Here is a 72,089-nt window from a genome sequence, read left to right on the forward strand (position 1 = left end):
ACAGTAACACTAACCTAAACCTTTCCCAAAACCTTACACTAACCCTAACCCTAGACCTAATCCAAACACTAACCCTAAACTTAGCCCTAACACTAACCCTAACACTAAACCTCACCCTAACCATAACACTAACCCTAAACATAAACCTAAACCTATCACTTATCCTAACCCTGATTCTAATCCTCAACCTAACTCTAACCCTCAACCTAAACCTAAACCGAACACTAACCCTAACCTAAAACTAATACTAACCCTAATTCTAATGTAACAATAATCCTATCCCTATCCCTAAACCTATTACTAACTTTAACCATAACCAAAACCATAACCATAACCCTAACAGTAACCCTAACACAAAACCTAACCTAAACCCTAACACTAAACATAACCCTAACACCAACCCTAAACCTAACCCTAACACAAACACTAACAGAAATTGTAACCATAACCCTAATCTAAACCCTAACTTTGACCTAACCCTAACCCTAACACTAAACATAACCCTAAACCTAATCCAAACTCTAACCCTAACCCTAACCATAACACTAACCCTAACACAAACCCTAAAGCTAACCCTAAACCTAACACTAACCCTAACCCTAACCATATACCTAAACTTAACCTAATGCTAACCCTAACCCTAACCCTCACCCTAACCCTAACCCCAAACTAACAATAACCCTAAATTTAACCTACCTTAAAACTAACTCTAACCCAACACTAAACTCTAAACCTAACCCTAACCCTATCACTCACCCTAACCCTAACCCTAAACCTAACACTAAACCTACACTAACCTAACACTACCTCACCCTAACCCAAATGTTAACACTAACTCTTACTGCAACGCTAACCCTATCACTAACCCTAACTCTAAACCTAACTCTAAACCTAATACTAACGTTAACCCTAACCGTTACACTAACTCTAACCCTAACCCTAACCCTAAAATTAACCCTAACACTAACGTTAAGCCTCACTATAACACTGATCCTTACCGTAACCTTAAACCTAACCCTAACACTAAACTTAATGCTAAACCTAAACCCATGACTAACCATAACCCTAACCGTAAAGCTAACCCTAATCCTAAACCTGATCTAAACATAACCCTTTCTCTAACTGTAACTGTAACCATAACCCTATCCTGAAACCTAACCCAAACCCTAAACCTAACTGTAACCCTCACACTAACCATAACGCTAAACCTAACACTAACACTAACCCAAACCATAACATTAAACCTAAACCTAAGTATAACGCTAACCCAAATGCAAATGCTAACCCTAACCTTAACCCTAACCCTTACACTAACCCTAATCCTAAACCTAAACCTAATACTTACACTAACCCTAACCCTTACACAAACACCAACCCTCACCCAATTTCTAACGTTAACGTAAACATAACCCAACTCTAACCCTAACTCCAAACTTAATCCAAACCCTAACCCTAAACTTAACACCTACCCTAACCCTAACCATAAAACTAACCTAAATCTGAATGTCCACCAATTATGATTACATGTGTTCTGTGCTTGAAGAAATAAATCTCCTGTGTTCCCTTCAAGTCTCTCTGGCTTCCTTTCATTGTTGTGAAAAGACACCATTTCCACTAACATAGCCTTTGCCCCTCACATTCTCAGGCCATTCATTTCCTTCTGCAACATCATGTCCCTGGGTTGCTAGGCTGGCAGCCAGTTTTGCCAAGCAAAGTGCTGCAATCTTCATATGAAAAGAGATAATATCAATTAATAGGAGAAACATGACATTGAGGTGCCAGCCCACCTGGGTCCACATACCTGCATGTCAGGAGACCATTACAATAGTTCTGAGATGTGTAGTCTCAAAACTACTTTCAAAAAATGATAAAACTGAGCAACAGAGAAGTTCTGCAATCTGAACATGGTCAAAGTCAGGATTCACACTTGCTCTTTCCACCTCCAAAACTTTCCAGTTCTGTCAACTTCCTGAGTTCCTCCTGGCCTGGTGGATCTACAGTGAAGGATCTGGGGCTCAGTGCACAAGGCCAAGTTCATGAACCCTGCACTAGCCAGAAGGTTTCACTACTCTAAAATCACAGGTGACCGTGTCCCCTATCCAAGGTGCCCACTGTCAGCCTGAATCTCCAGGTCATTCAGGAAAATAAGTGTATCTGTCTAGGGCATCTCAGCACAGCTGTTGGCAGAAGAATCAGTGATGAGACCTTCAAGGCAAAAGTGAGTGTGGGAAAACACTGCCACCTGGAAGCCCCCTGCAAATCCCAGAGCCTCAGGAGGAACAGCAGTGCAGCAACATGGACCTTGGATTAAGGAGGCCAGCTGCAGGCCACCCTGCATTTGTGAATAGTCAACTCTGTGAGCAGGTGTCCCTGCCCCATGGCACTCAAGGCCAGGTCCTTCCACATCTCAGTATTGGAAACACTCATTATAGAAGCAAAAAATAGAAAAACTTCAAATACTCAACTACTGAATTTAAATGATGCCAGTTTAAAAGATAAAATAGAAAAAGTCAGATAAGTTTCTGCCTTTTCCAGCCAAATGTAACACAAGCTGGACAGAGAGAAGGCAGGGCCACATCACAGTCCAGCATGGGCGCCAGTGCCTGTGGCTGGCAGGAAGAATGATGCCTGCCTTTTTCCCATGACCAACTTTTTGACTCTCAGGCTGGGTGGCCTGTGAAGCCAGCTGAAGCTCAACAGATACAGGAAGAGGAGGAGAGAGGAAGGAGCTAGGATGGAAGCAGACAGGACTAGACAGGAAGTAATCAGGAAGAAAAAGGGAAGAACATGTACCTGCTCCCCGCTCACAGTACCCTGTATCCTCTACTGGCAGGGCTTACATGGGGACAACTGGCCACAGGAAAGGTGGCTCAGAGTCCTGGCCCCAGCATTGCACATCAGAGATAAGAGGACATGTTTAGAGAGAAGAGCAAAAACTTAATAACACACACACACACACACACACACACACACACAGTAGCCAACAGAAGAGGAGACTGGGGCATGAAAGACTTAAGTCACGCGACTAATGAATTGTGGTTTGGGGGCAGGAATCTTGCAGACTCTAGAGGAGATATGATGGTGCCAAGAGGCATCTGAAGTGCAATCTGCAGGGCCAGACTTCTGAGACCAGAAGCAGGAACCCAGAGTGCCAGGGCCCATCAGAGGCTGTGCATGGTATCTGGCATCCTGGAAGACCCCTGGGTGTGCATCAATGGAGCTGTGGACAGAACATGGAGACCAGAGGCTGTAGAAGCTCCATGGGGGTTGCATGAGGGAGAGGAGGGAATCTGTTTGCTCATATTCAAGTTCAGCAATCATGGACGGGAGGACAACTTGAATCAGTGACGGCACAATAGGATGGACTCCCACAGGCTCTCCCACAGAGGAAAGCCACAGAGGACACTTCAGAGCTGCCTTGTTATTCAACAGGTCTCACCCCCACTGCAGGATGAGCTATGCCTTACACTCAGGGACAGAGACTACTCAAGTGGTCTCCATGGGTCTTGAGTGTCCCTATGGTCCTCAGATGATGCAAATGAACAACAGCAGGAAGACCACTTCTCTAAAAGTTCAAGGACCCTATTGGGCACATAGTAAGCACTTTGTGTATGCAAATAGAAATGAACATCAGGGCAGGGGTAGCCCATTCTGGCAACAGGTCTTGAAATGTGGAGCAGCAGGTCCATTGAGGGATAGATGTAACACAAGCTGGACAGAGAGAAGGCAGGGCCACACCACAGTCCAGCACTTTTTTAGGGTGAAGGGAAAGCAAGAATAAAACCATCACCATCATCAACCCAGTATTGATCTGAACATTTGATAGGCACTGAAATCATTATCATGATTATAGTCATTATTTACATAATCCTTATTACAGACCAAACACTTTATGAGCACTTTACAGTCATTAATGCTGTCCATCGCAACAGTCTTTCAGTTGTGAGGAATTGATTAGCATCCCATTTATAAATTAGGAGACAGAGACAGAGAGGATAAGTGACTTGTCCTCATTCACAAAGCTAGCCAGAGGTGGGAGATGATCATATGGTTCTTATCTTTAAGTCTATTGATGTGGTGAATAACATTTATTGATTTCCGTATATTGAACCATCCTTGCATCCCAGGGATGAATCCTACTTGATCATGGTGCACAATTTTTTTTGATGTGCCTTTGTATCCGATTCGCCAGAATTTTATTGAGGATTTTTGCATCTAGGTTCATCAGAGATATTGGTCTGTAGTTTTCTTTCTTTGAAGTGTCTTTGTCTGGTTTCAGAATCAGGGTGATGTTGGCCTCATAGAATGAATTTGGCAGAGCTCCCTCTTTTTCTATTTCCTGAAATAACTTGAAAAGTATTGGTATTAATTCTTCTTTAAAGGTTTTGTAAAACTCCACTGTATACCCATCTGGTCCTGGGCTTTTCTTGGTTGGAAGTCTTTTGATTGCTTCTTCTATTTCATCTATTGATATTGGTCTGTTTATGTTGTGAGTATCCTCCTGACTCAGTCTGGGCAAATCATATGACTTAAGGAATTTATCGATGTCTTCACTATCTTCTATTTTATTGGAATATAGGTTTTCAAAATAATTTTTAATTGTCTTCTGTATTTCTGTAGCATCTGTTGTGATATTGCCTTTTTCATCCCGTATGTTAGTAATTTGAGTTCTCTCTCTTCTTCTCTTCGTTAGCATGGCTAAAGGTCTGTCGATCTTATTTATTTTTTCGAAAAACCAACTTTTAGTTTTGTTAATTTTTTCAATAGTTTCTTTTGTTTCAATTTCATTGATTTCCGTTCTGATTTTAATTATTTCTTGCCTTCTGCTACATTTGCTGTTGTTTTGCTCTTCCTTTTCTAGGGCTTTGAGATGAAGTGTGAGCTCATTTATTTGTTGTTTTTTTCTTTTTTTGAGGAATGACTCCCAGGCAATGAATTTCCCTCTTAAAACTGCTTTCATTGTGTCCCATAGATTCCGATATGTTGTGTCTGAATTTTCATTTATCTCTAAGAATTTTTTGATTTCCTCCTTTATGTCTTCTGTAACCCATTGATCATTCAGTAACATATTGTTCATTTTCCATGTGATGTAGGATTTTTCCTTCCTTCTTTTATCATTGATTTCCAGTTTCATTCCATTATGATCTGATAAAATGCATGGTATTATCTCCACCCCTTTATATTTACTGAGGGTTGCCCTATGGCATAATATATGGTCTATTTTTGAGAAGGATCCATGTGCTGCTGAGAAAAAAGTATAGCCATTTGATGATGGTTGATATATTCTATATATGTCAGTTAAGTCTAGGTTATTGATTGTGGTATTGAGTTCTATAGTTTCTTTATTCAACTTTTGTTTGGAGGATCTGTCCAATGGTGAGAGAGGTGTGTTGAAGTCACCCATAATTATTGTGTTGTGGTCTATTTGATTCTTGAACTTGAGGAGAATTTGTTTTATGAATGTCGCAGCACCATTATTTGGTGCGTAAATATTGATAATTGTTATGTCTTGTTGGTGAATGGTTCCTTTTAACAGTATATAATGTCCTTCTTTATCCCTTTTGATTAACTTAGTCTTGAAGTCGATTTTATTTGATATGAGGATGGCCATCCCTGCTTGCTTACGAGGACCGTGTGCATGGTATATTTTTTCCCATCCTTTCACCTTTAGCCTGTGTATGTCTTTTCCAATCAGAAGTGTCTCCTGGAGGCAGCATATTGTTGGATTTGTTTTTTTTAATCCATGATACCAGCCTATGTCGCTTTATTGGAGAGTTTAAGCAATTAACATTTAGAGTTTCTATTGATATATGGTTTGTACTTCCATCCATGTTTGATTATTTATCTCTTTTTTAAAAAAAAATTAGTTTGTTTCTCCATGATTATCTTTCCCCGCGCCCTCTGTCTTTACCAAGGCACTTCCCACTGATGGTTTGGTTATGGTTTTTCATTTCTTCCTGGTTTTTCATTACTTCCTCGTGTAGTGTTTTGCTCCAAATGCTTTGCAATGCTGGTTTTCTGGCTGCAAATTCTTTTAACTTTTGTTTGTCAATAAAGATTTTTATTTCGTTGTCATACCTGAAGCTTAATTTTGCTGGATACAGAATTCTTGGCATCCATTGTCTTTCAGTGTTTGAAATACATTGTTCCATGACCTTCTTGCTTTCAGCGTCTGTGATGAAAAATCCGTTGTTAACCTTATTGATTTACCCCTGAATGTAATCTGTCTCCTTTCTCTTGTAGCTTTTAATATTTTCTCTTTGTTCTGTATATTGGATATCTTCATAACAATGTGTCTTGGCGTTGGTCTACTGTGATTTTGTGTGCCTGGTGTCCTGTATGCATCTTCAATTTGTATATCTGTTTCCTTTTTTATTTCTGGAAAGTTTTCTGTAATTATTTCATTCAGCAGGTTACTCTTTCCCTTGGTTTGAATCTCTGTACCTTCTTCTATCCCAATGAATCATAAGTTTGTTTTTTTTATGTTATCCCATAACTCTTGGATATTTTTCTCGTGATTTTTTACCAGCCTTTCTGAGTTGGCTAGACTGTTTTCAAGATGATATATTTTGTCTTCATTATCTGACGTTCCGGCTTCTACTTGCTCCACTCTGTTAGTGATACTCTCAATTGAGTTTTTAATTTGATTTATCGTTTCCTTCATTTCTAGAATTATTGTTTGATTTTTTTTATAATCTCTATCTCCTTATAAAGATGCTTATCTTCTTCTTTTATCTGTTTATGTAATTCATTCTCAATGTGTTCTTTCACTGCTTGAATTTGCTGTCTTGTATCCTCTTTAAGGTTCCATTCCATCTGTCTAAGGTGTTCCTTGAGGTCTTTATATGACCATTTTTCTGATGACTCTAGGTCCTCCTGAATATTTAGGCTGTCCTGCATTGTTTGTACTCCTTTTCTTCCTTGCTTTTTCAAGCTGCTCATGTTACTTCTTGTTCTGTTTGACTGCTGAGTTACTGTTTACTCCTATAAATTTATTTGATGCTTGGGAGGAAAGGTATTAGAAGGGAAGGGAAGAAGTCACTAAAGAGAATGAGAGTAAGCAGGTAGAATTCAAGGAAGTGGGAATAATAAAATTGAAAAGAAATGAAAAGACAAAAGAAAAAAAAATAGGGAATAAAAAAAGAAAAAAAATTTAAAAAAATAATAATAATAAAATAAAAATTAAAATTAGAAGAAAAAAATTGAAAAAATTTTTTTAAAAATTTAAAAAATAACAAGAAAGAAAAATGAAAATGAAAGAAAAAACCCAAATCAAAAAAAAGAGAAAAAAAACTAATAAATGCAGTCTTAGAGTTTGATTAACTTCTCTTCCAGTAGGTGGCGCTGTGCCCACCAGGACAAGTTTCTCCTGTCGATTCGCGGGAACCAATCACTGTGTAGCAGCTCCTCCTCCCAGACTGGGCGAGTCTCCAATCCTGAGTGCCTAGGGCCTCCTCTTGTGTCTAGTCACTTCTCCACTTTTCCTCTAGCCAGGCCTCTCTCACCGGTGGCGCTCACCACAATACTGGCTACACGCCAGGTCTGCTGCTCCCGGGAGCCCTGTTTTCATGAATGACTGGGCACAGTCTCCCTGTTTGCCATTCCCTCAGACCCTAAGTTTGTAGAGCTTGGGGCTGAGAATCCTCAGCGAATTTTACTTGCCCTCCGGTAGCCACGCCCCTGGTAGCTGGTGCAAGAGACCTCAGTTGTCAGCACTGGTGGAAGCGGTAGCTGGGAGTTCCGCACTGCGGGTCCCGCGCCACATCTGATTCCCTTGGTCTGGATATCGCGCTCACGGGAGAGCTGGGAGGGGCCCTTACGGGAGAGCTGGGAGGGGCCCTTAAGGTTTCCCCGATGTGTGGACAGGGAAGGCTAGGGAATTACACACCTGTAGCCACAGGTTTCAATGAAGTTATCTCCTCCGCCGCAGTCTGGTGACATCAGTTCTCTGCCATGGTGGTATCTCTTGCAAATGGCGACAGTTCGTTTCCCTTTGCCGGGTGACCAATGCAACGGGTGGGTCCTTACTGTCTCTCCCAAGCCCCGTTTCATACCTGTGGCCACTACCTATGAAGGCTCGGTTGGCATTTACCTCCATAGGATCAGAAGGTCTAACCAGTTGTTTCAGCCGGATGGATTAGTGCTGAGTCACAGCTGTTTGTCTGCGGGAAGCAGGCGAACAGGAGCTTGAATTCAGCTGATCCGGGCTCAGTGTGTGTTCTGAGAGGCCCAGACTGTTCGCCCCAGATCCACGTCAGCTCAGCATTGCCTAGTGATCCTGAGCAAACAGAATTTAGATTGTTTACGACTCCCTATGCCCACACAGCTGAAGAGGTCAGAGACTTGATCTCTCCGCGCCTGCCACCATGTTGGACTCAGGATACCACTTTTCTGTTTCCCTGCAACACACACTCTGTCATTTATAATGATCTAAACAGCAAGTGCCTTTTTTTTAAAGGTTCTGCCTTTAGTTACATAGAACTATTTATTCATTTCTTTATGTGATGTACACTTTATAACATATGGCCACATTTGGTAAAAGGATCATCCAGTCAGAGGTGGACTTCATCATGTACAATAATGGCTATAATATATAGCCTACATAGGTAGATGTAAATCATATAGCTGTCAGTACAGTCTATGATGCTTGCAAAATGGCAAAAACACTTAACAGTGCATTTCTCAAAATAAATACCCATAATTAATTAGGCACCATTGTCTACCTACATATGTATTACAATTATGTATACAATTAATAAATACTTTTTAATTATCAAACTTACCAGAGCTCTTTCAATATGTCTTTTAAAAGCACAAGCATTTAACATTTCCAGCACTCTGGATATGTTCATTTTCAATATCTTTAAAATATTGTGATTTTGTTTACTCTCCTTTTTATACAATTTATCTTTTCCAAACTATTGAGATTGATAATTAGCTAATAAATTCATAGACATTTTTAGTTCAACTATTTAAGACTGTGTTTATTTTTTAACCTCAGTTTTGGAGGAATTAGATCAGATAAAAACTAAAGAGAGGAAGAAAAGAAACAAAAAGAAAGAGAAGCAGAAGAAGCAGAAAAGCAACTATCCCATGGCACTCCTATTACAATAGAGAATTTTTCAAGTTGGAAGGCCAAGTTTGATGCAGAACCTTTGGAAATTAAAAAGAAATGGATGAAAGAAAAAGAGCAAGCAGGAAAAAAAATAAATTAAGTGGGAAACAGCTATTTGAAACAGATCATAATCTTGACACATCTGATACCCAGTTCTTGGAGGATGCTGGAAACAATGTGGAGGTAGATGAGTCTTTGTTCCAGGAAATGGATGACTTGGAGCTGGAGGATGATGAAGATGATCCAGACTACAATCCCGCTGACCCAGGGAGTGACTCAGCAGACTAATGGACTGTCCCCATCTGCAGAGAAGTTGACTGCCACAGCATCTGTGGCTATGCTGAGAGGGTTTTGATATTCCTTTCTTTTCTTCTAAGAAAAAAAAATAATTTTCAGGAGAATATTCTACTGATCACTTTCATCACTGACTTAATAAACTGACCTTAAAGTTTCTAAATAAATAAATAAAACTGATAAATCTTTACACATGCTGATGAAGAGAAGGAGAGAGAAAACTCAAATTACTAACATCTATGATGAAAAGCGAAATATCAAGATGGGCACTACAGAAAATCAGAAGATAATCATGAATTATTTTGAAAATGTATACTCCAATTAAATATTGAAGGCATCAACAAATTTCTAGCATCAAATGATTTGCCAAAACTGAATCAGGATGATATACACAAGTTAAACAGATCAATTTTAAGAAATGAAATAGAAGACTCCATCAGAAGTCTACCACAAGAAAAGCCCAAGACCAAATGGATACACAGCTGAGTTCTACAAGACCTTCAAAGAAAAGTTAATACCAATACTCCTCAAATTATTTCATGAAATAGAAAATAGGGAGCACTTCCAAACTAATTGTATGAGGCCAATATCACCCTGATTCCAAAATCAGACAAAGACACATCAAAGAAAGAAAACTTGAGATCAATATCTCTAATAAACATAGATGCAAAAATTCTCAATAAAATTCTGGCAAGTTGAATACAAAAACATATAAAAAATAGTGCACCATGATCAATTGGGGTTCATGCTAGGGATGTAAGGTAGGTTCAATATACAGAAATCAATAAATGTAATTCATCACATAAATGTACTTAAAGAAAAGAATCATACGATCAGCTCAATAGATGCAGAAAGAGAATTCAAGAAAATTCAGCATCCCTTCATGTTCAAAACACTATAAAAACTAGGGTTAACAGGAATATATCTCAACATTGTAAAAGCTATCTATGCTAAGCCCCAGGCCAACATCACTCTAAATGGAGAAAAATTGAAAGCATTCCCTGTAAAAACTGGAACAAGACAGGGATGCCCTCTTTTACCACTTCTATTTAACATACTTATTGAAACTCTAGCCAGCACAATCAGATAGATGAAAGAAATTAAAGAGATATAGACAGAAAAAGAAGAACTCAAATTAGCACTATTTGCCAACGATATGATTCTATACCTAGAGATACAAAAAATTCCACCATAAAACTTCTAGAACTAATAAAGGAATCCAGCAAAGTAGCAGGATATAAATCAAAGACATTTCTGTATATCAGTGACAAATCCTCTGAAAACAAACTAGGAAAACTACCCCCATTTACAATACCCTCAAAAAAAATAAAATACTTGGGAATCCACTTAATGAAAGAGGTGAAAGACCTCTACAATGAAAATTATAGAATGCTAAAGAAAGAAATTATAGAAGACCTTAGAAGATGAAAAGATCTCCCTTATTCTTGGATAGGCAGAATTAATATTATCAAAATGACTATAATACTAAAAGCACTATACAGATTTTAATGCAATTCCAATCAAAATCCCAATGATATTCCTCATAAAAGTAGAAAAAGCAATCATGAAATTCATCTGGAAAAATAAGAGACCCAGAATAGCTAAAGCAATCCTTGGCAAGAAGAGTGAAGAAAGTGGCATCACTATACCAGACCTTAAACTATACTACAGAGCAATAGTAACAAAAACAGCATGGCATTGGCACCAAAATAGACTTGTAGATCAATGTAGAATAGAAGACACAGAGACAAACCCACATAAATACAGTTATCTCATATTAGACAAAGTACCAAAAGCATATATTGGAGAAAAGAGAATCTCTTCAACAACTGGTGCTGGGGAAATTGGAAATCCATATGCAACAAAATGAAATTAAGCAGGGGCTTAATTCCTACCTCTCATCATGCACAAAACTCAACTCAAAGTGAATCAAGAACCTAGGAATTAAACCAGAGACCCTGAATTTATATAAGAAAAAGTAGGCCCAAATCTTCATCATGTCAGATTAGGCCCCGACTTCCTTAATGAGACTCCCAAAGCATAAGAAAAAAAAATCAAGAATCAATAAATGGGATGGATTCAAACTAAAAAGCTTCTTCTTTTTTTTGACATTTGATAAAATTTATTATCCCCTTATGGTGAAAACAATGAATAAATTAGGGTTTGAAGGAAAATAACCCAACATAATAAAGGTTGTGTATAAAAGTCAAGAGCTATCATCATACTGAATAGGAAAAAGCTGAAAACTTTCTAAGATCTGGAACAAAATGAAGATGTCTACTTATATCCTACAATTTTGCTGAATTCATTTATTGCTTCTTCTTGAAAAAGAAACAATCAGTGAGGTGAATAGAGAGCCTATAGAATGAGAGCAAATTTTTACCACACACACAACAGATAGAGCACTAATCTCTAAGATATATAAAGAACTCAAAAATCTTAACACCAAAAAAAAAACAAATAACCCAATCAATAAATGGGCCAAGGACATGTATAGATACTTCTCAGAAGATCAATCAATCAACAAATATATGAAAAATGCTCAACATCTCAATTAATTAGAGAAATGCAAATCAAAACTTACTCTAAGATTTCATCTCACTCCAGTCAGAATGGCAGCTATTAAGAATACAAACAACAGTAAGTGTTAGCAAGGATGTGGGGAGAAAGGTACACTCATACATTGCTGATGGGATGCAAAATGGTGCAACCAATATGGAAAGCAGTATGGATATTCCTTTGAAAACTTGGAATGAAACCACCAATTGACCAGCAATTCCTCTCCTCACTTTATACTCAAAGGATTTAAAAACAGCATACTACAGGGACACAGCCACATCAATGTTTATAGCAGCACAATTCACAATAGCTAAATTGTGGAACTAACCTAGATGCCCTTCAGTAGATGAATGGATAAAGAAAATATCAAAAAAAGAAGTGTGTCACATTAGATTGGGTAGAGAGAGGTGATGGGGGGAGGGGAGAGAAAGGGGGAATGGAAGAACAACAGAATAAAATAGACACTAGTATTGCTGTGGGTATATATGTGATTATATGACCAATGTGATTCTGCAATCTGTACACTCAGAAAAATGAGAAATTATACCCCATTTGATTCAAATACATGATATGTCAAGATCATTTTACTGTCATGTGTAACTAATTAAAACAAATTTAAAAAGGAATACAAACAAAAAAGAAAACATGCTACATATACACAATGGCATATTACTCAGCACTAAAAGAAAATAAAATCATGGCATTTGCAGGTAAATGGATGGAGCTGGAGAATATTATGCTAAGTGAAGTAAGCCAATCCCCCCCAAAAAAAACAAATGCTGAATGTTTTCTTTGATAATGGGGATGGAGGGAGCATGGAAGGAATGAAGGAACTTTAGATAGAGCAAAGGGGAGGGAGGGGAAGGGAGGGGGTGTGGGATTAGGAAAGACAGTGGAATGAGATGGACATCATTACCTTAAGTACAAAGATACAAATGGTGTGACTCTGTGTACAACCAGAGACATGGAAAAGTGTTCTCTATATGTGTACTATGAATTGAAATGCATTCTGCTATCATATATAACAAATTAGAATAAATATTTTTAAAAAAAGAAAATATGTTATATATACAAAGTGGACTTTTACTCAGTCCTAAAGAAGAATAGAATTATGGTATTTTCCAGTAAGTGGGTGAAACTGAAGAACATCATTAAATGAAATAAATCAGACTCAGAAAATCAAGCATCAAATGTTTTCTATTAATATACAGAAGCTAGAGCAAAATAATATGGAAAGGGGGATTGATATCATCAATGCAAAAGAAAGATCAGGGAATAGAAGATGAAGATCAAAAGAGGGAGAAGGAATAGGAAAGGGGAGGAAATGCAGAAAGAATTTGACAAAGTCTGCTATGTGAATGTATAAATACTACAATGAATTCCTCCCTTATTTAAATCTATAAGGCACAAATCAAAAATTAAATGAATGAAAGTAAGACCAGCAGAGTAGAGGAAGAATTTTAGGTTGAGAAAGAAAGTGGGGGAAAGAAGGAGTATCAAGTACTAAAATGGAATAAATTAAATTCCATGCATATAAAAATTTGTCAAAATAAACCCAACTATTTGGGTATAACTATAATTCACTAATAAAAAAACAAGAACAGGACTTGCAGAGACAATTCTATAAAAAAAGAAACACAAATATCCAACAAGAACGAGGAAACCATGGTTAATGCTATTGATCACTAGGAAAATGCAAATCAAAACTACAATGAGATACAACTTCACACTCATTAGAATGTCTGGCACCAAAGGAAAAAATGTAAAATAACCAGTTTTGAGGATGTGAAGACATTAGAACCCTTGCATAGGATCGGTGAAGATGTAAAATAGTTCAGGCACTATGGAAAACCACAGTGGCAGTTCATAAAAATATACATAGAATTCGCATAGGATCCAGCAATTCCATTTCTGAGTAGAGCTCTAGAAGAACTGATATTTGAGTAATCAAACTCATTCATAGGGGCTGGGGTTGTGGCTCAGTGATAAAGCATTTGGCTAGCACATGTAGGGCACTGGGTTTGATCCTCTGCACCATATAAAAATATATGAATAAAATTAAGATATGTTTTTAAAAGACTCATTCATAGCAGAATTATTCACAATAGCCAAAAGATAGAAGGAGCCCCAGTGTCCATGGATGGAAGAATGGATAATCAAAATGTGATACAAACATTCAATGGCCTATTTTTATGCCACAAAAAGGAAGAAATTCTATTAGAATCCACATGCTACACATGAATGAACCTTGAGGAAATCATGCTAAGTGAAATAAGCAAGCCACATAAAGGCAAATACCATGTGATTCCACTACTATGAAGTTCCTAGATTAATCAAATTCACAGATATAGTGGAACTCTGGTTACCAGGAGCTCAGAGAAGAAAAATAAAAAGTCCTTGTTTGATGGGTACAGAGTTTCAGTTCTGCAAGATGAAAGAAGATCTGTGGGTAGATGGCAGTAATGGATACATAACAATGGGGAAGCACTTAATGCCACTGAACTGTGCATTTAAAATGGTTAAGGAGCTGAGGGTGATAGAACATGTGAGCAAAGCACTGGGTTGATCCCCAGCACCACAGTAAAGATAGGAAATTTTGTGTCATGTGTGTGCTACCACACTTCAAAATACACTAATTTTTAAAAACTGGGATCCCTCCTTTTGCATTCCAAATTTGTCATTTTCAGTAGATCCTTCCCAATCCATGTTTCTTTTTCCTAAAAGCAAGATTAGATTACAGCTCCATGCAAAATCACTGTGCATCTGTAACAAAGCCCAGAAATCCTATGGTTCATGCAACCAACTTCAAGCAGTCCCTTCTGGATGTACACACTCTGGCAGAGAACTACCAGTGGGCAGTCCTCCTCAGTTATGTTTGGATAAAAGGTGCCCTTCAAAAACTGTGTTAATTCAGGAATGTCCAGAGGTTAAAAGATTACATTATGAGAGCTGCAACCTAATCAGCAGCTTAATCCATCTGATAAATTAATGATCTGAATGGACTCACTAGGTGGTAACTGTAGGCAGGTGGGGGCATGGCTGTCCCAGTCTTTCAAAGGTCTGAGGAAGTGAGAAGTACAAGATAATTTCCAGCAGAGAGTGTTAGCATAGGGTTCATTGGTACAGAGGGAAAGGAAAGAGGTGTATATACGGAGCCTGCATCTCTTTATTAATGAGATAAGAGAGATATTGTTTCTAGGAAGGTATTGGCAGTTAAATCCCATGAGCTCTATAATGTCACTCCTATCCAGGCTTTAGCTGCCTACTGTCTGAAAACAGTGAAGATGGGACATTTGCAAATTGAAAGGTCCAGAGAAATCTAGAGTATTTATGACACTGGGGCTCTCCTTATAGAAGTTATGCATGAGTAAAGAGGGGAGAAGAAGAGGATGCTTAGAGACCCTATCTTTTTATGATATTTCTGGGCAGGAAAAAGGAGCTAGATATCATGCATGGGACCATGTATTTTCAAGAAGCCTCCAATTTCAGTTCTATACTAGCTTCCTCCACCTGAGCTTCTGAATTTCTGAAAATAGAAAATGATACTCTGGTAGATTAGTGGGGCAAGACGATCCCAGACTCTCTCTTCATGGTCTAGAGTCTAATCCTCTGGGACTTTCCTAATGAATTTACAGGCTCACTCATGCTAGATACTAATCTATCCTCTCCAGTGTCTGCAGATTGTCCCAGCTGCGTCCAATCCAAGGATTAATTCATAGCTAAATCATATGGGACATAGAACTGTTGTGAAATTTTAATTGCAGTCCTATCCAGTCTTCAACAACCTGAGTTTATGCAATAAGAAGACTTGGTACTCTTGAAGACTGTCAGGGCCAGAGGGTCCCAGGCTCTTCATGGCCCAGAGGCTGGCCTGACTGAACTTTCTTAACCGAGTGGCTCATTCATGCACAGTACCCATTCATCCTCTTAACTTCAGTTAGACTGCCCCAGCTGTGACCAATTCAAGGTTTAATTCATGGTCTATGGCAGGAAAAAAATCAAGTGGGACTCTTACACAGAATCTCCAATTCCATTTCAATCCAGGGCACAACCTGCTGAGCTTTCTAAAACAGAGGAGATATAACCCTTTGATTGGTGAAGAGGACTCCAGACCCTCTATTAATGACTCCTGAAATTTCTTTACATTCTAGCTCGAATGTATATAGTACATGTCCACCCTTTTGAATTCTGGTAGTCCATCCATGCTGTCTCCCATCCAGGGTTCAATTTCCCACCTAAGGGCCAAATTCATGATGCCATGTTCTTTTATATAGTCTCCAATTCCAGTGTTATCCAGGCTTCCACTACCTGAGCTTCTGAGAACCAGGAGATGGGATTCTTGACATTTGGTGGAGCCACAGAGATCCAGACTATTTATTCATGACTTACAGACTGGCCTCCTGAGTCTCTCTTAGTCTACTGGCTCATACACAAGAAATCTCAATCCATTTTTCTCAGCTTCTGCCAACTGCCCCATCAGCAGCCAATCCATAAACTGTGTCAGGGCAAATCAAACTGGAACATTGCTCTTTCACTGTCTCCTACTAATCTAGTCCTACCCAGGTTTAAACCACCTGAGTCCCCAAAAACTAAGGATATGGAGACTTTAAAGTCTATGAGGTCCAAAAGGTTCCAGACCCTCTATTCATGGCTTAGGCTAGACTTCTGGAACTTCTTAGCCTGCCATCTTAACATCTGCAGATCCTACATCCTTCTAAATTTTTTATGGACCACCCCATCCTCCTTCAATCTGGAGATTAATTAAATGCCTTGCTCCTTCCATTTTGCCTTCAGTGTTCTTGCCCAATTCTTGGTTGCTCCAAATCCCTACGTGAGGCTCACTTTTGACTGGCCCTGCGCAGGACACCCCACCATCAGTCCCAGTTATTCACTCTACACTTTGATTTGTGTCAATAGAGTCTTTCTCACAGTCCTTCTTCCTCGTGGAGGAAGTTCTACTTCCACCCAAGCAGGACAACACTCACCTGTTATTGGCCCACTAAGGGCTTACAAAGAAGAAAAGTCTGTCATGAAGAGGACAGTATGGGGAGGCAGGCTTGAATGTCATTTTTCTTGGGCTTGAAAGTTGATGCTGTCTCTCTTCTAGCATTCTGCCGAGCAATTCTAGTCAGTGGTGGTAGAGTTCCTCTGTCAAGTTTTACAGTTCTGTAGCATGCAGTTGTTGGTAAAAGATCTCATTGAGAAAAATGTCAGCTATCCAACTGGCATACTCCATGCTGCTGAGGCTTTGAGATGGTCAAACAGATCCAATTTTGGATGATGTTGGTTGTTTTCTAATTCTTGGGACTTAAATCTACATGAACTAGAATACTACATTCATAGTATTGAACCTATCCCTTTTGTACATCAAATCCCTTCATTTCCTATTAGCAAGAACAATGTACTTCAGTTTCTTCAACCTGGAAGTAAAGATGCAGAAGAAAGAAAATACATTCCTGAATACATGCCACCTATCATGTCTTCTCAAGAAGAAGTGCAGGTACCCACTGATGGGGTACACCAAGCAGAAACCATGCACGTACCCTTAAAAGAAGATTGATGAATTAGGGAAGGAGAAAATTATTAATTATGAAAATTTGGGGGTAAGACTCTTGGACAATCTTAAAGCTGAGGAAATTCTTGCAATGAAGCAAACGCAACTGTTAAGCACTAAAGGAGACACCCTAAATGTAGTATTATTGGAAGTTTGAGAACCACTCAACTCAATAAACACACAAAGATCCCACCAATGCTTTCTCCTGTCCATGTACAGGATAGTACAGACCTCACAACTCTAACACCAGAGCCACCAATGTTGGCTCCAGTCGCAAAATAACAAATACCACCAGCAAAGTCATTAGAAACTGTTGAGATCCACAGCCGAAGGGGCCCCAGCAAACTTCCAGCTGCCAGCTGATGATTGGCTCACAGCAGCCCCAGCAAACTTCCAGCTAAATGCCGCAGTCTGGCTGGGCACAATTCATGAGCCACTTGTCAAGCAGAAACGAACTTTATTTTTAGAACACACACTGCACCACAGGAGCTCTTCAGGAATTCCCTCAGAGCCCAACTGCCACCACCAGCTTCCCACAAGCCTCTCAACCCCCCCCCCACTCCTCCTGCTCTTGAGGCCGATTGGCTGGGTCACATGGGCGGAGCCAAAAGAGTCCCCCAATGAGCAGCTCCATGGTCTGAAAGGGCGGGGAAACAGCCCAATGAGCATCACCACAGAGGAGCCAATCAGCTAGCAGCTGGAAGTTTGCTGGGGCTGCTGTGAGCCAATCATCAGCTGGCAGCTGGAAGTTTGCTGGGGCCCCTTCGGCTGTGGCTCTCAACAAGAAACAAAGTCAATTACAACTAAAACTAGGTCTCCAGGACAGAATACTGAATAACCTAAAACTAACCAGTCACCAGCAATGGTTGAAAGTACTATTCAGTCACCAAAAACTATATCCAAAGAAAGAAATCACCTGGATGTTCTAAGATCCTCAAAAGCCCCAAGATTATGTCTCATATTCCCTAAGCATCTGTCAGAACTAAAACACCAAATAGGACTACTTCAGCTACAATAAGTGAAAAAAATTAGTAAAGAGATATTCCAGGTGGAACAAATACAGTCTCCCCTTGATGCTGAACAATGGGACTCAGCCAAGAAAGGCCATCCTAACACATAAAATGATCACATTGATGCTGCGATTGCACAAGTCTGTGTTGAATGGGAGCCGAATCCTTTCAGATTTTATTCTGGATCAGAATTCCAAACAGTCCCTAAGAGAATTTCAGGTTTGGAATACAGCACTCCAAAAGGTTTCACTCATTCAAACAATTTCACAAAGTCAGGATCCACTCCTTTGCTACTTTCAGGAGACAAGGAAGGCAGCATGAGTGGGATCTACACTGCCACAGTCCAGATAATTGATATAGACAATGAATGCCTTACACTGAAGGCGAAACTGGGAAGATGTTTCAGTATGCCTCCCATCTTTCCTTTTCTCGCTTCTCCTTCAGTTTTCTCCTCCCACTTCTAAACCACTCCACAATGTGTATAAGAAAACCAAGCGGCCTTCATCCGTGGAGGTAAAGAAGCTGATAAAAGAACAGAAGACTAAACTGAAAAAAAGATAGAAAAGCAGAAAGCTAAGGAGAGGGCCTGTAAGTTTAAAACAAAAGAATGAGAAGACGCAGATGCAAACATGAGATTGAAAGATAAAATTGTGAGGAAGGAGAAAGAGAAGCACAAAGATGAGAAGAAAAGTAGAGAAAAGGGCAATAAAGATAAGAGAGAAAAAGAAAAAAAGAAAGGTAGAGAAGAAAAGATGAAGGATCCACCAAAACTGATGGTATTGCCCCCAAAAGAAATGACCGCCCAAGTCAGCCCCACTGAGTATGGGTCCCACTCATGCTGCCTTCCTTGTCACAAGTGCTCCAAAAACAACTGTGGAGAAAGAAAAGCCTAAAGAGAAAGAAAAAATTTTTTTAAAAACTAAAAAAAAAAAGACAAAAAGAGAAAGAAAGTAGAAGGAAGGGGAGAGAGAGGGGAGAGAGAAGAGAGAAAACAAAAGAAGCAAGAAGCAGAAAAAACATAAAAAGGGAACCAGTTGTTTCCGCCACAAGTCCAGTTATCCCCAGACTGACTCTGAGAGTTGGCTCTGACCAAGACAAGATTGTCAACAGCAGAGTGGTTCCAGCCCCAAGGCTAAGTCAGTCCATTCTCTGACTGCCAACGCCAGCCTCCATACCCTTGCCAGCGAGCCCTACAGCCCGGACACTGCCATTGCTCTCCCAGGTCAGAGCATTACCAGTTCTGATGCCATCTCCATCCCCTGCCATCCCTGGAGCTGGAAGCTCCAAAAGCCCCTGTGCAGAGTGTGGTGACTGATGACTGAGACAGCACTTGAGTGACCCCAGATGAGTGGGGCACTCAGATCTGGATCTGTCCTGATGCAACAAACCTGATGGGAGTCCAATGACCGGCCATGAGGACTAGTACCACGGACCCTGTGTTGGAATAATGGCTGTGCCTGATGGTGTGTTCCAGCAAGAAGAAAGAAGAAGCACTGAGCACCCTGACATCTCCACGTGAGCTGGAGTAAGCAGTGTCAGCTTGGGCCTCTTCCCTGGCACCTCTAGAGGGGAGCTGGTGTGGTTCTGCATCACGTCTCCCCTGAGTCCATGTGGACAGTGCATTTGGGAGGACTGAAGACAGGAACACACCATCCACTCTGGATTTTCTCTTCCAAAATCCACTGGCCTATGATTCCATGGTGGTGTGATTGACAAAAACCCTAGTAGAGGCATGTCCTAAGAGCTGCCCACCTCCATTTTTCAATCACCAGTGACAAGTATTATTAATTTTTTTTTAAAAAAAGACCATACATCCTCCCTTTTGATTTTCTTCATTACCTTCAGGGCCTTCTGATTAAGGTATTAGATGATAATGGGTAGACTACCTTGACTATAATTGAAGGATGTTATCATTAGTCTGTATACAGTTTTCCTTTCCCTTAATAATAATAATAATAACTCCATCACATTTTTGTGATGAGAATAGATGAAGCCTTCCCCCCAAACCCCATTTTTATTGCTAACATTGATGCAGCTACCAGAAAATCCCCTCTACCAAAGTCATAATTAAGCTTCTCCAGGAACCTTCCTCATAATTAAGCAAGATTTTACAAACAGTGTCAACAGGATTTCACAGGAGTTCTCTGCAAACAGCTCAATGTGGTTTGAAGCTTCTTCTTACTTGTAAACACCAGGTTCCTCTTTCTTTTAAAAGCCAAGTCTGCCATCAAACCTTTTTCTATACAAAAGTTACTATTCTGTCTTCTTGGTAAAAACTTATGAAACCTCTGTGTAGCCTAAGAATACAGAAGTACAAATAAACCTGCTTCCTGAAAATTCCTCGGGTGCCCAGCCTCATCTGTCCTAAATCAACATGTAAAGTGTTCAGGCTTTTGTAAAATACCTTATGTTTTGGGGGTGGGGGGCACTGGGGATTGAACTCAGGGGCATTCAACCATGAGCCACAACCCCAGGCCTATTTTTGTATTTTATTTAGAGACAGGATCTCACTGAGTTATTTAGCACCTCGCTTTTGCTGAGGCTGTCTTTGAACTCGTGATCCTCCTGTCTCAGCCTCTCAAGCCCCTGGGACTACAGGCGTCCAATATGTTTTGTTTAACATATTTTTAATATCTCTGTTGCTAATGTTCTAATTTTGCCCTTTAAACTGAAACCTCTTCTCACTGCTTGTACATTTTATTAATTTGTATAAAAGCTCTTTATACTAAAAAAAATCCCCTAATGTAAATAATAAATGTCTATGAAGTAGTTTTTAATTTTGCATTGTGTTTTAATTCTGACTTTCTCTGAAATCCACTGTGATTTCAGCCTTGTCTGTAATCACAGCTCTATGTAAGCAAAGAAGATTAGAGTAAAAGAGCCATAGTTCAGAGTAACTTTCTTTGGGCTAAATGGATCTGTGCAGTGTCCAAAACATTGTGGGGGGGGGGGACACTAGCAGTTGTAAGGAAAATAAAGCAATTTAAATCTAGGATTTATGATTTGAAATGGTTTTGCTTATCTGTTTTGTTTTTGTATATTTCTTTGACTTTTATGCAAAAGATGGGTAGGTTCCATTAAAGGAAGAGAGAGACAGAGAGACAGAAAGACAGAGACAGACACCCATTGGACCCTGCATATAAAACTGTGGCTCAAGGTTAACCCAATTTGGGAACAACCTTGGGTATCCCATTTGACATGACACCCATGGGAATGTGGTAGGGGAACTCTTCCCCAAGTCAAACATCAGCACTCTGAGCCCTCAGGTTGCACTGAAAGCAATGGAAATATGCTTGAGTTAAGATGCCAGCAGGCTACTTGCACAGCCCTGTGAGGATTGGACTAAATGTATACATTTGGAGTTTTCTGTGGGCCCAGGAATAGGACCCAGTTACTGAAAGCTACAAATTCCTGAGCAAGCCAGAGGTCTACCCTTTGCTGGATCTAAAAAGCCCTGCCTGATTGGTGGACCTGTAAGTAGATCTCGAGTAGATACACCTGGGACCCAGATGTTTTAGTCTCCTCCTCTACCTTCTGGAAGACCACTGAAAACAAGAGATGGGTTCAGTAAGCCAAAGCAGGTTTATTTGTACTTTTTGTTCCATAGTCTTAGGCTACACAGAGGTTTCACAAGAAAATCCCCTCCACCAAAATTTTTCTGTAATTATATTTGATCATTGAACAATCAAATATAATTCCAGAAAAATAATACCAGATGAGAGGAAGAGTATTGGGCCTATCCCCACAAGCAGATAGATAATAAGTGTGGCTAATTCAGATGGGCAAGGAGCATGTGGCAAAAATGATGTGGGGAAGGAGGCAAACTGCACATACAAGGTGAGAACTGGGTATAGGCCAAGAACATAGTCAGTCAAGAAACTTTAACAGCGCTGCAAAGTTTAGAGGTGTCTCTCAGCTGAAACCTCACTGGTCTCCACAAAAATCATAAATATTCATATAAATGTTGTATAAATGTTTATATAAATCTATATGCAAAGATACATTTAGGAACATAATAAGCATATATATAACCAGATAAATATGTATAGATTAAAACTGAGAGATTAACTCATGTACATATATACCTTTCCTTGGAGTCTGGAGTGTTTTAACATAGCAATTACAAGAAAGGCCATCAATACACTTTATTATGGAATCGTGCATGCACGGAGAAACAAATGTATCTTTCTAACATATAAGTAAATGTACATATAAAAACATCAATTTATTAAGAAATATATAAATTCATAGTTGTGTACATATGTGATATAAATATAACCCAAGGAAAACACATACAATCTGACATGACCACATTCCTCCACTCATACCAGGGTGCAGCAGGGCCCCTCATGGAATACTGGTAGCAAATTCTAGAAGAGTCCCTTACCTGAGCCTTAGGGAGGCCTTCATCTGTTGGCAATACACTAGGCAATACCCTTTCACCAGGACCAACCCAAGTCCTGTCATTCTCAATAAGGAGCCTACTTCACTTCCCCAAACTATTGATCAGGGTTTTTTAAAAACAAAAAAAGTCTTTGAAACATCCATGGTGGTCCCATACAATGGGTTTCCCATGTGGATGTGTACAGCAGGAGAATATTAGCTTGGTTGTACATTACCCAATTCTGAGCCCTTGGGTCACGCTGAAGGCACTAAGAACATGCATGAGTTAAAATAGCACCAAACTGGAGGGACAGCTCTGCATGACTGACTGCTCTGTGATTGTCTGGAAATATCTCAGGGCCTGGGAAAAGATCCCAGATTCTGAAGGCCAAACATTCCTAGGAAAACTGATTCTTGCCATCCCTTGTTAGACCTAGAAAAACCTAACTACCTAGCAGACCTGAATATGACCTTGATTAGAGACAACAGGGGATCCAGGTGCCTTAGCTGCTTCTTCGACTTTTTTTAGGAACACCAAAAACATGGGTTTGTTTTCAGTAAGCCAGACTTTCTGGCCAACAGATATTATGCTTCATTACCTGTTATAGGTGGTATTTGGCGGAGGGCAAACACCAGAATGGTTCCTTTTAAGCAGTCTCAAGTGCAACTGTGGGTGGGGAACTGGCTTCTCTTCCCAGAACTGTCCATCTGGATGAGGATATATTTGGAATATTCAAGGGGGTATCATGAAAGGGGATCTCTAGTAGGTGGTATACTCCTGAGAAGTCTCTTAGGTCTTCAGTGCTAGGCTGAGACCTATATGGCCTCCTCAACAAAAGAAGCCGTGTTTACACATATGTACATATACAAAGATGTATATTTACAGAACACATATAAACATATATAGAACTATATAAATGTGTATAAAGAGTAATTTATTCATAGACACTAACAGAAGAAGTTAATTTGTTTCAGGTTTCTAGGTTCAATCCATGGTCAGCTTACTCCATAGCTCTGAGCCCAAGATGAGACCAAACATCAGGGCAGAAGAGTATGGTGGAGGACAGCAGCTCAGGGCATGGCAACCAGTGCCGCAGTCTGGCTGGGCACATTTCAGGAGCCACTTGTCAAAAGAAACTAACTTTATTTTTAGAACCACACACGCCAAACAAAACAGCTCCTCAGGAAAAACCCTCAGAGCCCAACTGCCACCGCCGGCTTCCCACAAGCCTCTCCCTCCACCACAAGCCTCACCACCTCCCACAATCCTCCTACTCTTGAGGCCGATTGGCTGGGTCGGTGGACGGAGCCAAAAAAAGGTCCCCCAATGAGCAGCTCCGTGGTCTGAAAGGGCAGGGAAACAGCCCAATGAGCATCACCACAGAGGAGCCAATCAGCTAGATGTTGCTGGGGCCGCTGTGAGCCAATCATCAGCCGGCAGCTGGAAGTTTGCTGGCAGCTGGAAGTTTGCTGGGGTCCCTTCAGCTGTGGCTCTCAACAAACCAGGGAACAGAAAGAGAGGTCTGCTCACTGGGGGCAAAATATAAATCCCAAAATCATGACCTACTTCCTCTAGCCCACACCTTATCTGCCTATGTTTACCACCCAGGTAATCCATATCAGTGAATAAATCCACTGATTAGGTTATGTCTCTGATAACCTAATCATTTCACCTCTGAAAACTCTTGTGTTATCTCACACAAGTTTTGGGGGTCACCTCATACTAAACCATAACACTTGGTTTTGAAATCACAGTAATGTTGTTCTAGAATGAGTCTGAAAGAGTCAACTCTTAAATCTGGAGGGCCAGTCAATTTTCTTGAAGAACTGATATTACTTCTTCTTAAAAGTTTGATGTAATTCAGCAGCAAAACCATCTGTTCCTGGGCTTTTCTTTGTAGAAAGATATTTTCATATTCTATTTTGTTGCTCATCATTGGCCTGTTTCTTCCTGGCTCATTGAAAAGAATGAAGGAACAAAGGATATACAAAATAAGTGAAAACAGAATGCAGTACATTGTTACCTATTAGTAATAATCTTGAATGTGAACACTAAACCCCCAACCAAAAGATATAGACTAGACAAATGGATTAAGAATCAAAAAATTAATAAAAGCCAATGAGATACTGCCTGGTAAAAACACAAAGTGAAGGGATAGAAAAAATATATCATGCTACATTATATGTGTCCAAGAATTTATCCATTTCTTCTAGGTTTTCCATTTGTGGGTTTCTTATTCGTGATAATGTCCCTAATGATCTTTTGAGTATTTTCTCTGATTTCATTTGGGTCTTCTCTCTGTTTTTGTTGTTGTTGTTAGTTTAGTTTTGTTCTGTTTTTTATTCTAGCAAAAGTTTTAAAGATTGTTCTCAGTAAGAAAGAGACCATATTTCCCCATGAAGTCAGGTAATTCCCTCACCTCACCTGGCATCTCTGTTCTCCAAAACTTGACCTCTTAGAATTTCTTGGGGAGGCTTGAGTCACATTTAAATTGTCTGTAGCAGTGTAGGTCTGTTTTACCTTCATGACAGACCCATGAACAAGTGATCTATATATCAGCTACAGCTTTGTAATGAAGCAGTTATTCCCTTGAGTGAGTCTTCTGGTGTATAGTGAGATATGACTTCAAGCTGAAGCAACACCACACTCCTTTCACAAAAAAAATGCTCCTCTGATTAAGTGTGCCTTCAAGTGCTTATTATAGGTGGACTTGCTGTTAAACCTTTGCTCACACTCCGGGCACACATAAGGCAACTCTCTTGAGCATGTTCTTTAGTGTATGATGTGGCTTGAATTACTGGCATAGGGTTACCAACACATTGCTCACAAAACATTTCTCCCCTGAGTGTGTCCCCTGGTGTTTCACAAGGTTGGACTTCTAGATAAATCCTTGCCCACTTTCATCACAAAGGGCTTCTCCCCAGACTGTGTCCTCTGGTGTCTAAAGAGATTTTCCTCCAAACTAAAACTCTGCCCACAATGCTGGCACACAAAAGGCTTCTCATCTGAGTGTGTCCTCTGGTTTGTAACAAGGTGTGACTGATTGCTAAAGGTTTGTCTGCACTCCTGACTTCCATGTAGCCTCTCTCCCAATGTGTTCTCTCAAGCAAAGTGAAGTTTGACTTATGGGTGTAGACTCTCCCACACTCCTTGCACACAAAAGGCTTCTCCCCAGAGTGTCTTCAAGTGCTTATTTTAATATGACTTATCCCTAAACCTTCACCCACACTTCTGGCACCCATAAGGTTTCTCTCCTAAGTGTGTTCTCATGCACAGCAAGGTATACCTTGACTTACTGGTATACACTTTCCCACACTCCTTGCACACAAGAGGCTTCTCCCCTTGAGTGTGTCCTCTTATGTCTGAGGAGATCTGCGTTCTTGCTGAAGCCTCGCCCATACTCTTGGCACACAAAGGGCTCGTTATGATTTGAATGTGATATGTCCTCCAGAAGCTCAAGTATGAAACAATGCAAAAAGTTTTAGAGGAGAAATGATTGGGTTGTGGCAGCCTTAACTCAATCAGTGAATTAATCCCCTTACAGGATTAACTGAGTAGTAACTGAAGCACATAAGTTGTGGCTAGAGGAGGTGGGTCAGTGGGGGCATCCTTTTGGGGTATGTATTTTGTATCTAGCAAGTAGAGTCTCTCTCTGCTTCCTAATCATCATGGGAGCCACTTCCCTCCACCACACTCTTCTGCCATGATGTTCAGCCTCACCTCGAGCCACGAGGAATGAAGCCAGCTGTCTGTGGACTGAGACCTGTGAAACCATAAGCTCCCAAATAAACTCTTCCTCCTTTACAAGGTTTGGGTTTTTTATTTTTTGGTTTTGTTTTTGCTTTTTTTTTCCTGGGCAAGTGAGATTTTTACCTTGTCATTACTCAGATGATCCAGGACACAGAGCTTATGAAGTCCCACATCCTTCTCCTAACAGCCCAACTGAAGCTTAAAAAAAAAAAGGAGGGGTGGGGCTGTTTTATTTGACACAGGTTTTGTTTTCTGGTGCATTCACTGTCCCAATTCTGGGCTGGAAAGAATAGTTGCCATCTCTAGGAGGTGTCAGAAATTAGGGAACCACGTCTTGATGATGAACTCCCCAAATGTATTAACCCTTGCCTCCTGCCAAACTTCCTGGGGCCACACCAAGAAGCAGCTACTAATTAAGAACACAATCCAAAAGCTGAGGGGAAAAAATTACTTCTTTAGATTTATATTCTTCGATGAAGTACAAATGCTAATTCAGTAAGTCATTGTATGAGAAAAAGACCATCTCAAGTGGTACTCTATTTTATAAACACTAATTATTCTCCCAAGTCTGGATTTCCTGGAAGTCAGATCACTCACAACTAGTTTTGTCTTCCACTTTTCCACTTAAAAGGTTGACCTATTCCCAGTCTCAACTGGGGGAATGTATAGAACGCACACACACACACACACAAAAATTGAAACCATGGGTGCTCTACCATTGAGCTACATCCCCAGTCCTTTTCATTATTTTTTGTTTTGAGACAGGATCTTTTTAAGTTGCCCAGACTGGCCTCAAACTTACAACCTTCTTGCTTCCCAAGTCATTGGGTTTACAGATGTGTGTCACCACACAAGGCACAATAGCAAAATTTATCCAACACTCTGATATCCAAAATTCTGATCTCTGCTCAGTGATTACAAAAGAATGTTGCCTATTAGTTCCCATAGTCTCTGCTGTGAAAAAAAAAAGTACATCAGATGTTTGTTCACTGAAACATATTGTCTTTCATCTAGACTCAGAAGCTAGACATATGATTTTAAAAAGAAAAAGGGTCCATGCCTATGCATACTAGCCAACCACCTGGGCCCAGCCATCTGACATGGTTGTGAAGATGAATCTGCTGAGAAGATCCAAGCAGGGCAGGAGGAAACGCGTGGTCAGAAGGAGATGGATGACTTCACAACTTCAACAGCGTCATCACCCATGCTTTACCCCAAGAGTCGTTTTTGTCCTCAGGCTAGCTGAGACATATGGGCCTCTTTTTGTGCCTCTTCACATTTTCCCCATGGTTCCAACTGGGGGCCAGGAATCATCACCATTTTAAGGATGGGCTGCATAGGGGGCACCCATGGAGGGGCCAATCTTGTCATGCATTCTCCAGCTCCCACAGGGGTTCACCAGGTGTTTTTCAAACACAGCATTCTCCAAGACAACCTTGGGCACACCTTCTTTTCCATACATCAACCGCGTAAACCAATCATAGATGGCCATGTGTGCATGCGTACAGTAACCTGGCCACACATGTTGCTTTGGTTCACCATACTTGAGCAGTGAACCTGCAGCACCTGGGCCGGCTCTAAAGATCCCACCAAGCCCCGGCAGACAGTCTTATACTTGATACTACAGACCACATCCAGAAAACAGTGTTCAGTTACCAAGGCATGAAGCCAGTCATGGTCTGAGTTGCTTAGACAAAGGTGAGCTTCTATGAAAATAACCTTAGCTTTTCAGGGAAGTTCTTTGTTTTAAAATTAGCATCAATTTCTTTTATGTTCTGGATTGACAACTGTGATTCTGCATTTTTCTTCAAACGCTCAGTTGTCCATTTCATCCTTCCTTTGAAAGAAATAACATTTGAGCATTTCCCTCAGGAGGAACATAAGCATCAAAGATACCAGCTGCACAGGCCACATACGTGCCTGGGATATTCGAAACGTTCTAGGGGAATCCTGCTTTCCAGGCATGTTCTATAAACTCCTTTTCTGTTTTGCATTTGGGTTCATAAGCAAGTGGTGTCAAACGTTTTTTAGTTCTTACTGGAACTTCAGCTCTAGACTGAGTCCCCAGGACTGACTGCCGAGACCACCACCCCAAAGCTTTGGAGAAACAAGACAACCTCCAAGGCACTGGGGCTGCCATTTTGTTCACAGCCCTCCTTTACAATTGTTTTGGTTAGATGTTTCAGTCACAACAGCAAAAAAAAAAGCTGACTAAAACAGCTTCACCCCTGAATGTGTCCTCTGATGTGCAACAAGGTGTGACTCATTGCCAAAACCTTGCCCACACTCAGTGCACACGTAGGCCTGCTCTTCTGTGTGTGTCTTATGGTGTCAAGGTGATGCTGAGTCAAGGAAGACACTCTGTGAAACACTTCCTGTAAGTAAAGTCTTTGCCTGGAATGTGCTTTTTTTGTGCGTGAGCAGCTTCGTCCTCAGACTGTAGTCTTGTCCAACCTCCACACAATCCAGTGCTTCCCATCTTAAATTTTCTATTTCTTCAAATATCTTCCTTATTTCCTTAAGATATGCCCTTTGGACCTGGCTGGGCTCCATTTCTGCCACTGTGTTCCTTTTTCTTGAGGTGACTGGTTGTCTTTGGGGTCAACTGGAATGCCTCTGAAGGCTGCCTTTCCCTTCTAAACAAGTTTTTAGAGCCTTCTTTATCATCTCCTGCCTCACTCTGACACTTTTGATCAGAAAACTGTTGCTGAGTTGCACTGGATCCCTGGGCCAGGACTCCTGGGTTGCCAGTGGCTTTCTACATATGAACAAGGAGACATCTGAGCAGGGTGATTGTACAGCATGGGGTTGCAGAGGAAGTGACGACTGCAGAAGACCAGCGGACAACAGAAACAGAGATGGATCTCTGCCTCTGGTTCTGGTGAAGAGAAGAAGGTTTTCATCAGAATAGTTTAAAAGAGTTGAAATAGCAGGACCTTCAGCCTTGTGTTAGTGTGACTCTGTCAGCTTCATTTTTCATTACTACAACAATACACTTGAGGCTGAGTAATTCCATAAAGAAAAGAGGTTTACTTAGCTCACCATTTTGGAGGTTTGAGGGCAGAGCCTGGCATCATTGTGGCTCTGATGAAGACTTCATGGCACATGGCACATAAGAGCAGGACTACAAAAGGGAGAGATCACACTGCAAGATAGGAAGCCATAGGGCAATTTAGAGTTCACATTCAGGCTCCTGTAACAACTCATCCTTGTAAGAACTCACTTCAGGAGACCACTCTTTCCTTCTGAGGGCAGGGCCCTCAGAAGCTGCTCACACACACAAAAAAGCACCCCTCAGGTGACCTCAGCATCTTCTCATAGGCTCCACCTCTTAGAGGATCCATCACCTCCTATAATGTCACACTGAGGACCAACTTTCAATACATGGACCTTAGGAGACAAACCATATCCAAACCAAAGCAACCACAATACGGCAAACACTTCACCTCCCAAAAAGAATTTCCTTACCTGATTTAGCTTTCCATTCCAATTTTAAACATTACATCTGCTTTTGGAAAACAGAGGATACACACTACAAACGGATTTCTACTACAGTTCTCCTTTCTATACAGCAGCTGGAGTATGTCTAAAATGTAAGCCATACGGTGTGACTTTCCAGCTCGGATACTCCACTGGTCCCCTTCATATTTATTACCAGATATCTTAGCAAGTACAGCCCTGCATACTCCCTTCATTACTACGACCTCAACTCCCTCCACCTTTGACTCACTTGAACCTATACTGACTGAGCTACTCTCTGATAGCTCCATTTAGATGGCAGAAACAATTAAAACCTACTACTGTTGACTACATGAAAAACCAAAGTGAAAAGAGAAACAATAAACTAACAGAATATACCACTGGGACATGTGACTATAAATACACTAATTATTTGGAGTATTAAGAAAAATATTCCAAAATTTGTAAGATGTGTAAGTGTATAAATTTCATGTCATCCACAGCGTTTCTAATTCTCTGATTATTCAGAGAATGCAGCTGTTTTTAAGTCTGCCAGTCTTGTAAAGTTATATAGGTGAACTCACAGCAGTCTATTTCCATGCTATTCAAAAAAACCCTAGACTCTTGAACCTGCACTGATACAGTTTTTTCCCTCTGCCAATACCCTCATTTATGAATTAAACAATCTTGATTGATCTCATCAAGATGAGAATTGTGTTTTAACATTTTGACACTGATATTACATTAAGTAGTCATATTCTGGGAGACTGGTGGCAGGGAAGACCCTCTTTTTTGATTCACTACCAAACAATTCAACAAGTGACTAATTGGGGGATGTGAGAAGGGAGTGCTACAGATAGGATCTTTGTGTCTTCTCAAAACTTCACAGATTGAAGCCCTAACTCCCAGAGGATGTGGAAGGAAGGCCTTTGGGAGGTCACAGTCTTAGAGGAGGGCTGGGGTGTCACTCACGGGCAGAACACATGCTTAGCTTGTGAAGAGCCCTGGTTTCAATCTCCAACACCCAAAAAATAGATCTAAAGAAGATGTATGGTGGACCTCTTGAGATAGAATGGCTACCTGTCCTTACAGGAACAGGAAAACAGACCAGACTGCATTCACGCTTAAGTTGTTTGTTCACTGACCCACCACCACCACCACCATCACCAAATACATACCCTACTTGAGATCACAGAAAGAAGGCAGCCATCTGCAAGCCAGGATGAGGATCCTCACCAGGAATCAAATGTCCAGAACCCTGACCTTGGACTTCCCAGTATCCAGATCTGTGGGAAATAAATGTGTGGTGTTTAAGCCACCCAGTCTGCTTATATAGCAGCCTGACCTGGACAAGAGAGGTATTTTTTCTAACCCCTGGAACCAACCATATATCAGAGAAAAAACAGAGACCTCATGCAGGTGAGAACTCAGTACAACCAGCTCCAGGTCTCTTAATGGGTGTTTTTGTTGTTGTTGTTGTTTGTTGTTGTTGTTTTTCCCTTGGAGGGAGTAGTGTGTATGGGTAGGTAGAGGCAAGAATTGAGAAAATATTCCATAGTCTGAATGAAACTGCTTCACACAGAGAATGTTTTTGACAAAGTCAATAACTATAAATAAGCAATCTGCTAATCTTTTTCATACAATCCATTTACATGCAGTTTTTAGAAAAGGGAAAATCAATGCATGTTGAACAAAATCAGAACAAAGGCTGCTTCCGATGGACATAGGGTAAATAACTATATGTAGTGGCACAGAGGAACTTTGCTAGGTAACAGTAATTGATCTGTATTGTGACAGGGCCTCAGACTACACAGGTCTGTGTACATATAAGATATCACAGAAAGTTATACTTAAGATTTGCACATTTTGCAAGGTGCAATGTAAAATGTACATTTTATAGGTGCATACCTATAATCCCAGCAATTCAGGAGACTGAGGATGCAGGAGAATTATAAGTTCAAGATCAGCCTGGGCAACTTAGTGAGATACTCTCCCAAAAAAGGGGGGGGAAGGGGTGGGGAACCCAGCACCTCTGGGTTCCCTCAGTACCAGAAATAAATAGAGGAAGATATTGAATGTCCATGGATAATGGCAGCCAACTAAATCTGGATCTACACAATCTTCCAAAAGGCCATAAAGATCAGTAAGAACAGATAAACCCATAATTGACTCCCTAAGAATAACAAAATAAAGAAAACTACAAATGATCAATTATGGATAAGGATAAGAATTAACACCAGTGTTCAGCAAAATTCTCCTGTGATCCCACTGTGGGGAGTGAAGGAGACCAGAAAAATAGTGTGAAAAGAGGGGAACAAAGGGTCTCAAGTTAAACTAACATTGTTCCAAAATAGCACACGTCTATTCTAAAGTAAATAAAATAATTATTATCAACATAGTCATAAATATAGTCCTAATAAAGCAAAGCAGTGACTACAGGGACTTTAAAGAGTACACGAAAGAAGAGAGAATCCTACAAAGGCAAACATCTAGGTGAAAGGGTAGAGAGGAAAGAAATAAAGACCTCTGAAGACAGGAGGGAAGGGAGTAAGCAGCAGAGGAACGGAATTTCTTAATCCTACAAGATTTTTTAAAAGAAAAGGAAAAAAAATGGAAGATGCAACTCCTCCCTCAAGAAGCCAAATTGAAAACCATCCTGTAAGGAAGCTGCACTTCCCTCCACTGACAGGAGATGGTGCTCTTGAGTTGGGAATCCTGTCAAACAGCACCACTTTGAAACAAAATGAGAATCTCCATCTCTACAAAAATAGTCTAGGAAAATAGGAAATGACACTCAAAAATTTCTGCTGATAGATACCAACAACAAAGCAAAAGACAACTGTCACATCATTCTCAGTGAAATCAACTATCCTCAAACAAGCGATTAGGAATAGGAAAAAATGCTTTCAATTAGAAATACAAAAACTAAGAATAGAAATGCACAAAATAAGACACGAAGCACAACCATACAGGAAATAGACCGTCGAATTCAAGTAAAATTAATCTTTACAAAATTACAAAAGGCAATTAAGTGGGTAATCTAGGAAAACATCTTAATCAGGAATTAAATTCCAGGATTTATAAAGAATTTCTACAAATCAATAAGAGAATAATGCAATGCAATAATTCAAGAGAGAAGTAGGCAAAAGATATAAGCAAATATCTCATAGCAGAAAACATATCAGTGACTGACAGATATATGCCAATTACCTGCAAACTCACTGCTGATTAAGCTAAAACCCGTGGGGAACAATGTCATATCCATTAAACATCAATAAAGTTTGATATTTCTAATTGATGGTGAAGATATACAGGAGGAGAAACTGGTGTGAACTCATTGGAGAACAATCTGGTATTCCTCAGAGGAGCTGAAGAATTATATGTACAGCTGTGGTGTGGCAACTCTCCTCTCATTTGCATCTTAGAGAAACCTGTACACAGGTATCTAACAGACACAAACAGGCCTGACTACAGCTGCTCTGTTACGAAACCCAAGTCAGTAACTAATTACCTGTCCATCTACAAGGAAATGGGCAAACTGTGTTCTCTTTAGACACTGAAATTATATAAAGCCCAAGAGAGAATAAATGAATTGCAAAACCCACAATAGAGAAAATAATCTCTCGTTCATCATCATAAAGCAAAGCAAACAGCAGAAAATGTTGCAGCACAGTGTCAGTCACGTCAAGTGAAGAAACATGGACATCAGCACCGTATAGTTTAGGAACGTGAACATATGAAATAGAACAAAGTCACACCTGGGGACAATAGTGACCAGTTGAAAAGTAATGGCTATCTCTGGGGGAAACACAGAGAAATACAATCTAGGAAGGGGAAGTAGGACCTTGAAAGTGGTTAGTTTCTTAAGATGGGGACACGGCCAACAGATGCTTATTTCTGTGTCTTCCATACTGTACTGTATTTCTCAAGTACTGCATAATACAATAAATAAGAAGAGAAAAAAAGTGACAGGCAGAAACTGAAGTAGGAGAGTGATGCGCAGACCAAAAGGCCAAAAATAGGAAACACCAAATGGTATCGAGAAGGGCAGAGGCACTTAAGCTCCCAGAGTCAGGCAGTCACAAGAAGTTGGCAAAAGGTGAAAGACGGGAGAAAGGAGAGCTAAATGGAGAAAAGGAGGAATCTTAGGAAGATGAGTCCAGGGACACCAAAGTAGGCCTTCCCTCAGGCAAAGACAGAGACCTGGAAAGGAGGAAGAGCCAGGCAGGCTGAAGAGCAGCCAAGGAGGCCAGGAAAACTGCCTCCTTCCCAGGCCTCAGAGAAGTCTCCTCCTCACTACCATGTAGATGTGATTCGTATGTACTTCCTAAGGGTTCACGAGTCGAAAGCTGGTACCCATTATGAGGTACTAAAAGGGTAGAAATTTGCTGGGTGTGGGGGACACACCTCTGATCTCAGCACCTTAGGAGGCTGAGGCAGAAGGATTGAAGGTTCAAAGTCAGTCTCAACAAATTAAGGAGACCCTGCCTCAAAACAAAAACATGAAGGGCTGAGATGTAGCCCGCTGTAGAGTGCCCCACGGGGCAGTCTAATCCCCAATATTGTGAAAATAATAATAATAAAATGATGAAAACTTAGTCTGACTAGGTGTTTTAAGACAGGGCCTTGGGGATATGATTAGAATTAGATGCGGTTACCAAGCAAGAAACTCCATAATTGAATACTGATCGTTTTAGAAGAAGGAGAGACACAGTCACCTATGTTTCCTGTCTCGCCATGTGATGCCCCGTGCTGCCTAGTGTCTCTCCAATCAAGAAGGCCATCACCAGATATGGGCCCTCAACTTGGTCTTAAACTGTGAGTTAAATAAACCTCTTTTCTGTATAAATATGCTGACTCGGGTATTTCATTATACTAACTTTAAAATGAATTAATGCAAAAATAATAAGAAGAATAAAAATTTTGAATGAATTAATGCACGACTGATTACACTGGGTTCCAAGGCCCTGTCCTTCCCCTGCACCTAGAGAGGTGCCTGGCAGACAACTTGGCTCTTCCCCGGGGCTCCTCCCTTTGCTCTAGTTGAATGATGAGTTCCACCTTACAATGGGGAACTCCTGCTTCTAGAAAAAAATAAGGAGGTGACTCTTGGCTGTAGGCTTAACGGGCTACTTGGTGGACCCAGACAGGGCGTGGAGTGTGTGGATCTGGGAGCACCCTGATAAGAGCCTACCGCCTTAGCAAGAGAGTCCCAGCTTGGAGAAAAGGGCCTAGGAAGGCCGTGTCTGCCAGTGTAAGATTCTACTAGAGTCAGATTTTCCCCAGGAAAATAGAGGAGACAATGTCCTTGTTTCTGAGCCTAAACCTATGGCAAAGTCAGAGCCACAGGAGGCAAGAGCCAAGCCTAAGAGCAGCCAGGCTTACCTAGAGAGACCAGGTTGTCATAGTTCTCATCACCTCCTTGTACAAGGTCTTCTAAGCAGGACTCAAGCAGCCCCCAATCCTTCTGAGGGAAATTCACAGTCACATCCATAAAGGCCACAATATCCTGCAACACAAAGCCCAGCCCTGCTCATCAGGCAGCTGGGGATATTCCAGGTCCTACCACCTGGTGTCCTGGGTCCCAAGGCTCTGCCACCCCTCCCCAGTAGTTATAAACCTGCTGTGTCAAGCAGCTAGGCAGTTCTTCGTGGGGCTTGCAAGAAAAACCCATTTCCAACCCACCTGGAGCTTCAAACATAGGCAAAAGGAAGAGAAAAACTCATCAATTAAACTACAGTGTTTTCTCAGGGCATAGGAATAGTAAATAAAAACACATTACAAACATTTAATGATTCATGCCTTGGGCCACTTTCTCAATTTGGATATTCAGTCCATGAATTTACAAACAAGGTAAATACACTTACTGATGTTCTGACAAAATGAATATTGACAGTTTTAACTTCCCAGAACATGTAAACCTCCTTAATGGGATCTCAGGACTAGGATCAAGCCCAGATCTGCATTCCTGCCCAAAATTGAACATGGAGATATTTCAAGGGCTGTCAGAGTATACTTGAATGAGCTAAGCAAGCACTGTTGAAAAGGGCATGGCTCATCTTTTCTGCACCAAGGTGCCCAATCTGGCATCTCTGTAGAAGCCAGGTAAATTTCAATCCTATTCAGGGATGTTCCTCAGACCACTAGATGCCCGGGTTACAAAGCATCGTTTGGCACTGAACAGTCAATCCCTGTTTCCCCCAAGTATCATACCACAATTATTCTAAAGTTCTGGAAAACCCAGGTGGCTTCAAGACCAAGTTGGGCTCCTCAGGCTGGCATCCAGTTCTCTGTCCCCATGCAATTCAGAGGTGAACAACATAGAGCCTTTCAGAACAAGGGCTGATGCTGACAAGTGAAGGAGGCAGTTGTGAACTGTCTCCAGTCTCAGTCACCCTGTGAGAGGACAGCAGGAAGCAGCAGAGGCATGCAGATGGCAGTGCCTGCCCCAGCTAAAATGCCCGCACACAGGGAGCTCAAGCACCTGTGGCCAACTGACAGTGCCAGCTCAGCCCAGAGCAGTGGCTCTTCTCCCAGGGACACTAACCAGAGCTGTAAATGCGTCTCCCAGTTGTGTAATGCTGAAAGCCCATCCAAATATAAAATGTGCTGTCTGCCAAGCCAAATATACCCAGACATCTCGAGTGACTCTGCACCTTCCCCAGAACACACAGAACATCAGGTGTGGCAGTCATTGTCCTCAAGTTGGGAATCTAAATGTCCACATTCCACTGCTGAGTCCATATCTTGGCCATGCTGCCCACGGCTACTCCAAGCAGAAACAGTGTGATAGGGACACTGAGGCCAGCCCATGCCATTTCCAGAAAATACAGTGTTCTTCTGACAGACCACTTTGATGTGAAGACTCTGCTAGCCTTTTCAAATCTCCCTTGAACTGCAGTTTCAGGGATCCACAGTTTTCTTTGCTTCTTCACTTGGGGTGTGGCAAAGCACCCAGACTACCCCCATTTTCTCGCACAGGTTATTTCCTCTGATGGAACTCAATCCCATTCATGATACCTTGGCAACTGATTTATCCACCAGCCCACATGAGAATCTTGGCTACAACAAACTCTCCACCACGCAGCTGGGCCATCTGCACAATGGCAGCCTGATGGGGATCACATTGCTGCCCTGTTCCCCAAATCCTGGACTTGCCAAATCCCCAGGAGTTGCTGCCCCTCTGTTTTCTTATTTTCCTTTGGACTGGGAATTGAACTCAGTGGCATTTTACCACCAAGCTATATCCCCAGCCTTTTCAGTACTTATTTTTTGAAAAGGTTTCACTAATTTGCTGAGAGTCTTGCTAAACTGGCCTTGAACTTGTAATCCTCCTGTATCAGCCCCTCAAGGTGCTAGGAGTACTCACATGCACCACCACACCCAGCTAAGTCCTCCCTTCTGGAATCATCTGTGACCTTTATTGCTCCTACCCTTCCCTGACACATCATCACCAGGCACTTGAGCAGGGACATTCCTACCTTTTGCTCTACTTGCTCTGGAGTGTTGCTCATGGTTCACTACTTAATGGGTAATGCACCCACAGGCCAATCACCCACAAGGAGGATGCCAGATAAACCAGATCACTTCCCCAGGACCTGCACTGGCGTTCACCCTGCAGCTGCAAGGGCCAGTGAAAGAAAAACATCCGTCCTGTGACAACAAGGATGAAATTTCTGGGAAGTCTGACCTCTCTCCCAGCTCTCTGGAGTCCCACTGACACTCTTCTGCTCCCCATGTAGAAGGGTAACCTGAAGATGGCTAGCCTGTGGGAAGCGAGAGAAGCCAGTGTACTTGCATGCAACTGTCCCCCATGTGGGAACAAGCCTGATTCTAACACCAATTGGCAAGTTCTGGGGGCACCAGCACAATTCTCACCCAGAAGCCTGATCAAGGTCTAGAGAGCTCAACTATCTGCAAACTCAGCTCCACACTCTGATCTGGGACTAAGGGCCCTGTGTCCCTAGAGCTGGGTCAGTGTTTTGGAGCAGTCTGATGAAACAGCCTGTCTTTCCACCCTCTAACATATGGCAGGAGGTAGGGAGGGTCCCCACACTGCAAGCAATTCTTCAGCAGAAACCCACTGGGCTTCCTATAATTCAATTCTGACACTGTCTTCCTGGAGGGAGTTTCAGGTCCCAGAGGTAAATCAGTCTCCTGAGTCCCCACTTCAGACACCAAACCCAATCCCTATGTTCAGACCTATGTTTCTACCTACTGGCTATACACGAGTTCCCAAGGCCTGCTTTCTTATGTTCAATTTGCTAGAATGGCTCACAGAACTCAGGACTAACACTTCAGTCTTTTCTCAGTCTCCATGGGGGAATTAGTTCCATGATGCCCTAAAGATACAAAAATCCAAGGATGTCAAGTACCTTGAATAAAATGGTGTGCTTGCAACTATCCTACACAAAACCAGTATTCCCCTCTATTCTTTAAATCATCCCTAGATGATTTATAATGCATAATATTGAATAAAGTAGAATGGACAGATAGTAAAACAGGCAGTTAAGGAAATAGGCCTCCCCCTTCCCAAAGAGGTTCTCTAAATTAAAGGCTGTTCCATGACATTAACCTGTAGAAACATTTCAAACAACCTAGCCAATTCTTTTGTCCCAAAGCAGCAAGAAAAGGGAAGCAAGATAGACCTGAGTGAGACCTGAGTGCTATAGACTCAAGAGATAACCAATCAGAATCGCAGGCTGGACCAATAGTCATGTTACTTTTTCTAAGACCTGATTACCATGGATATTGAACAATGCCTCTACCTAGTAGCTATATAAGCCCCTAGACCAGTGCGTTTAAGTGGTAACCCCTACTGGTTCCCCTCTCGCTTTATAAGAACTGTGTCTCTTTTCTTCTCACTTGAATAAATCCTGCATTTTTTACATTCACTCTCCCTCATCTATGGATTTCATTCTTCAAATTTATGAGATAAGAAGCCAGAAAGAAGTCACTGGCAGGCAGCTGGGGCCTGCTGCAAGACCACAACAGCAGAGTTTGAAAATCTGGTTTTGATATTATGCAAACACTATTGTCAATAGTTATGTATTATTTAGGAAATAATGACAAGGGAAAAGTCTATATACATTCAGTACAGACACAACCACTGTAGGTCTAACTACACAGTTATATTTTTCTATCCAAAATGGATGAATCCACAAATGCATAACCCAAGCATACCCAACCCAACTAGCTGGATACAAGTGGGTGTCACTGCAGCTACTCATGAGGCTGAGTCAAGAGGATCCCAAGTTCAAGGCCAGCCTGGGCAACTTTGTGAGGTCCTGTCTCATAATAAAAAATAAAAAGAGCTGGGGATGGAACTCAGTGGTACAGTGTCCTTGGATTTTATCCCCAGTACTGCAAAAAAATAAATAAAGGACAGAGATGAATATCTAGATACTGAAATGTACTGGGGTAGGGAAGGGACACGGAGTTTCCATGCCCTTTCTAGGTCTGCCACCCTCCTAGCACCTCTGCATGCTATTAACCCAGGAGGCTCACGGGATTTTATTGTTCAAGGGTTGCTTTATTTAGTTTTGCTTTTGAGATGGGATCTCACTGTGCCACCCAAGCTGGCCTGGAATTTGGAATCCTCCCTGAGTCTCTAGAGTAGCTGAGATTACAGGCCTGTGCCAATATTCCCATAGCTGTTCAAATTTTACTGAGCTTAATATTCAACCCATCCCCTCACCAGTCTTCTCAGCAGTTAGTTGATGGGTGAGGCTGAGTCCCAGACCCTAATTACTTGGTCTCTCTGCTGGTCAGCCTACCCCAGACTATCTATAAGGCCCACCCTAAGTTACTTCATTACTGTAAACTCAGATTTAATTAAAAGGGCTCATTAAAACAAAAGACACTTCTATTACTCAGAAAACCAGTCTCAATGGTTTTAGACAAAGACCAGATATACTTCTTATAATACCCCGTGCAGTTATTTGATATTTGGAATTTGAAAATAAAAAATCTGGGGGTATGGTTGTGGCTCAGTTGTAAAACCCTTGCCTAGCATGTGTGAGGCACATAAAAATAAATAAATAAAATAAAGGTATTGTGTCCATCTATTTTAAAAAGAAAATACCAAGCCTTCCACAAATTAGTCACATGAGGGAATGAGTAGTCATGAGTAAAGAGTCCTAACACACAACTTAATAATGCAAAGAATGACCTGATGATATCAGGATCCTGATTTCAACAAACATTATAAAGAGTTTTAAGCCAACCAAATAAATGTGAACAATAATCAATTATTAGATAATACTAAAGGGTCATCAATTTTTTTGTGTGTTAAAACCGTTTTGTTTTTTAAAACAGAAACCCACTAACTATTTATAACTAAAAATAATGTCTGAGTTGTGCTTAAAACATCACTTTTAACCCTATGAAGCTAATGAAACAATATTGGCCACACTTGATAATTTTTAGAACTGGGTAATATTTACATGGGGCTCATACTATTCTCTCTAATGTTTATTTTAATTAATACAGAATATAGGTAAAAAGGCTAACTATAAATTAAAATGATTCTGTTTATTTTTAATATAGAATATATCGTAATGGACTGACTATAAATGGAAATGATAAGTATAAAGATTTCACTAGGCTATTCTCTGTAAAATTAAGGAGGACAATGTTTTGAACTATGCTCCTGCACTAGGCCCCAACAGACCAGGTTAAAACTTAAAATGGAGTTATTTAACAATAGAGATCCAAGCAACCCAGATAAAACCAAGCAGAATTAGAGCAAAAATAACTAAATTTTCCTAATAGGTCAATTTCATTTGGCATGGTAATGAAGTTTCCTCTGCCTTCACCATTGCCAAAAGAAAAAAAAATTACCTGAAGTAACTTGATGTTAACTAATCAGTTATTTTTCTGTTGTTGTCTCGTAATCAAAAGCTCAGTCCATGTCCCCAATGCAAATTCAATACCAAGAACAGTTTGGAGTAAAAGGAAAAAGAAGGATTTTTACTTTGCTAACAAAGGAGAAACACAGGGGATTCCTATCCCAGAGGATGTGACTCTCCCCATTTGGGAAACAGGGTTTTTTTAACAGGTGATTCAAAGGCCACATTCTACATGTTCTCTATTGGAGTTATAATTCACTTTTTAATTTGGGAGATAGTCATTTTTGAGATCTTCTGGTGCCATCCCCAAAGTCTGAATTACTACATTCCTGTGGTGGGTGTGCTCTAACAACTCTGCCTAGGATAGGGAAAAAGGTAACCCTGTTTCCTGTGAGATTAGAGAGGTGGAAAGATCAATGAGGAGGGAGAGAGGAAGAGAAAGAAGAATGTTCTTTTAAAAATAAGTCGAGTGGCAGAGCAGCAAGGGCTATATTCAAAGCATAAAGTGGGCCACTGTGACATTTCCCCACCATCAATTTCCACATGCCATATCTATGGGGGAAAATGAGCAATGACATCTCCAAGCTGCTTCCCGCTGAGGGGGGGTGGGGTGAAGTTGTGGGGGAAGCGACCTGAAGTCCTTTTCCTCTATCAGGTGGGAAATGGACAGTTAAATTCAGCATCAGGACAATCCAGAGGTCCATGGTAGCAGGTGGTGGGTAACTGGACAAGGCACACATAGGGCAGGGATTATAGAAGACAACAACAAGAGAGCAAAACATTATCTTTTTTGTAAATAATCACACAAAAGGAATTAGTATTTCAGCCAGTCTCTGAAAACAGAAATTCATAATCATTGGTGGGTGTGGTGTGCTCTAGGACAAAATTTATCTATGTAGGAGGTTAGGAAGATTTGTAGGTCTATGAGATCAGGCTCAAATTGACTCAGGACAAATTTGTGACTCTGGAGTCCTTTGTGATCATTATTATTAGGCATTCAGACACAAGAACGCTTGCTTTATAGCCTCCAGCTTCACTTGCTTTTGGTAGGGCTAACACAAGTGTACATCTTAAGTTACATTTTTACAAAAAAAAACATTGTCTTTCCTTTTAAATGTTCATATATGGCTATGCTTTGGTTATACTCTCCTACCAGGTGTTTAAGACCAAGTTGGTCAAAATTGATCGTGTTCCAATCTACTGTTAAGAGTCAGCTGGGATTACTCAGAGACCACCCTTAGGAACATTTGAAAAGCCTCTTGGCTCCTTTAGCCTTCCTGTACCTGTCATGCCATCTGCAGGATGAGTCAGAGTCTTGCCAACCACACACGCTTCCTTTGGAAGCATCAGAGACATCTCCCTCTTCAATGACCCTCCTCTCTGCAGAATGCACACTGGTTAGCTGCCTGTTGTCTAGGGTCCTCCAGCTTCCCCTGATAAGGGGGTCAGATGACTCACCAGCATTAAAGGATACTTTATAGGGGTCCTGTCATTCTATGGGTCCTAGCTGACCTTTGAGGGGAAGGACCAAAATACTGGCTGCTCTTTCCTTGGCCCTTTTATTTTCTTGACTTTGTTCTCCACATTTTTGGCTTTAAACATCCAGCAGACTAGTTTCACAGGTCTTAAAGTGGGGGTAATGGGTTATAACCTCAGTATCTATAATTTCAGTCATCCCTTTCTTTTAATTGGGGTCAGTATTGGTACTAGAAGTAGCATTATATCCTATTTGTCCTATAGATGATGGCTTATTATCTCAAATTAACTCAGGTTGTTCTGTTAGAAGTAGTACTTCTGCAAAACACTAACAGGCAATAGTTATAAAGCTTTAAAAGGAAAATACAAATCGAACACTAATGTTTCTTTGGGGTCTGTTTAGCCTCTAAAAAAACCTATATATTTTCCATCTCAATTACATACACATATTACTTTTTAAAAAGCTCTTGTAAACTTAAATACCTTTTACAATTTACCCAAAACTTTACTTAAGTTTTGTATTATATACCATTTACTTTGAGATCACAGTAATCTTTAAAGGAAAATATATATGTATCTTTTGAACACAACTTTAGATAAGCTTAATTCTAACCTACTTCAGAGCCATCCGAACATGAAAAAGAATAAGAGGCAGAGCCTTAACTCAGCTAAGGCTGGTCTCTTGTCAAATCTTGAAATGTGTATTATTTCTGAGTCTGATCTTTACCCTCCCCACCTTTAAAATATCATTCTATGAAGTTATCATGTCTTATTTCCTGGGTCTATGTGGATATCAGTTTAACAAAATACAATATTACATCTGAAACATAATCAAACAGAGAGACTAAGAGAACTCTTAACTTCCCTTTTATGGAAAAGGTAGCAGAATGTTCTCATGTTCCATCATATCAACCTCTGAACAAATCAGGATCCCCTTATTATCTTCCAAAAGTACATTTAAAGTCCCATCCCAGTGTTAAGAGTAACACAAACTTTTATTTGTAAATATTGATGATAGGTTACCTTATCCAGTTAGAAAACACTAAATGACATAAATAAATACAAGCCAAATTAGTTATTTCTATATAAATCTGAAGGAGATTATTACTACAGACAATTTTGATTTGGAGAACAACAACTTGGTAAATTTTTTTTCAAACTTTACATTTTAAAAGGCTTGTATACTTGAAGAACATGAATACATCTAATATACAAAGAAGCCAGAAATGGTTAGCATCACAATTACATGGATGTACTTATATTAACTAATTTTAACTTTTAAAGTAAAATTTAGAATCCATAGTTTATGGAAACAATAATCTGCATGGTTTAGCAGTACTAGAAAAAGTAAAAGGATATCCTTAACTCTCTTATATATTTAAGAAACAGTGTTAATGATCAGAAATAGATTTAGTTAAAGCAAACAGATACTTATATCTTAACAGGTCTTCAAATGGCAGTGTGGTCCTTCTACATCAGACACAATGTAAAGAAGGGCACTTGTTGGTTACCTTGTCAGCAAACCAGCTCATTTTAGAAACTTTTACATAACACTTAGACAAGGCTCAGACAAATATAGTTCTCAGATGTACACATATATCTAGTCATATATTCTTAGGGTATCAACTATATGGTTATAACCTAAAATAATAGTGGTTTATTTAACCAGTTACAAAGTCATCATTTAAAAGACTTTAAAACAGGTACAAACCATAATTCCTTTAAGACTATCTTTACCTAAGTAAGGGAAAGGAAAGTTTCAGACTTTGCTTCATATCAGTACTTTAAAATTTGAATAACTTTGTGCTAACTATAACCAATGTAAATAATCCAAATTTTTTAGATTTACCTTCCACAAACCATCTGCAACTTAAGACATTCTACAACTTGTTTACTTTCCTAATTTTGGCTTCTCTTTCATCATAGACTTTAGAAGAATCTTACTTTACCATACAAAAATACTTCATCCAGAAACATTTCTTTTGCCTTCTAATTTTCTGAAATAAAATATATTTCCATACCTACAACTTTCTTATATCTCTTTTCTAGTCTCAGACCCTTTCTTAAATTCATATTCTGAAACAATCCTTATGAATGTTATCTGTATATTTAATTTACATAACAAATTTCATCTCAGAAGAGGGCCGAACAATCTGGCATATACAAAAATTGTGCCTTTTTTCTCCCAGGTTGCATTCAAGGGGTTGGAGAATAGGATAATTTTGAGCCTCATCTGCATTCCTTATCATTAAACAATGTCATCAACTTTAAGTGAGTTAAACGTAAAGTGACTCTAGGTATACTCTCAACTGTACCCAGAGTCTTCTTTGGGTCTTACACAGGCATATTGATATTCAATAGAAGGGATCCTTTCCATCTTTTTTTTAAGGCTTTCTTGAAAATCCCTTTGCAGAAGAGGCCAACAAAACAGAGGTTGTCTTGTTTGGTTTTTTTTTCTTTTCTTTTCTGGGTGCAGTTGTTTGTCCTGCCAGTCACCCCAGGAATTTTTTTTATTCTAATTTGTCATATATGACAGCAGAATGCATTGCAATTCATATTACATATATAGAGCACAATTTTTCATATCTCTGCTTGTAAATCAAATATATTCACACCATTCATGTCTTTTTCATACATCTTTTTTTACCCCCTTACCCCCCTCCCTCCCCCTCCTTCCCCTTTCCCCTCTCTACAGTTCGTCTAATCCTCCCATGCTCCCCCTCCCAACCCCACTATGGATCAGCCTCTTTATATCAGAGAAAATATTTGGTATTTGTTTTTTGGGGATTGGCTAACTTCACTTAGCATTATATTCTCCAATTCCATCCATCTACCTGCAAACGCCATGATTTTATTCTCTTTCATTGCTGAGTAATATTCCATTGTGTATATATGCCACATTTTCTTTATCCATTCATCTACTGAAGGGCATCTAGGCTGGTTCCACAGTTTGGCGACTGTGAATTGTACTGCAATAAACACTGATGTGGCTGTGTCCCTGTAGTATGCTGTTTTTAAGTCATTTGGGTATGGACCGAGGAGTGGGATAGCTGGGTCAAAAGGTGGTTCCATTCCCAGTTTCCAAGGAATCTCCATACTGCTTTCCATATTGGCTGTACCATTTTGCAGTCCCACCAGCAGTGTATGAGTGTGTCCCCAGGCATTTAATTTGATGGGATACTGTTATAGCAAGAATTACTCTGCCCCAGTGATGAATATCTCCTGGTCAAGGGGGTGTCCTGTCAGATCCTAACAGAGGAGACTATTCTGGTCCCTGGGTCATAAACTAACAGTGTTGGAACTTACTGCCACATTATTTGTGGCCAGCAGCCTCCATCCCCCATGGGCAAAAGGGGCTAGAAGGATTTAAATTTTTTTTAACACTTTCTTCTGGAGTTCTGCTATCCTTGCAGATCAGAAGTGCCTTTTTGCACCTTCAACTTAGTTTCTGACTATTCAGACTCCTTATCATGCAAGTGCATAAATGCCTGTACAGAGATCTCTTCCATATAATTTACTTCTGACAGGCCAACTCCATTTGTACGATTGCATAATAATCCAGAAAACCATTCAAAGGCAGATTGTTTATAATAAATCATCTTTCTCTTAGACAGGTTTATACCTATAGATGGCCCACTTAGCCAAGATCTTTCTTCCCAAGAGGCTACTAGTAAGATGGACATAGCATGGCCCATGTTTTAAAGGGCCAGTGACAGATAACAAACAGAGACAAACAAGAGAGGATCCCAAAAACCATGGCTGACAGACAGGAACCTTTAAAACAGACAGACCTGCAAATACAAATCTCTTCCACTTAACTTGACCTCTGACAAACTCCAACTGCAAGATTGTACAAAAAAGAAACACAGAAACAGACAACCAGGAAAGATCTCAAAAACCAAGGCCAACAGGCAGAAACCTTTTTTAAAAAATTAAAAAAAAAAACAGCTCTTTCCCAAGATCAACATATAACTTTCCCAAGATCAACATATAAAGTATTTCTGGTAAAGTCTGATGTCTGCCTTGGGTTTAGCTTCTTAGCCTTAAGGTCTTTAAATTTCAAAAATAAGATTCTTTGAAAATTTCTAATAAAAACAAATTTAGGAGTTTATAGGGTTATTCTGGCTACAATTGCTCAAATATGGACATACTATGATTCATTATAATTCATTTTAATGTGCTTCACAGATACTGTTATTTACAAGTTGAAGATTTGTGGCAACCAGAGAGTTTATCAGTACTATTTTCTCTCTAACTTCCCAGACATTTTTATATTTTTATTTTGAGAATTTCTCAATATATTACCCAGGCTGGTCTCAAACTTAGAATCGTCCTGCCTCGGCCTCATAAATTGCTGGGATTACAGGTGTGTGCCCCACACCTGGCTCAGTACTTTTTTTTCTAATGGTATATGCTTACTTCATGTCCCTGTGTCACATTTTGACAATTTTCCCTATTATTTCAAGCTTTTCCATAATTATGTGTCACAGTGATTTGTGATCAGTCATCTTGGATGTTAACTATTTTAACTCTTGGGGAACCATGAACCATGCCCATGTAAGACAGAGAATTGAATCAGTAAACGTTGTGACTGCTCCATCAACTGGCCATTCTCTATATGGCTCCTTCTCCTCAGGACTCCCTGTTCCTTGAAACAAACCAACAACCATAACAACAGAATGTCAAAAAGAAGCCAATTAATAACCCCTACAGTAGTGCCTATGTGTTTGGTGAAACAACTGCACATCTCCAGGATATAAAAAGAACTCAAAAAACTTAACACCAAAAACACAAATAACCCAATCAATAAATGAGCAAAGGAACTGAACAGGCACTTCACAGAAAAATATACAAATGGTCAACAAACATGGAAAAAAAAAATGTTCAACATCTCACTTTAAATCAAAAGCTAAAACTGATTAAGCTTAGTGAGAATGGCACACAGAAAGCTAAGATAGGCCAAAAGCTATGGCTCATTGTGAATGCAAAGGAAAAAAAATTCAGAGGAAATTAAGAGCATCACTCCAGTGAAAACAGGAATGATAAAGGAAACAGCCTGATATGGAGAAAGTTTTAGAGGTCTGAATAAATGATCAAACCAGCCACAACAATCTCTTAAATCTAATCCAGAGCAAAAGGCCCTAACCCACTTTAATTCTATGAAGTTAAAAAGGAAAAAAAGCTGCAGAAGAAAGCAGACAGAGAAGGGTTCATGAGGTTTAAGAAGAGGAGCTGTCTCCATGATACCCAAGTCCCAGGAAAAGCACCAAGTGCTGATAGAAAAGCTGCAGCCAGTTATGCAGAGGATCCAGCTCAGACAACTGGTGGAAAAGGCTGCTCTGAACAACAGATTTCCAAAGTAGATGGAACAGCCTCAGGTTAGAAGAAGATGCCACCCAGGTCTTCACAGCCAGAGAGAAGTCAAAGACTGGCTTCAAAGGAGAGGCTGACTCCTTGGTAGGGGCTGATGCCGCTGGTGACCTAAGTTGAAGCCAGTGCTCCCTTACCACTGTGACCATCCTGGGCCCCAGAGGGAATGCTTGCTTGCCACTCTGCCTGTGCTCTGGGAATGAACCACAAAGCCTGGGTGAGAGCACATATGTGTGCAGCATGGTTCACTGAGTCTGTCAAGATGACAGGTGAGAACTACTGCTCAGAAAAAAAGATTCCTTCCAAAATACAACTGCTCATTGATGACACACCTGGTCACCCACGGGATCTGATGGAGATGTGCAATGAGATTAATGCTGTTTTTGTGGTTGCTAACATAGCGTCCTTTCTGTGGTCCATGGATCAAGAAGTAATTTTGACTTTCAAGTCTTAATACATTTTATAAGGCTCTAGCTGCCGTAGGTATTCCTAGGATGGATCTGGGCAAAGTAAACTGAAAACCTTCTGGAAAGGATTCACCATCTATTAAGATCATCTGTGATTCATGAGAGGAAGTAAAAATATCAATATTAACAAGAGTTTGGAAAAAGTTGATTCCAACAGTCATGGATGATCAAAGAAAGTGACTTTTTGAGAGGGGTCTTCATTTGTAGATGAAGATGCTCTGGACACTGTGAAATGACAACAAAGGATCTAGAATGTTACATGAACTTAGATTATAAAAGCAGCAGCAGGATTTGAGGGGATTGGCTCCAATTATGAAAGATGTTCTACTGTGGACAAAATGCTATCAAAGAACTCTTTCATGAAAGGAAGAATTGATTAATGCAGCAGATTTTATTGTGTCTTATTTTAAGATATTGTCACAGTAATCTCAAGCTTCAGCAGTCACTACCTGATACAGCAGTAGCCATCAACAACACCAAGACAACTCTAACCACAACAAAAAGATATGACTCCCTGGTGACTCAGATGACCATGAGCATTTTTTAAGTCTTTTTCATTAAGGCACTGTTATGGTTTAGATGGGGGGGGGGGGGTATCCTTCAGAATCTCATGTGTGAGATAATGCAAGAATATTTGGAAGTGAAATGATTGGGTTTTGAGACCCTTATCCCAATCAGTGAATTAGGATTGACTGAGTGGTAACTGTGGCTGGGGGGTGGGTGTGGCTGGAGGAGGTGGGTCATTGAGGGAGGGTATGCCTTGGGGTGTATATTTTGTGAGCTGACCTTAGTGTCTCTCTCTGATTCCTGGCTCAGGTCTTGAGCTGCTTCCCTCTGCAGTGATGATCTGCCTTAACTTGAGCCCTGAATAATTAATTAGGCCTACCATTTATAGATTAAGACCTCTGGAACCATGAGCCTCCAAATAAAGTTTTCCTCCTGTACAACTGTTCTTGTCACAGCAGAGAAAAAGCTGACTAAAACAGGCACATATATTATTTGTTAAACATGTTTTACATGCTAAATAGACTACAGTATGGTATAAATATACTGTAAATACACAAATATGGCACTGGGACCAAAAAACTTCTGGCTAGTTTTACTGTGATACTGGCTTTACTACCATGACCTAGAATTTGCCTTATAATATCTCCAACATAAGTCTATTATCAGAAGACTAGACCCTATTTTGCAAACAAACCAGTCTTACTTTGATTATCTATGGTAAAATCGGGGTGATTATAGAGAAAAAAAATAGTATACCCAGTATTGAAATGTAGCCCTCTTCATTATTTGTAGTTTTATGATCTACCCATAGGATGACTAGATTCTGAATCCTTCTAGTTTGCTTTAATATTGACTATCGCCAGCTAGCTGGGCTGGAGGCGACCTGAGCTGGGTTCACAAGAGCTGGCTACATCAATGACTAAGAAAACAGCAAAGGAAGCACATAACACACAGAAATACCTTTTGCTTGCAGAAATCAGGGATGGCTCTCGACTTTAAGGGTCCATTGGAAAGAGAGAGTGCCACCTGAAAACCATCCCATTTATTGGGAAGAAAGACATTTGAGAAAGTTCAACCCAAATAAAGCAAGGGATTGGGTTTCAGGGGTTTGCTTGGTGATGTTTTGCAGTCAGCAGATTTGACCGACGTCTTGGAAAGCCACACCCATCTCAGGTGCTGTGTGGGATCAAAGGCAGAGTGAGCAAAAAGGACACATACATCGCACAGCCCAGTCAGAGTAGCAATGTCAATCCAGTCCCCTCATGTGCTCAAATGCTCTCAGCTCACATACACAGACCACGGCTGGCTCACAACATCTGACTACAACTCTCCAACCAAGAACAAAAACTCATTGGTTCCTGAAGCTCTATACACTGAAGCTGCATGGCTTGATATAAATTCCAAGTGACAAATTCTATGTTTGATGCATGGACCACATAGCGTTCACCAGAATATCTGATACCATAACTGGCAACATTCAAAACTGGAAACCAGGACAAGAAGTTGCTGACTTCATGCTGTGGGCAGATTTTCCAGAGACCATCAGGATAAGACTCCCTATCATAATAAGACTCTTTCACTTGACCAGACAATGTTGTAGGTTAGAATTTCGCAATCGGCAGCTTCTATGTGTAACCTGAAGTAGTGATGGCTGAGTCAAACACAAACCCTTACAGGTCCTAGGAGATCATTTAGTCCACCTAGTGGTTAACTTCAGAATTTCTACCTACTGTCTAGACCAGTAAGAATCTGAGCAGATATTGCCATAGACAAATACTGGGTTTTGAACAGACCTAGCTGATGAACAGACTACTTGGTTAAAATAAATGTACTCATCAACTGGCTCTTTTTTTAATTTTTTAAATATTTTTTATTTGTCAATGGATCTTTATTTTATTTATTTATATGCAATGCTGAGAATCAAACCCAGGGCCTCACACATGCTAGGCAAGTTCTCTACCACTGAGCCACACTCCAGCCCTGACTCCTTGATTTTAGTTGGTCTGAATCAATGGAGACCTTGGTTAGGAAGCATGCTCCAAATCTTGGTATTAGCCTCCGGATAGCTGTAATAGTCTTCCTGGTGCGTGAATGAGGTGCTGACACTGTAACCCTCGCTGCTCTGACACTCCAACTTACTTTTAAAATAGAGATGTTTCAGGTTGGGGTTGTAGCTCAGTGGTAGAGCACTTGTCTCCCATGTGTGAGGCCCTGGGTTCGATCCTCAGCACCACATAAAAATAAATAAATTAAATAAAGGTATTGTGTCCAACTACAACTAAGAAAAAAATCAAAAAAAAAAAAAAAGAACATGTGTCTTCCTGCTCCTCTGTCCCTGCTGTCCCTGAGTCCACACCCACCATAGGAACAAAGTAATCCAGACTTTGGGGATGGTACCAGAAGATCTCAGAAATAACTATCTCCCAAATTAACAAGTGAATTACAACTCCAGATAGAGAACCTGTGGAAGTAGCCCAAGAGTCACCTCTTTAAAAGCCCCCTGCTCCTGCTGATGGGGAGAATCACAGCCTCTGGGACAGGAGTCCCCTGTGTGTCTCCTTTGTTAACAAAGCAATAAATCTTCTTCCTTTTTCTCAAAACCATGTCATTATTGGATTGGCATTTGGGCAAGGTCTGAGGTTTTGGCAACAAGAGCAAAATGATGGTAACTGAGAGTAGTACTAATATCCTAAGTTTAACAAGCCAACTGTTAAATAAAAATTATAGGAAGCCAGTGTTTTGCACTAAGTTCCTGCACTAGCCCCAGAAGCCCAGGCTAACCATCAGAATAGAGTCACTCATACTAAAGTTCCGTATCACCAGGCTGATCAAACCAAACTCAAAAACTGCAAAAGCAAAAAAGGATTTGGGGGTCTTAGTGTTTTTGAAAGCTCAGTTCTTGTCCCCAATGCCAATCCAATAATGAGGACAGAGTTTGGAAAAAAAAAAAAAAGAGAAAAAAGTTGAATTACTTTGCTAACAAAAGAGAAACACGGGGGACTGCTATCCCAGAGGCTGTGGTTCTGCCCATCCAGGGAAATGGGATTTTTTAAAGAGGTGATTCAAAGGCTGCATTATCTGTTGTGTTCTCTGTTGGAGTTGTAATTCACTTGTTAATTTGGGATTAATCATTTCTGAGATCTTCTGGTACCATCCCTAAAATCAGTTCAACTATTTTTGGGGGGCGGGTGTGACCCCAGTGCCCACATTAACATGGGATTGACTTGTGGATGAAGCCCCCCCTAAAGAGGATGGCCACCGTGACAGTTCCAGAGAGGACCAACTGAGGTCAGAAACTCCACTGCTTGACATGAAGGAAGAACTGAATAACTGACTGGCAAAGAAGGTTGTCCCCAGGTCTGCTAAACATCAAACAGTAATAAAATTGGGGACAGCATTATCTTCTATGTTGTTCTCTGCTTGGAGACGGACCACTCTCTCCCTTGAGTGTGCTTTCTGTTTAAGTCTCATTTTTATTTTCACCTCACTTTCACTTCTCATAAAACTCTCTTGCATGACTTTGGTGTCTACTTTAAATCTTTCTCGGAACACCAGAATGAGGTCTAGAGTTTCAACTCTCTGCTTTCCTGTGAAAAGAGGACCAGGTTCACATTCCAGGTAGCAGCTGGAACACTGCACAAGTCCTTCCATTAGTACTGCTTCCTACCACTCCATTTTGAGATCTTTCACTGCTGTTTCCATTACAATTTTCCTCTTATTTTCATGGAACCCGCTAAGAAATCAGGATGAGAGAGATGTATTACCTAAACAGGACAGTTTCAATTGGTATGATAATTGAGTTCCAATGCCTTAATCCTTAGGCAAAAACAGGTAATTGAACTAACCTGAAAACCAATCTGTTATTCTTCTGTTTTCTTTAGCTCTTTCCAGCTATAAGACTAACCTCTGCTTAGATAATTGGAACAATATTTTTTTAATTTTTTAGTTGTAGATTGACACAATACCTTTATTTATTTTTATGTGATGCTGAGGATCAAACCCAGTGCCTCACTTGTGCTAGGCAAGCACTCTGCCACTGAGCCACAACCCCAGACCAGAAACAATGATTTTATTTTATGAAATAAAGTGTTGCCTAATTCTAGAGTAGAAAACAAAACCAATTAGGATCTATAACTAGCTAGGCATAGTGGTACAGGCCTGTAATTCCAGCAACTTGGGAGACTAAGTCAGGACAATCATAAATTCAAAGCTGGCTTCTGCAACTTGTCTAAAAATTAAAAATAAGGGTTAGGGATGTAGATCAGTTGTAAGGTATCCCTACGTTCACCTCCTAGTAAGAAAGAAAAGAAAAGAAAAGAAAAGAAAAGAAAAGAAAAGAAAAGAAAAGAAAAAAAGAAAGAAAGAAAGAAAGAAAGAAGAAAGAAAGAAAGAAAGAAAGAAAGAAGAAAAAAGAAGAAAAATCTATAAATTGTATTTTTGTCCTTTGACAGTATTTTAAGTTAATTTCTTCATTAAAAACAAAGTGATAAAGGACAGGAAAAATAGGAAATTAAGAGTGACACATGCAGGAACAAAGAAGTTAGTATGACCATGATGAAAATATATGCCCAGCAGTAACAAATCAGTCAATTTGAGATATGAGAAATACCATCTTGGAGAAAGTTAATAAACACTGGAGAACAACCAGTTGGGGAAGAAAAATAGTGAATTCCATATCTTCTCTAAGTTGAAAGGCATTTTAAAGAAATTTATTTCTGCTATGATTTCTTTGTATTTAAAAAAAATAACATCCTTTCAGGTACCAACTGTTCTATCATCACCTATTCAAAGTCACAAAGATATTTCCTATATTTTATTTTTATTTTTGGTGTGTGTGTGTGTGTGTGTGTGTGTGTGTGTTGCACAAGATCAAACTCAGGGCCTTTATGTGCTAAGCAAGAGCTCTACCACTAAGCTACATCCCCAGCCCCCAAAATATTTTGATTTGATAGTAATGTGATGGTTTTGATAGCATTTGCTTCCCCTTGTAATTACAGGTGCTTTTTAAAAATACTATCTGAAGTGTTACGGAAAATAATACTCCTACAAGACAGCCCCCCCAAGAAAAATGGAGGGGCAGTGTGGCTCCAAAGGAAGGAAGAAAATTAGCCAAACATTGAACCTCTTCCAGTACACATCCTTTCCCAGAATCAATGGGCCTTGAGGGAAAAGCAAACTTTCATCCTTCCCAGGTTGCCCCCAGCATCTCCACCAAAAGCAAACATTTAGCCCTTCCCAACTTCAATGGGTCCTGAAGGAAGGAAGCAAATACTGAAATGCTGGGCCCTGGACTCTTACCCATTCCCACTGCAGATGAGTCCTGGAAAACAAAAAAAAGCTATTAGTGAAGCTCTAGGTGACAGTGGGTCCCAGAGGAAGGAAGATAAGCAGTGAACACCTGAGTTGTCACCCAGTGACAAGGAGCTTCAAACTTTTTACAAATGCCTTCCTGAGTTAAAATTTTAACCTGCACAACTAGGTCCCTGTCTGTCCAAACTGCACGCCTGCAGTCTCCAATGATTAAATTCATCCTCATTGTAAACTACAAAACCCATGTTCCTTCTGTAAGGAGAAGGCATTTCCCCTGCCCTGAAAATGAGCCCTCACGAGCCTGATCCACTGACTTGGCTGCAGAATAAATGAAAAGCTTGCTGATGGGAGGTTTGCTTCCCATCTCCTGCTTAGTGCACTTACACTATCCTGGTTCCTAAATTCACTTGTTAGTTCTACTTGTTTGATCACAGATTCCGCCTTAGGATTTTTTTCACGTACTTGGAATCATACCTCGGATGAATAAAAATTTTACTTTTTCTGCCTTTTTTTTTAATGTTAACCTTTTTTTTTGTCGACAGCAAAGCGCTCGCACTCTCACCCAAAACTAGAGGCAAGACAGACCGTATTCTGCCCCCAACACATTACAAGCCCCCTCCCCTTCAAAAATCCACTCCTCAGATTCACTGGCCACCTGCCCCACACCCACCCCAGGAGCAGTGACCCATACACACTAGGACCTCGGTGACCCGGCCACCCCTCCAAGATCCCGCGCAGAGATTTACTGTCCCTTCACGCGCCCAGGGACAAACACGGGAGTGGCACCCCTAACCAGGGGCTGTCGGGGCAGAGGCGCCCAGGGTGTCCTCCAAAGGCTCATCTGGAGCCTCGTCCCCTCAGCTAAGGACACGCCAACTCCAGACCTGAGTCCCACCAGCGCTTCGCGCCACAAAGCCCCCTTCCCGCCCAAGCGCGGGGCCGCTCCTATCCCCGCCGCCCTCCGTTCGGAGAAGGAAGAACACTCGCGACAGAAGACAGGCAGGAATCTCGCTCACCCGAGCGAATGACGTGAACGATGACGCGAACGTCAGGGGCAGAAGACGCCGAGCACCGCCCATCAACCCCACAAAGACTCAGGGAGTTGGGCGTGGTCTGAGACCGCGACACCCAGAATCCTCCGCGGTGCGCCTCCTCCCTGGACTACACTACCCAGAGGCCTCCGCGCGGCCTCCGCCCCTCGCTACCCAGAATCCCCTGTAGACCTCCGCCCCACCTACTCTACCTTGGGCGCAGCCACTGCGGAGGTGGCTGTGAGCCCCGTAGGTCCGGTAGCATCTTCTCCTAGACTGCGGTTTCTTTATTTTGGTGTGTTCTAAGATGTTCCGGAACATCTTAGAAGTTTCCCAGAGTGCCTTTTGACTTTGGTCATTTCTTTTGTTTCTTTTTTTTTTCTTTTTGTATGTAGAACTTTTAATTTTTATGTAGTTTAATGTGGGATTCTTTTTTTTTTTTTTTTAACTAAGTGACCGTTTTGAGTCCTAGTTGGGAAATTTTACTCTCACACTATTTCTTCTAGGTTTTGTGTTTTCTTTTTTCACATTTAAATCCCTCAATTTTTTTTTTATTCTTTCTAGGCATATAGTGTAAGTATAGATTCAATTTTAACTTGCAAATTTTTATCAGTTTTCTGAATTAATTAATTTTAACAACCGTACAGTAATACATTGTACTGCATTTACATTTTCATTTGGGTCAATTTCTTGATTTTTTTTTCTCTATTTGTCTAAGTAAGCATCAACGCTACACTTAATATAAAGGGGACTTCTTTCAGGACTAACCAGACCATATTCACACTGTTTTCGGGGTTTTACTTAGCCATACTTGCTGTTGTGTTATTCTGTATGGGCCTCATAATTACCCTGTCAGGTTTCAGAAAAAAATTAAATTCATTGGTATTTTTGTTGGAGTTCTATCTAAATTATAACATGGAAAATGACGTTTCAACTAATATTGATACTTTCTATACAAAAAACTTGTCTCTGATTTAGTATGATTTTGTGTATGTTAGGAGTAAAGAACAATAGCATCCTTAGAAGGGTTTAAAATACTATTAAAAAGTAATGATGTAATCACACAATATAAAATCCATGAGAAAAAAAATCTAATGTGATCACCTAAATGTTCCCAAATATTTGGGATTTTATAAAAATAAAAATCTGCAGATAGGACCAATTGTTTGTAAACTCCATCTGCTCTGTATGGATCTGAAATGTTCCCAGAAGTTCATAGGGTTTGGTCCTCAATGCAGGAGTGTTCACAAGGGAGGCCTTTAAAGGTGATTAGATGATGGAGTGCTGATCTCATCAGTAGGTGGATGGGATGGTGGGGGGGGGGGGATGGGTTTTGTTTAAAAAACAAGCTCTTTCTGTTCCTGCTTCCCTGGCTGCCATAATATGAGCATCTTCATTTTCCAACAGGATCCTAGCTATGATGTTCAACCTCAGCACAGGCCCAGAAACAATGGAGCCAAATGACCTTTCCTCTTTTTGTTTTTCTCAGGTATTTTGTCATAGCAATGGAAACCTAACTAACATACCATCTGTGCCTAGAACAAGGAAGATAGAGAAGTTGAGTAAATAGATGTTGTGTTGGGGCTGGGGATGTGGCTCAAGCGGTAGCGCGCCCGGGTTGGATACTCAGCACCACATACAATCAAAGATGTTGTGTCCGCCAAAAACTAAAAAAATAAATATTAAATTCATTCTCTCTCTCTCTCTCTCTCTCTCTCTCTCTCTCTCTCTCTCTCAAAAAAAAAAAAAGATGTTGTGTTAGTCTGCTTTCTATTGTGGTGATCAAAATACAAGAAAACTTAGAGGCCAAGCATGGTGGTGGTGCACACTTGTCAGATGAGGCAGTACATCGTGGAAGAAGGGCATGGTGGACGGAAGCTGCTCAGGACTTGGCAGCAGGGAAGTAGAGAGGCAGGGGAAAGGGGCTACAGGGATGATGAACCCTTCCAGGGCACAACCCCAGTGACCCACTGCCTCCAGCCATGCTCCACCTGCCTACAGTTGGACAAGACATTCCATCCAAACTAGGGTGGACCATTTAGGTTGCAACTTTCGTGATCCACTCATTGTACCTCTGAATATTTCTGCATTCACACAGCAGTTTGAGAGAGACCTCGTATTCAAACCATAGCAGATGTTAAATGCTTTATGCATTACTCTTCAGACTGCAGACTCTCATTGAAATCACTGAAGGAAAGAATAACTTTAAACAGAGACATGAGGTGGGAGGGAAAGGGAGAGAAAAGGGAAATTGCATGGAAATGGAGGGAGACCCTCATTGCTATACAAAATTACATATAAGAGGTTGTGAGGGGAATGGGAAAATAAACAAGGAGAGAAATGAACTACAGTAGATGGGGCAGAGAGAGAAGTTGGGAGGGGAGGGGAGGGGGGATAGTAGGGGATAGGAAAGGTAGCAGAATACAACAATTACTAATAGAGCATTATGTAAAATTGTGGATGTGTAACTGACGTGATTCTGCAATCTGCATTTGGGGTAAAATTGGGGGTTCATAACCCACTTCAATCTAATGTATGAAATATGATATGTCAAGAGCTTTGTAATGTTGTGAACAACCAATAAAAAAAAGGAAAAAAAAAGAAATCACTGAAGGAAAAATTTGTACCAGAAGAAAGTTAAGAATTTTCTATCCCCATCTCACCCTGAATTCTGAGCAAGAGGTGGCCAAAGTACTAGGAACGTGGCAAAGAGCTTTATCTGATTTGTAGGTTGATATCAACGGAAGCATTTTATGGACAGTAGTCTCCCTCATCCCAGGTTTCAATTTCCACCATTTCCATTAGTTGAAGTGAACTGCAAGTCTGAAAATATTAAATAGAAAATTCCAGAAATAATTCTTGAGTTTTAAATGGCACGCACTTCTAAGTAGTGTGATAAAATATCACACCATCCTACCTGGGATAGGAAGCATTCTTTTGTCCAGCACACTAGAATGTGTGTGTTACTCTCCCAATAATCACTTAGTAGCTGTCTCCACTATCAAATCATCTGTTGCAATATTACAGGGCTTGTGTTCAACTAACCCTTATTTTATTTATTAATGGTCCAAAATCATAGAAGTAGTGATGTTGGCGATCCAGATGTGCCACAGAGAAGCCATAAAATGCTTCCTTTAAGGGAAGAGTTGGATGTTCTCAACAAGGTGGAGGGGGGGGAAATCATAAAATGAAGTTGGATGGGAAAAAAAAACATGAGATATAAACATGATTCAGTAATGTCCAGTTTCTGGCACCCATTGAGGTTCTTGGAACAAATCCGCTAGGGTAAGGCAGGATTGTGGTACTACTGGAATTGAATAAAAGTATGATCCATTAATGTCTTAGACAGCTAGGGGCCCTCTACCTGAGTGCCAGCTCTCACACACATCATCAAGGAGGAAATCCCTCCCTGATCACCCACTATAATTGGTCCCCCATCTGTAAACCATCCTCCAACCTAATGAGATGATATACCTTATTCAAAATTCTTATCCAAATGTGGAATTCTGTTTTGAATAGGTATGGACTTTTCCCCCCTGTGGAAAAGTACATTCCATGTATTAGTGTTCTCTAGAGGAACATAATCAACAGGAAGCTGTAAAAGGGGGATTTATTAGGGTGGCTTACACAACCAGAAGCTAAAGAGTCCACAATGGCTGTTTGCAGGCTAGAGAGCTGAAAGAACCAGTAGCTGTGCTGTCTAAGAAGAGATGAAGGCCAAAACAAAAGGGATCAATGGTGCTACCCTAGTCCAAGACTCTTCTGGAGAATCACTTACAGAATCCACTCCACAAGAGTTGAAGAAGCAAGAGTCCAATATCCTCAGATGATGGCAGCAGCAATCAAGAACTTGTTCAAGAAGAATTGAGCTTACATCTGCTGCTGCTTTCTTGTTTTACCTACCTTTTATTCCGTCCAAGCCATCATCCTATTGAACAGTGCTGCCCACGCTTAGGGCTGGCCATGATCCTGCAGGGATTCCCACTATTGAGAGACCTCCCAACAGGTATGTAAATCTCCTTCCAGAGACTGGGAGGAGAGGCCCCAGGAGGGGCCTGGACTGGCCTGGTCTTCTATGGGACCTGGATTTTGGATGTGCCTCCCACCAATATTTCACTCAAGTTGGTGAGTTGGGTGGGTCTTGCTGAGAAAGAGCTCACCTCATGGAAAGAACTCATGCAAAAACTAAATGAGCATTTATGACAGACTTGGAATTTTATTTCAATAGCCTTTTGGAAAACGAGTCAATTCTTCTCAAACTATGTGGACGGGAACACTGTTGTCTCTTTTATATGTGATTTGTGAAATTGTAAGTAACCTGCTTATGGAAATTTAAATTAAACAAGGTGAATACGTGTACTGCTGGATCTCCTAAAGCCTTTCATAGCATAAATTCACTGTGAATTCTAAATAAAGGAAGAAGACATGTTTTTTTCCGATTGCATTCATAGGGGGGGTAATAGCTATGCCATTCAGCACTGAGAGAAAAATTACCAAATGAGAGCTGTAGGGTTTCTCCCTCTGTTAGCTTTCTGTCACTGTGACCAAAACACCTGACAAGAACAACTTAGAGGAGGAAAAGTTTATTTTGGCTCACCATTTCAGAAATTCAGTCCATGTCAACCAACTCCACTGCTCCAGGCCCAAGATGAGGCAGAACATCATGACCAAAGGGTCTGGTGGAGGAGATCTGCTCTGTTCATGGCATCTAGGAAGCAGAGAGAGGGGTTAAAGGGTTTTAGGGAAGATCCAGGGCACACCCCAAATGAGCCACCTCCTTCAGTCATGACCCACCTGCCTACAGTTAACCTCAAGTTAGTCCATTCAAACTAGGATGGACTGATTAGGTTACAGCTCTCATGATCATTTAACCCCTGGGTGTTCCTGCATTAACCCAGGAGCTTTGGGGGAACACCTCATATCCAAACGACAACACACCCCTAAATTAAGAGAGAGAGAGGGAGAGAGGGAGAATGACCTCAGAAGGAAGGAAGGAAGAGACCTCAGGATATAACAAATAGCACCTTCGACTAGATGAGTTACAAATGAACAGGAAACCAGTGACATGATTCCTGCCATACTAAAGCCATTTCATCCACATACAAAAAAAAATGCAAACACACACATCTTTATATCTCTGCTCAACTGTGTATAAAAAGGCCAAACCACAGGGAGATCTGTGTAAAAAAAAAAAAAAAAAAAAAAAAGAGCCAGGGCCAGGTATGATGGTGCACACCTGTAATCCTAGTGACTCAGGAGACTGAGGCAGAAGTATGGCAAGTTCAAGGCCAGCGTGGGAACTCAGAAAGACCCTGTCCCAAAATGAAAAGTAAAAAGGACCGGAGATACAGCTCAGTGGTACAACGCCCCTGAGTTAAGGTCCCAGTCCTGAGGGAGTAGAATGTGAAGAGGTCACATAGAGAAAAGAGAAAGCAGACCTAAGCAATATGCCATTCCCCCAACCACATGCCTGCTCACCTTCAGCCAAATTTATCTGTTGCATATATTGGAATTCTGAAAGGGTACTTTTAGAAGAAATGAATTTTTTTTAATGAAAAGGAGAAAACACCAATTGAGACTAATGTCTTTGACGTAAGAGGAAGAAGTACAAGTCTCAGAATGGAGCAGGGCTTCCTCAGCGTCGCCTCTTACAGAGGCAGGGTGGACAGGACAAGGACTCTCAGCTCTGGTCTCAATTATCCCTTCTCCCGGCTGCAGTTACATGGTAAGAACTGAGATAACACCCAGGGTGGTACCATGCTTTGAGATCTGCATTTGCATAGAAAATAAACATTTGAGCCTGGCTTGGTGGTGTACTCCCACTGACACTGGGCTGACACTGAAACTGGGTTCTCTCACAGGAAAGGCAGAGAAATCAGCCTGCAGACAGAGGCTGAGAACAGCTTGGGTGCTGTGTGTGTATGATGGTGAAATGGTTTCAGGAGGCAGATGACCAAGATAACTGCTCCAGCTCTGACTCACACAATCTCTTTAAGCAGAGAGTGACCAGACTGAGAAGCAACCAGATGGCTACACATGTCCTTAGTGAATCCTCCCCCTCCCCTGCTTTCTGCATGGTCTAAAAGCTCTATCCAGAGAGCTACCCTCATAGGTAGGCTCCTCTGAATAAATCTTTGACCACCTACCAACCTGGAGCAATCTGCTTCTTTGGTCTGAACTTTAGCTCTGCTGACAGAGGATGGTTCTCAGATGCATCCAGGGAGCTTTCTGAACACGGCAGCACAAGCAGGATGCTCCACTATATAAGGATTATGTCTGCAGCCTTCCATTAAATGACAACTCACAGGGAGTCAAGGGTAGACAGTACTCAATTGTCAGCAGGAGACTCGGGATTACAGGAGAAGCCTAGCTGCAGCTGCCATACCTAGGTAACTTTCTTTAAAGTTGTTGGTTTGATTTTGGTTTTGATTTTGGTACCAGGAACTGAACCCAGGGGTGCTTAACCACTGAGCAACCTCCCTAACCCTTTTTTTTAAATTTATTTTTAATTTTAAGACAGGATCTTGCTAAATTGCTTAGGGCTTCACTAATTTGCTGAGGATGGCTTTGGACTTGCAATCCTCCTGCTTCAGCCTCCTGAGTCGCTGGGATTATAGGTGTGCATCATGGTGTCCAGCTTTAAGTTTATTTTTCATATAAAGTTATTTTCCAATTAACTTCTTAAGATTTTCTTGGAAGTTCCTGGGGGGGGGGGGGGGAGAGAAGCATCATACAGCTTCAAACTAGTATGAACCATTCCACCAGGCAGAAGACCTCAGAGAGCAGGCTACATATATGATAAAGTTAACCTCATTTTAATGCTAAAATCTTCAGCCAAGGAGGGCCAATGCCCTCCTTGTAACATCAAACTATAGCATGTTGTTAAAATGCAGCTGAGCAAATGTACCCTCCTACCTGTGCACCTGTGTATGTGATCATGTTTCTACCCCTTTGAATAAGCATTCTCTGTTCAGATGAATTTACCCACCTTACCTAAATTCAGGGGGTCATGGCTTTGGAATAGATTCCTCATGGTCTCCTTATTTGCTGCAAATAAACTTTTGTGCAATAGACATTCTTGGTGTTTGCTTCCCACCAAGAGGCAAACTCAAGGAATCTTGTAACAAACTGTTAAGCTTATAGTACCAAACATTCCCTTATGAGGTGGAAGCTCTAGTCATGCCTGATCATGCCTGGTCATGTGGATTCAAGGGCTGTGTTTTGTAATAGAAACAGTCCTGGTCTTAGAAGGGAAAATCTTAGGTCCTGTTGGAGTTTGAGAACTTGTGGCCTTTCAAGAATTCTTCTTTTAGCATGAGAAGAAGATTAACATTAAACAGGGACAAGAGGTGGGAGGGAAAGGGAGAGAGAAGGGAAATTGCATGGAAATGGAAGGAGACCCTCATCGTTATACAAAATTACATACAAGAGGAGGTGAAGGGAAAGGGGGGAAAAAAACAAGGGAGAGAAATGAAGTACAGTAGATGGGGTAGAGAGAGAAGATGGGAGGGGAGGGGAGGGGGGATAGTAGAGGATAGGAAAGGCAACAGAACACAATAGACACTAGTATGGCAGTATGTAAAAACGTGGATGTGTAACCAATGTGATTCTGCAATCTGTATATGGGGTAAAAATGGGAGTTCATAACCCACTTGAATCAAATGTATGAAATATGATATGTCAAGAGCTATGTAATGTTTTGAACAACTAATAAAAAAAAGAATTCTTCTTTTTCTGCCCATGGATGCAAAAGCTTCAATTTTCCAAAATTTTATCATTCCCTAAGGACATTGGAAGTCATGTTATTGGAAGATGTTCTTCAGAACAAACTTGCAGAGAACTGTGGATAACCACGTCTTCCCAAATCCATTCAGGAGGACCAAGCAAATACAATTCTGTTACAGGCCAGGGGTGTAGATAAGGCTTTCATTTACCGAAAACAAACCTGGGTAGGTGTAGAAAGAAAAACCCTTGTTGCAACACATTGCTAAAGGTGAGGTAGAATGTTTAATCCAGGGGACAATCCTATCTATACTTGCCTCCCTGTTCTACGTACATCCTCAGAAGCTGGCTTCTAATTTGCAATCTTTCTGCCTCAACCTCCCATGTAACTGGAATTTCAGGAGTACACCACCAAGCCAGGCTCAAATGTTTATTTTCTATGCAAACGCATTTAGTAAAAAAAAAATATATATATATATATGTATGGAACATTAAACTTACGATGAATGTGACACATGCGCTTATCTGCACTTCTGTTGTGGACGTGGTGGGGATAAGGGAGACCAAAAAGTAGCTTCTTTCCTGTACTGATCTTTGGGAGGAAATATGGCATATTCCTTATCAAGTTCTTTCAGAATATAATAAACAAAATTTTTAGATGACTTCCAATGGTCTCCCCCCCTCCCTTACATAACTGTATATAGTAAAAGGTCTAAGTTAGCCACCTAGTTTATACAAACCTAGCACATTCCCAGCATGGGCCTGTCTTCAGGACTTATTTCTGGGATATTCTTTTTTTTCATATCCTCTTATATATAATTTTGTATAACAATGAGGGTCTCCTTCCATTTTGGGATATTCTTCCTTATCAGATTGTTTTTGTATGCCTGAGGCCCTGGATTATGCTGAATCAGTTTGTCTTCAAGGGACCCAGAGACAAAGTTTAACTAAGGTCAACCACAGGACAGAGAGAGCCATGTATTTATTTGACACCCCTCCAAACCCGGATCCCACCTAATAAAACTCCTGACACCAAGACTTGAGGAAGCTCCCTGGGTTGGCAAATCTTTCCGAGTGGTGTCACACATTGCTGCTGGGAGAATTAGGCATGTCTCCATGCAAACCCACTGGAAGGGGGCACTTGGGAGCCTAACTCCGGTTTTTCTCCTGATTTCACACTATTTCACCCTCTTTGCTTATTTGAATTTTTGTCCTTTCATTATCCTGTGGTTTGGATATTGAAAGCCCCCTCCCCAAAGGCCTGTGTTAAAGGCTTAGTGTGGCACTATTGGAAGGTGATAGCACCTGTAACAGGTGGGGCCTAGTGGAAAGAAGCTAAGTCACTGGAAGTATGCCTTTGATGGGCATACTGGGACTCTAGTCCCTTCCTGTCTTTCTCTGATTCACACCTGCCATGAGGTGAGCATCTTTCTCCGCCATGTTTTCTCACCATGAAGTGCTGCCTCACCACAGTGAGGCAGACACCATGGTTCCAAATGATCTCAAACCGAAATGTCTGAAATAGGGCTGGGGTTGTAGCTCAGTGGGAGAGCACTTGTCTAGCACATGTGAGGCACTGGGTCTGATCCTCAGCACCACATAAAAAAAAAATAGATAAATAAAATAAAGGTATTGTGCTCATCTACAACTAAACATATTTTTTTTAAAAAAAGTAATCTTTGAAATAGCAAGATAGACCCTTCCTCTTTTAAATTATCTTAGGTACTTTATCACAGTGCCGGACATTTAACACAAATGCTAGGACAGACTGACCACAAGTCTAATGAGCTTTGTGGGCTCTGTAAGTCCTGGAGAATACTGAGCCCGGAGTGGTCTTAGGGACTCCTGACACACTGGCATCAGAAGTAGGATTGCCAAGAGAACCCTGACTCATCACAGGGTGGTGCCCGATGAACAGCTCTCAATTGGCTTGAGTCCAGAGGTGTGCGGGACTCTCCGATTTATTTAAAACAAAAGAATCATGGCACCTATTTGTACTTAAGCTCTAGCTCCTCTTCTGCACGGGTGAATGTTTACATTTATGTGCTGTTGAGCATTCTGCAAAACAATAAAACAGGACATGTAGGAAGGAAGGGGTTTCTGTTTACAGGTGGCAGTTGCAAGGTAGACCGGCAGCAGCATCCTATTTGGAAAATTGCCACGTTGTCACTAACATAGAAAAGCTCTGTCCAAAGAAGATAAAAACAAAAGTAGCATGAACAGTAAGAGTCACCCTTGCGGCAGTCTAGACCTGTGTGTACACCTGTGTGGGGGCCCTGCTCTCCTGGGTCTGACAGACCAACCTAGAGGGGCCAAGTTAGCCTCCTGGTAAAAGGGAGAGAAGGCTGCCACCAGGGCCATCTCTTGGGCAACCAGGTGATCCGCCTTTGAGTTGCCTCCCAGTGTTTTTCTACTTCTGGAAGTAGGGGGTAGCCTCGGCCCTAAGAGGGTGTTCAGAAGAGTGTGGACCAAGAAAATGAGCAAGCCTTCCTGGAGCCTGTGCCCTGCCTGTGCGTTTACTTCTGCTGCCGAACACTCCCCACACACCACCCTCTCTCAGTCCCACCCTCTCCAAGAAGGCCACCGCCATCATCCAGGACTCAGGACTGCAGCCAGCGGTCCCTCGTCCCCCCAGCCTTTTGAGATCCAGCTCTACAGGAGTCGCACGTAACTATAACCACCAGTGAATCTAGAGAACGATAATAATGGCAAGACGGATGGACAACCACGATTATATGATGTAACGATATATCATCACAAATCGCAGAAGTACTCCCAGCCTACTTTTTAGCCTTCAAATTCTTTCCGCATGTGGTCGACCCTCCGAGACAGTAGAAAAGTGACCGCCAGGTGGCGCCCGGCGATCAGCGGCAATGACCCAGGTGGGTCAGCTTCCTTGGCTGGCGAGGGCTTGCAGTCGCTGCCCAGAGACTCTGTTTTATTGATTGATTTTATTTTTCTATTTTCCTTTCCATGATGATTAAGTTTTGATCAAATAACAAAGGGTCTGAATTTTGGAGTACAGATATTTTGGTACTACAGATATTCATGTAAATGTTCTTAATTTTGTTCGGGGGTGCATTTCTTTTACATGGATACTACTTGTACCTGGTGAGTCTTGCTAGGGGTTTGTGATGATATGGTCAGGGTAGCCTTTGGCCTAGGACTAATGTTGGTTTACTCTTTAGGAGTCACACCTCTAAGTGTTCTATTTTATATATATATATATATATATATATATATATATATATATATATATATATATATATATTTTAATGTCTAAAGTTTATTGTTTTTTATTTGTTATAATTAGTTACACATGACAGTACAATGATCTTGACATTTCATACATTTGAATCAGATGGGTATAATTTCTCATTTTTCTGAGTGTACAGGTTGCAGAATCACATTGGTCATGCAGTCATGTATATACACACAGCAATAATAAAGTCTATTTTATTCTGCTGCCCTTCCTTTTCCCCCTTCCCCTCCCGTCCCCTCCCATAGAAGGGGATCTTGGAAAAGTTTTCCCTGAGGCCCACCCCCAAGGACGGCTGCCAAGAAGGGAACCGACACTCTCAGAGTCTCAGGGCCGCTCTGGGGCCATTGGGAGACCCGCGGGTGAGACATGGAAAATTTCCCGGGTGGACACTGGCACCTCCCAGAGCAGCTGGAGCAGTTCCCAGGCCCGATGGACCTGGAAATTTCTGCAGGGTCTTGGAAGTGGGTAGCTGTGAAACGGCAACCATGAAAAAAACTCACAAACAACACGGATGAATCATTGTTACTCTATCATTTCATAGTGGAGAAGTTCTTTCTAAAGCATAAAAAAAAAACCCAGAAGCCAACAAGGAAATTCCTGATGAACTTGAACACATAAAGTTTAAACAAAATCCACAAACAAAGCCAAAAAACACCAAATGACTGGGGAACATTTGTGCAGATACTAGTATGATAAGAATATTGATTTGATACACAAGAGTCAAGACATGAGGCTACCTAAGTGTCCATTTAAGAAGAATGGAAAAAGGAAATGTGGTGTATATGCAGAAGAGAATACTATTCAACCTCTTTTTAGAGGGGGAAAAAGGGGTAGTCGTTTTTGACAATGTAACTGAACCTGGAGGAAATTATACTAAGGAGAATAAGACAGGCACAGAAGGACAGATACCACATGAGCTCATATGTGGAATCTATAACGGTTGAATTCATAGGAGAAAGCAAGGTCATGGTAGCCAGGGACTGGGAATTAGGGAGATATTATTGGTACGTAACACGGAGGAATGTCTTAGTAATCCACATGGCGTAGTGACTGTAGTCAATGCTAATATATATTTCAAAATTGTTAAAAAATAGATTTTAAGTATTCTCAACATAAAAATATAGGTATGTGAGACTATGGATATGTTAATTAGCTTGATTTAATCCTTCTACCATGTACACGTATAATCAAATGTCACAATAGACGCTATTGTACAATTACTATTTGTCAGTTAAAAATAAAATTTGACACAAAAAAATTGATTTCAGCATTAATTCCTAAAATAACAAAAAAAATGGGTGGGAAATTATAGGCATTAAGGAACCCGGTTAAATATATTGCAGCATATCCATACAATGCAATATGAAATTATTTCGTTTGGAGTTTTTTAAAAAAAAAAAAGGTAAATGTTGGTGAGAAATGTTAAGTGGAAAAGGCTACTTATAAAAAATGCTATTGGTGTTAAAAAAATGAACTTTTTTTTTTCTTTCAAATCTTGGTCAGCCAAGGGAGTTAGAATCCCTAAAGCAATTTTGGAAAACAAAAATTAAGTCACTCTATTTCAACCTATTAAATAGTTAGGAATCATGTGGTATGGGCAGAGGAAGACACATTGATCAATGGAACAGAGTAGAGACCCAAACAAATATGCCCAAATACATTTTTAAAATAAGCAAGGGCTGGGGTGTAGCTCAGTGACTGAGTACTTGCCTAGCATGAACAAGGCCCTGGGTCTGATCTACAGCACCAAAGATAAATAAAATTTATAAAAGAGAATAAAATTATGGTACATGGATGGAGTTGGAGAATATCATGCTAAGCAAAATAAGCTAATCCCAAAAAACCTGGGGCCAAATGTTCTCTCTGATAAGTGGATGCTAATCCATAATGGGGGAAAGAGGCATTTGGGATGAGTGGAGGAATTTTGGATGGCACAAGGGTGGGGTATGGGGGTAGGAAAAAATGATGGAATGAGATGGACATCATTACCCTAGGTACATGTAAGATTGCACAAATGGTATGACTCTACTTCATATAACCAGAGAAGTGAAAAATTCTACCCCATTCGTGTACAATGAATCAAAGAGCTTTCTACTGTCGTGTATCACTGATTAGAACTAATTTTAAAAAAGATAAATAAGATTTAAAATGTGAAAAATTAATTTACTAGAGGAAAATTATCCTCTCCATTGAATGGGTTATCAATAGGATATCCGTAAGCGAAGCAGGCAGCAAACAAAAATCCCTAGACCTGGACACAAGAGCCTCACCCACCAAACAAACATCAACTCCAAATGGATCACAGTCTGGTGTAAAATGTAAAGCTATAAAATTTTAGGGAAAACATTTGAGATCTAAGACTCCGCCAAAAGGTTTTAGACAACACTAAAAGTGTGTGATCCATGGGGAAAGAAACAGATACATCAAAAGTCATCAAAATTAAACGGTGAAAGACCGTCTTAAGAGAATGGGGTAACAAAGCACAGACAGGGAGAAAATAGTTGCAAACCACTTAATGGACAGGAGCGCATAAAGACGTCTCAGACCACAACTATACAACCTCATTGTAAAATAGATAAAATACACAAATCAGCGATTTCACTGCTACAGGATCTGTGGGTGGCAAGTAACCACAGGAAAAGATGTTACCCCTTCCATAATGCAAATTAAAACAAAATGAAATACCAGACATACATCCGAATGCCTTAAACAAAGTAGAGGACCAAAGTCAAATGCTGGTTGGGTCATGGAGAAGCTGGGTCCCCTCACACATTGCAGCGTGGATGCCCTGGAACAGTGTGGCCATTTCAAAAAGAAAACAAAAATGAGAGGTGATCAAATATACAGTCCCTTGATATTTCTTGGTATAAGGACTATTTTTGAGTTAAAGATGCTTAAAAAGAGCTGATACGAGGAGTGTGCTCTGACCTTTTATTCCTGAAAACAGGAAATAAAGGTCCCACAGGAAGGGTGCCCTTTTTCTTTTTCTTTTTTCTTTTTTTTTTTCCTTTGACACTGGGTATAAGGTCCTTGCTTAGCATCTGGAAGTCCTTCTTAAGTGACAGCAATCATTTTAAGGAAAAATTTCACGTTCCGGCCCAAGGGTGTTTCTGAGAAAGGCTCCCCAGACCCTCATTCCAACCCAACCCCTAACCACTGGCATCAGGATCCACCCGGCTCTGATTCCTGAGCCTGTCCCATAAAAGTCCCAGAACCCAAGCCTGTTCTGCCTCTCTCCACTATAGAGATGGCCTTTATCCGTCTTTTGTTCCTCGTGTTTTTCTTTAATGGGGATTAAAAGCAGGGGCATTCTACCCACTGAGCCACATCCCCAACCCTTTCTATGTTTGAGACAGGGTCTCACTAAGCTGCTGAGTCTGGCCTGGAATCTGTAATCCTCCTGCCTCCGCCTCTGGAGTGATTTGGATGACAGGCCTGTGCCATCACTTCCAATCCAGGAAGACATTTTTAATCACCAGAGACAGGAAGAAATCAAGGCTAACTCGGATCGGCCTAGTTGCTTCTCCACCATCAATCGCCCTTTGCCTTGTCAGGCTTAAACAACTTACTACTCTCTGTCCTGCTTAATATGTAACTAACTGCTTCTTTGAGTCTTCCTATGGGTGCTCTCTGATAACATGTAAAAATCTGTATCTTTGCTCTCTGGGCTTCCTGAGTTGCTTCCCTCCACCACATCCTTTCACCAAAATGTTGTGCCTCACCTTTGGTCCAGAACTGTGGAGTTGGCCCAGCCCAGACTGGACCCCTGAAAGCATGAGCCAAAATAGAGTCATCTTCCTCTAAATTGTTCTTATTAGGGGTTTTGAGCACAGAGACAAAAAATAAATAAATAAAAATTAAAAACTGGCTATAACAACAGGTTTAGGAATAAGATTCTTTTTTAACTCAAAGGTACTTTACCCCTGAATCTCCAGGCCTTTTTTTTTTTTTTTTTTTTTTTGAGATAGGATCTCAGTTGCTGAGGTTGGCCTCAAACTTGCCATCCCACTGCCTCAGGCTTCCAAATTGCTGGGATCACCAGCAATTCCCAACCTCTGCTGGGAATCAGATGTCAAAAATGCAGGCACACTAAAAAAAATATTTATAAATCTACCTTCACTCTGGGTGCGTGAAGTTTATATGAAGCATAAGTGAAATTCATGTTTAGCCTGCAGTTCTGTTTCGCTTTCCGCCACACCCCCCCCTTGTGACTAAAAGATCTGACCAGAACAACTGTAGAGGAGAAAAAGTTTATTTGAGGGCTCAAGATTTCAGAAGTCTCAGTCCATAGACAGCCAGCTCCATTCATCATGGCAGAAGAGTGCGGCAGAGGGAAGCAGCTCACTTGATGGTGATGAAGCAGGAAGACACTAAATTCAGCTCATCAAATATATGAGCACGCTCCCAATTACCCACCTCCTCCAAACACACCCTATCACTCGTTTATTCCCTATTAGGGGATTAACTCACTGATTGGTTAAGGCTCTCGTAACCCAATCGCTTCACCTCTGAATGTTTTTACATTGCTTCACAAATGAGCTTTTGGGAGACACCTCAGATCCAAACCATAACAGATCCTATCTCCCATGTTATCGCATTTTTGTATATACAAATATTCCAAAATCCTAAATCTAGAGCATATTTTTTGTTTATGGTCTGTTTCACAACGCTAGGATCTCTGCTCAATGAAAGCAAGTTGAAGTATTTCAATCACTGCCCTCTCCTCGGGCTTGTATATAGTAGGCTTAATAAATATTGATTGAATGAATGAATTGTGAAAAATATCTTTATGATTTTCTGTGATCAATGGTTTATGTCAATTGAGTTCTCAGGCCAGGCCAGAAATACTAAGAGGATAGAGTAGATGTCACTTTCTGCTTCCCCCATATATATACCCTACAACTCAGCCACTCAACCCCTGGGAAACTTACCGTGAAGAAACGGGTTGATTCCGCAGGTCTGGGGCCAGGAACTTCCCCTTGTCCATGGATGGGTGAAAGGTCTCTGAGCTTCTGTTGAATTTAGAATATTCCTCAATAGAGATCCCTTCCTTTTGATATCTTCAGCCAATCAGATACTCTTCCTGGGTAGAGAAACTTATTCAGTGTTTTTATGACAATCACAAATAATAATGGCAATATTGACAGTAATGATGATGAATAATTCTATTTGGCGAAAACAATGGCAACTAAAATTATTAGCATCGTTGTTATTAATCTGAGGAGATGGGAGGGAAGGGTAAAGACTTTGCCACACTCCCCCAGAGAGTGACCATGTACCTACCAAGATCCTACTGGTGGTTTGGATTCAGAGTTTCAGGTTTTCTTCAATGAAACATGTACCATGAAGATGAAGGACAAGTAGAAAGAAGGAAGGAAGGAAGGAAGGAAGGAAGGAAGGAAGGAAGGAAGGAAGGAAGGAAGGAAGGAAGGAAAATCATCCCCAGGAGAATGTTTTATTCTGTTTTGTGTGGCTATGATGAAATAGCTGAGGCTGCAAACTTTACAAAGAAAAGAGGTTTATTTAGCTCCTAGTTCTACAAGTTTAAGAGCTGTGTCTGCTGGGTGCTGGTGAGGACTGTAATAATGGAAAAGAGGGATTCAGGGGGAAGTTCCAGGCTTGCTTATAACAACCCATTCTCACAGGAAATCATCCAGTTCCATGAGACTTGTCCCACTCCCACAAGACAGCATTAATCCATCCATGAGGACATGACCTAATTACCTTCCACTAGGCCTTGCCCCTTATAGGTTTTGCCACCTTAATCTGACCAGACTGGATAGCAACCTTCCAGCACAAACCACTGAGGGACAAACCACTTCCAAACCGTAGCTGAGGGGTGGGCAAAGCCTCGGTGGGGTGGGGAGGAAGCCTTCTGGAGAGCAAGGAGAGGGACCCAGGTAAAGGCAGTGGAGCTGCAAAAGTATCCTCTAAGATGCAGATGGACACCTGATCCACACCTGTCCACC

General features: G+C 40.9%; 1 pseudogene across 1 annotated transcript; it reads right to left on the reverse strand.

The window, feature by feature from the left end:
* Positions 1–26,873: 26,873 nt before the first annotated feature.
* Positions 26,874–55,238, reverse strand: LOC308636424 (large ribosomal subunit protein mL45-like; annotated as a pseudogene). Its single transcript, XR_014024345.1, has 5 exons — positions 55,122–55,238; positions 35,511–35,634; positions 31,304–31,411; positions 29,709–29,811; positions 26,874–29,544 (listed from the first exon to the last, which is right to left on the reverse strand). The product of XR_014024345.1 is annotated as a large ribosomal subunit protein mL45-like (transcript).
* Positions 55,239–72,089: the final 16,851 nt, after the last annotated feature.

This window comes from Spermophilus citellus, assembly GCF_964194105.1.
Source record: "Spermophilus citellus genome assembly, chromosome: 17".
Taxonomy (NCBI): Eukaryota; Metazoa; Chordata; class Mammalia; order Rodentia; family Sciuridae; genus Spermophilus; species Spermophilus citellus.